The 72,089-nt window shown below is 45.8% G+C and overlaps 1 protein-coding gene and 1 pseudogene across 1 annotated transcript; both read left to right on the forward strand.

Annotated features, from left to right (window-relative positions):
• The first annotated feature begins 3,357 nt into the window (after positions 1-3,357).
• LOC136610445 (olfactory receptor 10A7-like) lies at positions 3,358-37,526 on the forward strand (annotated as a pseudogene).
• A 16,220-nt stretch (positions 37,527-53,746) lies between these two features.
• LOC136610446 (olfactory receptor 11L1-like) lies at positions 53,747-54,676 on the forward strand. Its single transcript, XM_066589673.1, has one exon. The coding sequence runs from the start codon at positions 53,747-53,749 to the stop codon at positions 54,674-54,676; it is 930 nt and encodes a 309-aa protein (XP_066445770.1).
• Positions 54,677-72,089: the final 17,413 nt, after the last annotated feature.

Below are 72,089 nucleotides of genomic sequence, written 5' to 3' on the forward strand. Positions count from 1 at the left end.
GAAGACAAGGGGGCTTGGGAGTACTCAACCCGTGGTCTTATTATCAAGCAATAAATGTAACCCAATCAACACTATGGTTAGAAAACTCACAGAAACCACCATGGAGCTTTAAGGAAAAACAACTAAATAATGACAAACCTTTAGAATCCCTCCTCAAGGCTTCAATTCTCAGCATTTCATACCCAAACCTCCCTATGGACATACATAACTTGTCACCTCTCATCCTGACATCTCTTCAGGCCTGGAATCTTTTGGCTTACAAATACAAAGATAATCCGGAAAGAAAATCCTTAACATTTCCTTTAGAGATACTCTCATATTTTATCCCTAATTTGCCTATAAAAAATTGGTCCAGACTTGGGATTAAATGGATTTCTGACTTAACAGTTGATAACAAGCTTATCCCTTTCCAAGCTCTTATAGAGAAATTCCATCTCTCCACAAATGATTTCTACCTTTGGTATCAGATACAATCCTTCTTGAGCAAATCTCAAATTTTGGAGTGTAGGTTTCCAAATAAATTGATGCCCTTTTAACCAAAAACCCTACAACCCAAAAAATCTATAACTAAGAAATGTTACAATGCATTCTCGAGAGACATGGGGGGAATAAAAAAGGTCCATCTGCTCAACTGGGAGAAAGATCTAAATGCGGTAATTACAGTAGAAAAATGGTTATCTTCTTTGAAGGCTAGGGTCACACAGGGTAGATTTGCTGCGGTTTTGCCACGGTTTTTCCGTTGCGGTTTTGCCGCAGAAGAACTGCTTCTGCAGCAAAACGCCTTCCAAGGTTAATTTTGGCTTGCGGATTTTCTTGCGGAAAAATCCGCAAGCGATTTTTTCCGCAGTGCTTTTTTACTTTTTGCAGCGTATTTTGTTACGGATTTTGCTGCGTCCATAGAGGTCTATGGACAAAAAAGCGCTGCGGAAAAGACAGAAGAATGGACAGACTGCGTCTTGAAAAACCGCGCCGCAGTTGCATTTCCGCATTGCGGCTGTGCGGAAAAAATCCGTCCTGTGAGAACAGCTTTTTGCCAAAACACATTTGTGCTGCATTGCACTGCAAACACAGCGGTTTTGCCGCAGTGCGGATATGCAACGGCAAACCGCGGCAAAACCGCAGCAAATCCGCCCTGTGTGACCCCAGCCTAAGTGGGCTCATTACAAGGTAACTCATTACAAGGTAGTAACGAGATGGTATTATACACCATTTAAAGTACCTAAATGTTTTAACAATGTTAACAGTCAATGCTGGAGAAATTGTGGACAGATGGGGACAATTTTCCAGATCTTCTGGGAATGTCCTTTGAGCCAACCATTCTGGGAAGCGGTTTTTCTACTAATATTTGAAGTAACAGGTCATAAAATACCCATAAGACCTAAGACAGCCGTGTTACTGATTGATAGCAATTTAAAATTTTACCAAGGGTGCGTTCCCACGAACGTATATCGGCTCGGTTTTCACGCCGAGCCGATATACGTTGTCTTCATGTGCAGGGGGGGGAGGCTGGAAGAGCCCAGGAGCAGAAACTCAGCTCCCGCCCCCTCTCTGCCTCCTCTCCACCCCTCTGCACTATTTGCAATGGGGAGAGGCGGAACGGGGGCGGGGCTAATTCCCGGAACTTAGCCCCGCCCCCGTTCCGCCTCCTCTCATTGCAAATAGTGCAGAGGGGCGGAGAGGAGGCAGAGAGGGGGCGGGAGCTCAGTTCCTGCTCCTGGGCTCTTCCAGCCTCCCCCCTCTGTACACGAGGACAACGTATATCGGCTCGGCGTGAAAACCGATCCGATATACGTTCGTGTGAATGCACCCTAAGACATAGAAAATAGATCTGTCACTGTTAATGACTGCTAAATTAACTATAACCAGAAATTGGAAATCAAAGCTCCCTCCCAACTCCAGAGATGTATACGATATGATTAATGATCATTATACTTATAAAAAAATCATTGCCAAAGCTAATAGAACCCAAAATAAATGTAAAGATATGTGGAGTCCTTGGTTGCGATCTCTGTTAAATTATTGTTTTATTAGTTTTATATGTTTACTTTATCTTATGCAAAGAATAGGATATAGTCTGAGAATAAGTTCATGAGAATTTCTATAATTTTTTTACACAACTGTAAGAACGTCTAATCAATATGTACATTGCATACTATCCCATATACAGAATGTGTACCACATATTCTATTAAAAAATCTCAATAAAAAATATTGAAAAGAAAAGAACACATTTCAAACTGTGCTTTGAACTGTCAATAAATAGACGCCAATCATCAGGAACATATTAAGGATGTCTCTTGTTTATCACGAGTCTTTTAGTATCTTTACAAAATACAAAATTGTTTTCTTCGCAGAAAAATGGTAGCAAATCTTTTCCCCTCGTACGGTAAAATGTTATGTTTGTTCCACGTTCAAGTACATTCTTGTTGTTCAATCGAGAAGCAAGTCATTCAGCAGCTTCTTTTGAAAGGCTAAGGTCTCTGATTTAATCACTCAACTCACTTTGATTAATTAAAACGTAGGGGACATGCCGAAAGTTCAACATAGTCACTGTCACTGCCATATTCTGTATCGTAATGAACATCTGAAGTAGTCAGTTCATCCTCTGAAAGATCTGGTAACTCAAGAAAAGTAGGAATTGGTACGTCATCTGAGTGTGGAAGAGGGCGTCTTGCAGAGGGCAAATCAGGATATGCCCACTTGCTACGATTCCTTCTATTCAGGCCAGTAATACTCCCTTTACAGAAATAACAGTCATCAATGTGATTTGCTTGTTCCCTCCACACCATCGGCACACCAAATTTTAAGCTTCTTCTTTTCCTATTACTCCACTGTCTTAAGTGTTCAACACACAGTTTGCATACAACATGTGGAGCCCGACTTTTGTCTTGATCGCTAAGCTTTGTGCCAAAGTGCATGGTAGACCTGTTTCACGAAGTCTGATATAGGTTTTCTATTTTCTTGTAGGGTATATTCTCCACAGCTGCAGCAAAATACATTTGGGTGATTTAAACAACTTCTCCGACTGGAGGAGGCCATCCTGTGTATAAACGTCCAAACAACACAACCACGTGTGTACCGCTTGGGGGAGCAATTCCTACCCAGCCCTTGCGGTTAGGGGGCCCAGTGGCCCCCAATAGCCCTAAAGTTCACGAGAAAAAAAACACAGCAAAAATAATTTTGATAGCTGAAGGAAAAAAAAATAGGGCAGTTAAACTACCACAAGGGTAAAATCTCTAAAAAGTGTCTGGTCCTTAAGGTACAAAACAGCCGGGTTCTTACAGGGTTAAAAACTTATTTCATTTAGATGTAGAGGGAGCGCCCGTGTTGCAGTCACAGTCCTGGGTATAAACAGATGATGGGAGAAATCTCTGTTCTGGAATACCTTATCCAACAAGTGCAAAAGGAAAGAAAATGCATGGGACTGAACCTCAACAGCAAGAAAACGAAAGTCATGACCGCGGTAGGCAACGGTACAGTGAACATAAAAATTAACAACAAAGAAGTCGGGATGGTCCAAGATCTCATCTTCCTTGGATCCAAAATCAATTGCAATGGGCAATCTGGTCCTGAGATCAAGAGAAGGATTACACTTGGTAGGAATGCAATCCAAGGAATGGAAAAAATCTGGAAAAGCAAGGATATTAGCATTGCAACAAAAACCAGACTGGTCAATGCAATCATCTTTCCCATAACGACCTATCGTTATGAAAGTTGGACCCTCAGGAAAACAGACCGAAGGAAAATTGATGTCTTTGAACTCTGGTGCTGGAGGAGAATGCTACAGATATCTTGGACTGCCAGGCCAATGAACAAGGTAGTGTTAGATCGCGTCAAACTGAAAATATCACTAGAGAGTAAAATCATCAAACGGCGGCTCTCTTTTTTTGGACACGTGATGCGTACTAACTCACTGGAAACACTACTGATGCTTGGCAAGGTCAGTGGAAATAGAAGATCAGGAAGACAAAGAACAAGATGGCTAGATACAATCAAGGCTACCACAAACATGTCAACCGTGGAATTGAAAGAAGACAGAAATGCGTTCAGAACATTAATCTATAGAGTGACCGAGGGCTGGATGTGACTGAACGGATAATCATCAGCATCAGCTATTGAATGACAGCTGAGAGCTGCCCCTGATTGGTCCCTGCGCTGAGCCAATCAGAGGCAGCACTCACTCACCCATTCATGAATTCATGAATGGGTGAGTGAGAGCTGCCTCTGATTGGTGAGGGCTGTTACCAATCAGAGGCAGCCCATTCAGCAGGAGGGGATTTTAAATCCCCGCCTGCTAAATACTACTCAGAGCAGTTCAGGAGAACTGCCGGCCGGCCGCGGCTGAACTCCGGCTGCATGGACAAGGTGAGTATATATTTTTTCTTTATTTTTACACATTTTTGGATGATTTTCAGGGAAGGGCTTATATTTTCAAGCCCTTCCCGAAAATTCATCCTGCACTCGCCGGCACCCCATTGCTTTCAATGGAGCCGACTGTATTGCCGGTTCCATTGAATTCAATGGGAAAACATCATTTTTCTCTGCCACAGCTGTTACAGCTGTGGCAGAGGAGAATGATTTGTGTAGTATATGTTCTCAAGGGGGTCGGTGCTGCTGCCGCCGGCCCCATTGAGCGCATATAGAGAACAAAAGGAATCACAGATTGCAGATAGCCACGATCTGCGATTTCTTGTCCTATAATTTATCAGACAAGCGCATAAAAAGCGCCCATGTGTCCGATACCATTGCAAAGCAATGGTTCTATAAAATCGCCGATCACGTGCGCATGCGCAAATCGCACGAAAAATCGCCCGTGTGACCGAGGCCTTATTGTGCAGACTTCTGGCATTAGTCATCATACAGTTCAGAGGTTTTAGATTATTTTTTATATTAAGTGTATCCCTACTGATTGTTCTGGCAGTTCTAACTTTATTAACCCGTCCGACCACTCTACCTTCATTCCTATTACTAAGTAGCAAATTACTGTCTACTCTATCTTATCCTATATCTCTCTGGTTGCCCTATCCCAAATGTGGCTTTGCATTGTAGATTATGTGTGCGATTCGATTATAACAACCCAACATTTGACAACTTTTCAATGCTTTTTAGAGTGCCAAACAAGTAGCAATGTCCCCTATTCTCCTGAATATTGGAAACCCTGTACAAGCTACATGGTGCGCTACTGGTATTTACCCGTAGGGCACCTTAGCAGTGTTCTACTCCTCTTCTATCTGGACTAGATGCGGGCAGTCACCCGGACAAGCATTTTTGGGGCTAGATAGTGTAAATAGTTGGAGGTCACACAGAATGGCATCATGGGTACAGGTTGTGCATCTCTGATGTAGATAAATACCCAAGTACTCCAGAACACTGTTAACAGTTTTTCCTTTATAGAGAAAGTCACGCTTCTCCATGATTAACTCATCAGGAACATTTCATTAGTAACACCTAACTGCTAATTACTATCTTGGCTGTCCAAGTTAAAGAAATCCCTGTCACCGGGTCCCCTATGGTATAAAATAAAAAATCAGCAGTTACTCGGCTCTCTCCGCTCACCATTCATTCCTCCCACTGGCGCCAATCTTCTTTGTCTCTGTTTACTGAGAGCTGTCATTGGCTGCTTCAGCTTTTTTGTAGTTGCGATGAGCCTGCAAAGTGACATCATTGGGAGACCGAAGCTGGCAGGGAAAGGATCAGCAGGATAGAGGGGAGTAACTGCTGATTTGTTATTTTAAGGCTTATTTAAAGGGGTTGTCTCGTGAAATCAAGTGGGGTTCAGCACTTCTGTATGGCCATATTAATGCACTTTGTAATATACATCGTGCATTAATTATGAGCCATACAGAAGTTATTCACTTACCTGCTCCGTTGCCAGCATCCCCGTCACCATGGATCCGTCTAAATTCGCTGTCTTCTGGTGTTTTTAGACGCGCTTGCGCAGTCCGGTCTTCTCCCTGGTGAATGGAGCCGCTCGTGCCGGAGAGCTGGTCCTCGTAGCTCCGCCCCGTCACGTATGCCGATTCCAGCCAATCAGGAGGCTGGAATCGGCAATGGACCGCACAGAGCCCACGGTGCACCATGGGAGAAGACCCGCGGTGCATCGTGGGTGAAGATCCCGGCGGCCATCTTGGTAAAGGAAGAAAGAAGTCGCCGCAGCGCAGTGATTTGGGTAAGTAATAAACTTTTTTTTTTTTAACCCATCCCTTGGGTTTGTCTCGTGCCGAACGGGGGGCCTATTGAATTTAAAAAAAAAACTGTTTCGGCGTGAGACAACCCCTTTAACTTGGACAAACCCTTTATTGACTGTGCACATAGGTTGGGTATTTTTCCACCTTGTTTTTCAATGTTGACAAAATTATGACATATTGAAATTGATGGGTTTTTTTTGCTATGGGCTGAGCTGTTTTGTTCATATAACTGGGTTTAAACCTTAATATTGTCATTAAGGTCCTGCCTGCTGATAAATAAAGCTATGGAATTGAAGGAGGGCACACTTTCTTTTTCTTATGATTACAAATATCTGGAAACATTTGATTTTTTGTTTCATATTTTTATCTTTCTTATGCTTCAACCCATAAAAGCTAATTTCATGGCTCTCACTAGAGACCATTAGTGAGATCCCCCCGGCTTTATTACAACAATCTAGTAATGCTTCATCTATAAAAGGAGCAGTGGATAATAATCCTTGCAGATTTCAGACATTTCAGAAATGATCTGGCTCTGTTTCACGAGAAAAAAAAATCAAGGTCATCATCTTATGCATCAAAGTCATACAATTTAATCTCTGCTTACATTTGTAGCAAAGTTTCAGTTTAAAATTGCAATGGAGACGACAAAACATCGATTGATTCATCACATGATAGCTTTTTAGTGCTAGATTAATTTTAACTTGTTGATTTGGAAATGATTTTCCTATGTGAGCTAAATTTACTGAATTATATCAAAAATATATTTTTCCACATTTAATTTAGAGTGCTTACCAAGGTTTTATTCACATTATGTACCTACCAGTTCTCTGATATCACAGAAGCAGAAGCAAAAAAGTGGCAACAGCACTCAAATTACATTTGCTATCAGAAATATACATGCCTATAATAAATATATTAACCACATTGTTAGAGCAAACCAATATTTGCTATATGATATGCTATTGGGGTCCAAATCTATTATTAGAGGTAAGAGACTAACATTAAATCACACAGCATGGTATTTGATCCAAAGTAATTTGTTTATTAAGTGATTGGCAAAATTTTTTATAGGGTCACATGCTCAATTACAATAATTCAAATCTATTATAATTCATTTCTTGCAAGAAAAAAAAGGAAAAACTCCTCAGCGCTCACACCAATATATGCATGTAGATATAAATGAAGAAAGGATTGAACTTACTCGATGGAGGCGCCTATAGCCCAGGCGCCTCCCAATCCAGGATTCGCTTATCGCACGAAGGTGACAGCCAGCGGCAGCGGAGGTATTTTCACAACTTTTATTATATACCATATAAAAAATTGTTGTGAAAATACCTCCGCTGCCGCTGGCTGTCACCTCCGTGCGATAAGCGAATCCTGGATTGGGAGGCGCCTGGGCTATAGGCGCCTCCATCGAGTAAGTTCAATCCTTTCTTCATTTATATCTACATGCATATATTGGTGTGAGCGCTGAGGAGTTTTTCCTTTTTTTTCTTGCTATATTGTCGTCTCCTTCACTCTGTGAATGGAGTTTCCTCCAGCTGCCGTCTCATCATGATATGAGATCTCTTTGGAGCACCTACAAACCCCTGGCTCTATCTGAGAAGATTGATCTTCAACCATAGCATACCCTGCAGAATCACTACAGCGTCAACATCCCCGCAGTGAGCGCTTTCCTATCCATATCTTTATAATTCATTTGTTACTATTCCGCAAAGAACACAAACAAAATATAAAATATACAAGATAAAGAATTTAACATCTAAAATTAAAGGCAAAAAGCACGCAAGTGCAGAAGAGTCCCACATGGTTGTACAATAATTAGAAGCAATAAATTGTTTACATAGAATGTTTGGGAACATATGTGAACAGCTAGGAACATGTCAGTTTGACCTACGGGACAGTCTAAATTCCATATAACTATCTTCTGAAGCAAAAGCCTCAGTGATTCACTTAAGGTTTATTAAATAATCATATAATATGCATAAATCCTGGAGAAAGGGGACAAATGAATCCAGTGAAAAGAGACACAAAAGATTGGCTTACAAAATGGCTCCGCATATGATAGAACATGGAGTCATATTCATTTCACTAACAACATTAAATAATGCAAGGTTCTTGGTATATAATTTGATCAAGTCATATTGGCCCATCTACCAACGTCCAGGTGAACAAGCTTTCAGATGGCTCCTAATACTAATACCAGGTGGTTTAATCTAAACCTGGGAAAGATGGGTACCTACCTTTAAGAATTCTCCTCTTTTGGGACTAAGCCTACAAATAGCACCAGGGCAGGTAGGATACCATTTATATGGTCCAATAGAAGTTAAATGTGTGAGTGTACATGACCGGGTGGAGGCAGCCACAATTCTGCAATATTTGTACAAAAAAAGGACAAAATAGGTCAGCACCGTGTATGTTACAGCCATGGTTTAATGTGCACCTGTGGATTTCTATTGGCAAGTACTGACCTATTTTATAAGTGACTGAGATTTTGCTCTTAGGATTTCAGAATTTACATAAAGTTAAAATGTATGTCTTTCTCCTGCTTCTGATTATCTTCTGTGTGACTGTATGTAGAAACCTCCTCATCAAGCAGCGGGAGAGGAACTTGGCCTGGACAGAGCTGAGGATAACGCTGTGGGGAAGTGTGGCTGGTTTTAAATGTCAAATTTGTAGGGGAATACGGTGCGCATGCATGATCCTGATGCCGCCGGGCACTCACAGCAAAACAGCGCGTGCATGAGGGAAAGCGTGGCAGCGAGGGAGGGGAACATTGCTCATCCCTGCACTTCGTGTCAGAGGAATGGAAAAGTAGGAGAACAACATCTGCATGGAGTTCGTATGTTCTCCCCATGTTTACATGGCTTTCCTATGGGTACTCCAGATTTATCTCCCAGTGAAAAAACATGCTAATAGGTGAATTTAGAAATTGTAAGCCTCAATGAGGACAGAACACATATTATCAAGAGCTGCGAAGTGCTGGTAATATGTATGCACTGTATAAATAAAGGTCATTATTAATGTGCTTGTCATGCCATAACATGACCGATGCCGCATCATTTTATTGGCTATTTAATACACTTTGAACATTTTAACGACGTATGATACTGGACTTCATTATTATCTTTACCCAGATTATTCAATTGTGGAGACACAGCAATAAATATGCATTCACTTGAGATGAGCTGGGTAAGTTTTGGCAATAAGTCTTTCTGTCTCCATCTTTGCTGCTTTTATCTGCTTTTCGCATTTATTTTTTTCTTTATGGGTTTTTAGTGCTTTTTCTCTGCCTTCTTGTTTTAGTAGTTTAAACACTTGTTTTTTTGCTATTTCTTGCCCATTTACTGAGTTTTTTAGCTACATTAGTTTTCTCTGACTCCTAACCTTTTTATTCCTGTAAGGTATGAACTGCTCTCAGTAAGTATTTAAGATGTTTTTAAACATTTCCTATTTATTGCCTGAGGTCATTGCCCCAGTCAATAAGGCTAAGTGTATCGCTCAGCTGGTTGAACTTTGCCTTCCTTAAGTTTAGTATTTTCATAGCTCTCCTATAAAGCTCTCTCTTGAAAGACAAATTTAAATGTATTATATTGTGGTCACTATTTCCTAGGTGTCAGCAAACCCGCATCACTATTATTCTGTCTGGTATGTTGGGTAATGTTAAGTCCAAATTGGCCATCCGTCTAGTTGTGTCCTAAACAAATTGGGTAAGGTAATTATTTTTAGCTATTGACAGTAAATTGTTTTATAACAGTGGGCACTAGAGATGAGCGCGCACACTCGTCCAAGCTTGATGTTCGTTCGAGCATTAGGGTACTCGAGATGCTCGTTACTCGAGACGAACACTACGCGGTACTCGAATCAATTGCATTTCCTTCCTCGCATGTTTAGCGCTATTTTCTAACCAATAGACATGCGGGGAAGGCATTACCACTTCCTGCTGTGACGTGCCAGCCCTCTCTTCCCCCACAGTAGTGAGTGGCTGGGCCGATCAGGTGACCGCAGAGTACTTAAACTGGTCCCACCCGCGGCTCGCCTCAGACGCATGCTGGCAGAGGTTAGGGAAAGTGCTGCTGCTGATACAGGGATAGTGTTAGCATAGCATCCTGTCTTCAAGAACCCAAATGGTCCTTCTTAGGGCTACTCTTCATAGTGTGCATTACTGTTGTGGCTGGCTGGGAGCAGTAGTGCACCATTTTTTTTAAGCATCTCGGGCTGTGCAAGCCATTTCAGCTATACTGTTCTGTGTGTGCAGTGCATAAGGCAGAGTGTAGAGACACAGCTACTTATATAGGGAAAGTTATACAGTCCTCCTGATTCTACAAGAACCCCAACAGTCCTTCTTAGGGCTACATCTCACCATATGCATTATAGTTGTGGCTGGCTGGGAGTAGAAGTGCATCAATTTTTGTATTACGCATCTACGCCTGTTCCCAGCCTTTCAGTAATAGCGTTCTCAGCCTGCAGAGCCAAACAACCAGCTCTCACCATGAAACTGCTCTCTAACATCTCCTAGCCTACTGCAAACGACTTCATTTATACCGTTCTGGGTCTGCAGTGCATTAGACAGAGGTCTCACCGCTAAACAGTACTGTAATATTAGTATTTCAGCTCTGCCGCTGTGTAGAGCATCTCACAATACCCTTTCCTTGGTGAGGTTACCAGCACTATCCACTGGCTTTAAAATCTTCTCCCACTCCATACAGCCTCTCTTAGCTTCAAGTCTCTGCAAGCAGTAAATTACCCCTAGATATCAGCACAAGACAGCGGGTTAATTTTTTCAAGTCACAACATAGAGACTCCGCTATCTACAAGTCTCTGTGTGCAGTGAATTAAGCCACAGTTGTCAGTGCTGTATAGTGTGGTAATTTATTTCAGCCTTGCTCTATTCTTAATCCGCCATGAGTAGGAGTAAGGGTCGAGGACACGGACATCCAAGTGAGGGTGTGGGCACAGGCCGAGTTTCAGGGCGTGGCATATCACAGCCGGCTGCTGCAGGATTAGGAGAGGCAAGTTTCTGGGCTCCCCAGCTTCATATCACATTTTACGGGTCCGTGTGGTAGACCTTTATTACAAACAGAGCAGTGCGAGCAGGTTTTGTCATGGATAACAGAAAACGCGCCCAGCAATGTATCGACTACTCAGTCTTCTACGCAGTCCACTACTCTCGGTCTAGGGACTGCAACTCTGAATCCTCTGGCTGCTGCTCCTCCTTCCTCCCAGCCTCCTGACTCCATGAAAATGACATATTCTGAGCAGGCAGACTCCAAGGAACTGTTCTCGGGTCCCTGACATGAGTAGGAAAAAATGGTTCCTCTCTCACCTGAGGAGTTTGTCATGACCGATGCCCAACCTTTGGAAAGTTCCCAGCGTCCAGGTGATGAGGCTGGGGACTTCCTGCAACTGTCTTAAGAGCTTTTTGTGGATGAGGATGATGAGACACAGTTGTCTTTCAGTGAGGTAGTAGTAAGGGCAGTAAGTCAGAGAGAGGAGCACACAGAGGATTCGGAGGAAGAGCAGCTGGATGATGAAGTGACTGACCCCACCTGGTTTGCTAAGCTTACTGAGGAAAGGGCTTCAGAGGGGAAGGCAAGTGCAGCAGCAGGACAGGTTGGAAGAGGTAGTGGGGTGGCCAGGGGTAGAGGCAGGGCCAGAGCGAAGAATCCCCCAACTGTTTCGCAAAGCACCCCCTCGCGGCCAGCCTCCGTGCAGAGGGCTAGGTGTTCAAAGGTGTGGATGTTCTTTAGTGAGAGCGTGGACGACCGACGAACAGTGATATGCAGCCGGGGAGCCACCACTACCAGCCTCACTACCACCAGCATGCGCAGGCATATGATGGCCAAGCACCCCACAAGGTGGGACAAAGGCCGTTCACTGCCTCTGTGTCACAACACTGCCTCTTCCCCTGTTCCCCAACCTGCCACACAAATCCAATCCCCCTCCCTGGACACAGGCACGAGTGCCTCCCGGCCTGCACCCACACCTTCACCGTCCTCCACTTCATCCAGCAATGTCTCTCAGCGCAGTGTACAGCTGTTGCTAACACAAGCGTTGGAGCGAAAGCGCAAATACGCCGCCACCCACCCGCATGCATAAACTTTAAACATGCACATTGCCAAAGTAATCAGCCTGGAGATGCTGCCGTACAGGCTTGTGGAAACGTAGGCTTTCAAAAACATGATGGTGGCGGCGGTCCCGCACTACTCGGTCCCCAGTCACCACTATTTCTCCCAGTGTGCCGTCCCAGCCCTACACCAGCACGTGTCCCGCAACATAAATTGTGCCCTTACCAACACAGTTACAGGGAAGGTCCACTTAACCACTGACACGTGGACAAGTACTAGTGGGCAGGACCACTATATCTCCCTGATGGCACATTGGGTTAACTTGGTAGATGCTGGGAACGAGTCAGAGCCTGGGACCACTCACGTCCTACCCACACCCAGAATAGCAGATCCTACCTCTGTTCTGATATCTGTGGTGTTTTATGCCACCTCCTCTAAACCCTCTAAACCCTCCCGCTCCTCCTCCTCCGCCAACTCTTCCTCTCAATTAAGTAGTGTGAGCATGTCGCGGCAGCACAGCGGTGGGCAAGCGTCAGCAAGCTATGCTAAAACTAATCAGCTTAGGTGACAAGAGGCACACGGCCCCCGAGCTGCTGCAGGGTCTGACAGAGCAGACCGACCTCTGGCTTTCGCCTCTGAGCCTCCAACTGGGCATGGTCATGTGTGACAATGGCCGTAACCTGGTGGCAGCTCTGCAGCTCGGCAGCCTCACACACGTGCCTGGCCAACAACTTCAACCTGGTTGTTCAGCGGTTTCTGAAAAACTACCCCACTTGTCTGACCTGCTCGGCAAGGTGTGCCGCGTCTGCGCACATTTCCGCAAAGTCCACCATGGACACTGCCACCCTGAGGAACATGCATCGGCAGTTTCAGCTGCCAGAGCACCGACTGCTGTGCGACGTGCCCACACGCTGGAATTCTATGCTGCACATGTTGGCCAGGCTGTACGAGCAGCGTATAGCAATAGTGGAATACCAGCTGCAACATGGGTGGCGGTGTGGTAGTCAGCCTCCGCAATTCTTTACTGAGGAGTGGGCATAGATGGCAGGTATCTGCCAGGTCCTCGGAAACTTTAAGGAATCTACGCAGATGGGGAGCGGCGATCCAGCGAGCATTAGCGTTACAATCCCGCTGCTTTGCCTGCTGAAAAGTTCGCTGCTAAGCATAAAGGCTGACGCTTTGTGGTTGGAACAGGTGACGGTGGTGACAGTATGTTGCTTGATAGTCTGACCACCTTCATGTCTATATCTTAGCGCGTTTTGGAGGAGGAGAAGGGGGAAGGGGTGATGGGGAGGAGGAGGGGGAGGGGTAAGAGACAGCTGGGCACACTGCAGAGGGTATCCATGCTGCTTGCCTCTCATCTGTTCAGAGTGTATGGGCTGAAGAGGAGGAGGATCCTGAAAGTCATCTTCCTAGTAAAGACAGCGATGTGTTGCGTACTGGTACCCTGGCACACATGGCTGACTTCATGTTAGGATTTCTTTCCCATGACCCCCGCGTTAGACGCATTCTGGCCAACACGGATTACTGAGTGTACACTCTTCTCGACCCACGGTATAAGGAGAACCTTTCCACTCTCATTCCTGAAGAGGAAAGGGGTATGGGAGTGATGCAATACCACAGGGCCCTGGTGGAAAAAGTGATGCTAAACTTCCCATCTGACAGCACTAGTGGCAGAAGATGCAGTTCAGAGGGCCAAGTAGCATGGAAGGAGGCAGCATGTCCAGTGCAAGCAGGGAAACACTCTCCAAGGCCTTTGCCAGCTTTATGGCTTCCCAGCAAGACTGTGTCACCACTTCCCAGTCAAGGCTGAGTCGGGGGAAGCACTGTAAAAGATGGTGAGGGAGTATGTAGCCGATCGTACCACCGTCCTCTGTGATGCCTATACTTCATACAACTATTGGGTGTCAAAGCTGGACACGTGGCACAAACTTGCGCTGTACGCCCTGGAGGTGCTGGCCTGCCCTGCCACTAGCGTCTTGTCAGAGAGGGTGTTTTTAATGCTGCTGGGGGAATCATCATGGATAAGCATACCCGCCTGTCAACTGCCGGTACCAACATGCTTACACTCATAAAGATGAACAAAGGCTGAATGTCCCCAGACTTCTCTTCTCTTTTTGCTGCAACAGGATAAAAATGCATCCTCTATCACCACAAAAAAGGAGCAATTAGCTTTGTCAATCATTCTTGGATATTATTACTTCTCCTCCTTCTACTTCTCCTGAAAACATCATGTCCTCATGCTGAACTGCCCATTTTTCTGTGGCCCAAAAGTCTCTGTTTAAAAGTTTTTTACAATTTTTCAACATTTCAAAAGTATTGATACTTTAACAGACACCAATTTTTTTTTTCACAGGGCTCTGTTACAAATTAAGCAACAGCGAGCTGTATCTTTAAAAAAATGTCTATGGGGTTCACCTGCCCTTACGGTTGAGCAATTTTTCAGGGGTGCACTTGTATTCTTGGTACACCAATTTTTCTGGCCCTCGCCTACACTCTTGGTAACCAAATTTTTTCAGGGGTTCGCCTATTCTCTTGGTACACCAATGTTTCAGGGGTTCGCCTACACTCTTGCTACAGAAATGTTACTGGGGTCTGCCCGTACTTTTGCTACAGAAATGTTACTGGAGTCCCCCTATGCAGTTTCTACTGAATGGTTTGAGGGGTTCGCCTATACTTTTGCTACAGAAATGTTACTGGGGTCCGCCTATACTCTTGCTACAAAAATTTTACTGGGGTCCACCTATACTTCTGCTACAGAAAAATATTACTGCGGTCCGCCTATACCTTTGCTACAAAAATGTTACTGGGGTCTACCTATACTTTTGCTACAGAAATGTTACTGGGGTCTGCCTATGCAGTTTCTACTGAATTGTTTGAGGGGTTCGCCTATATTTTTGCTACAGAAATGTTTCAGGGGTCTGCTTATACTTTTGCTACAGAAATGTTACTAGGGTCCACCTATACTCTTGCTATAAAAAATGTTATCAGGGTCTCCCTGTACTTTTGCTACAGAAATGTTACAGGGGTCTGCCGATACTTTTGGTACAGAAATGTTACTGGGGTCCGCCTTTACTCTTGGTACACCAATCTTTCAGGGGTTCGCCTACACTCTTGCTACAGAAATGTTACAGGGGTTCGCCTATACTCTTGCTACAGAAATGTCACTGCGGTTTGCCTATATTTTTGTTACAGAAATGTTACTGGGGTCTGCCTATGCAGTTTCTGCTGAATTGTTTGAGGGGTTCACCTATACTTCTGCTACAAAAATGTTACTGGGGTCTTCTATACTTTTCTACAGAAATATTACAGGGATCTGCTTATACTTTTGCAACAGAAATGTTACAGGGTTCGCCTATACTTTTGCTACAGAAATGTTATTGGGGTCCGCCTATTCTCTTGCTACAAAAATGTTACTGCGGTCTGCCTATGCTGTGGGTGCATAAAGACTTTCCACTGCTGTATTTAACTGTCTGGCACAAATACACTGACTAGGGTAGAAATGTGGCCCGAGGTCCTTGGCGGGGTGAAACTCTGTCATGTTTGCGTGCTCTGATTTCTTTATGTGTAATAACATCTTTAAGGTCCATGGGCTCGTCTATGCTGTGGGTGCACAGAGACTTCCCGTAGTGGTGTTTTATCTGTCTGGCACAAATACACTGACAGACTAGGGTAGAAATGTGGGCCGAGGTCCTTGGTGAGGTGAAATTCTGCCATAGGCGAGCCCAAGGAACTCAAAGACTTACCATTGTGATGTTGAGCTATCTGACACCTACACAGAATAAATTGTGTGGGATACATGGATTTCCCATTGCTATGTAACTTGCGGCACCTTTGTGGAGATGTGTAAAAGTGCGGGCACCTGAGTCCCCTTTATGCCCACGTTTGCAGCTCCTGACAATTTTGTGATGGAGGTGGAACGGGATTGGTATGATGAACGTACGTCAATTTATCATCCTTTCTCAACAGCATTGTGGGCTATCACCCAGACTTTCAAAGAGGGTCACTGCCTGGCCCTGCTAACCCTTTGCAGTGTGTGCCTCCTGTTCCTCCTCATCCAGTACGCACTTATAAATAGACATGAGGGTGGTGTGCCTATGAAGCGAGCGTGTGGCATGAGGGCAGCTGAATGCTGCTCAAGGAAACTTTTGTGTGTACTGTGGACACAGGGTGGTACGGGGCGGGGGGGGTGTTGAGGGGTTCGCCTTTACTTTTGCTACAGAAATGTCACTGGGGTCCACCTATATTCTTGCTACAGAAATGTTACAGGGGTCTGCCTATACTTTTGCTAAAGAAATGTTACTGGGGTCCGCCTATACTCTTGCTATAGAAATGTTACTGGGGTCTGCCTATGCAGTTTCTACTGAATGGTTTAGGGGTTCACCTATACTTTTGCTACGGGAATGTTACTGAGGTCCGCCTATACTCCTGCTATAGAAATGTTACAGGGGTCTGTCTATACCTTTTCTGCTAAATGGTTTTAGGGGTTCACCTATACTTTTGCTAAAGAAATGTTACTGGGGTGCGCCTATTCTCTTGCTACAGAAATGTTACTGGGGTCTGCCTATGCTGTGGGTGCAGAAAGACTTCCCATAGCGTTGGTTTACCTGTCTGGCACAAATACACTGACTGCCTAGGGTAGAAATGTGGGCCGAGGTCCTTGGCCGGGTGAAACTCTGCCATGTTTGGGAGCTCTCTTTTCTTCCTGTGTAATACCATCTTTGTGCATCGACAGCATAGGCGAGCCCAAGGAACTCAAAGACTTCCCATTGCAGTGTTGAGCTATCTGACACCTACACAGAATGAATTGTGTGGGGGCACATGGATTTCCCATTGCTATGTAACTCGCGGCACCTTGGGTCGCACAAGGTGGAGGCTGGGACTGAGCCTGATCCTGGGCCCACTCACGTGCTTCCCACAGAGAGTATTGCTGCATTGTGGAGATGTGTAGAAGTGCTGGCACCTGAGTCCCCTTTATGTCCACGTTTGCAGCTCCTGAAAATTTTGTGATGGTGGTGGAACGGGATTGGTATGATGATCGTACGTCAATTTATCATCTATTCTCAACAGCATTGTGGGCTATCGCCCACACTTTCAAAGAGCGTCGCTGCCTGGCCCTGCCAACACTCTGCAGTGTGTGCCTCCAGTTCTACTTCATCCAGTATGCATTTATAAATAGACATGAGGGTGGTGTGTCTATGAAGCGAACATGTGGCATGAGGGTAGCAGAATGTTGCGCAGGAAAACTTTTGTGGACGCAGGGTCGTGCGGGGGGGGGGGGGGGGTGGACAGCATGTAACCCAGGAGAAGAGGCAGCAGTGTCACCTGCAGGCAGCTATGGTCCTTGGTTGCAGGTAGTGTGGTGATTAGCTAATATGTGCCATTGCGTGTGCCTTGCTAATGAGGGTTTGTCTGAAGTAAATTGTTAGGGGGGTGACCGCCAGGCTCTTGCCCCCATTTTGGCTTAATAGTGGGTCCTGGGAGCCTCAGATGCAGCAATGCATGCTGCCCCTGCCCTTCCCTATCTGTTTCTGTGGTGTTTCCATGACTTTCGGATGTTTTCTGGTGTTTAAGTCATGACCTGTGCAGAGCATCGGTCCCATAAAAAAATGCTTGAGTCGCCCATTGACTTCAATGGGGTTCGTTACGCGAAACGAGCTCTCGAGCATTATGAAAAGTTTGACTTGAGCAACGAGTACCCGAGCGTTTTGGTGCTCGCTCATCTCTAGTGGCAGTGAGGCATGAGACTCCTAACTAATCCACCAACAAGTATTTTGGGCCACTAAGATTGTGGCAAAGAATATCTTACTGAAAATAGTGCTATCTCAGCACATACAGTGGCCACTTTCCCTACTATGACTCTGAGGCATCACTTGCCCTTTCCTACTTCTACTTTATCCTTGTCTTTATGATGATTTTCAATGCCTGAATGCAACATTGCAGATTGTTACACATAAGGATTAGAGATGAGCGAACGTACTCGTCCGAGCTTGATACTCGTTCGAGTATTAGCGTGTTCGAGATGCTCGTTACTAGAGGCGAGCACCACGCGATGTTCGGGTTACTTTCACTTTCATCTCTGAGAAGTTAGCGCGCTTTTCTGGCCAATTGAAAGACAGGGAAGGCATTACAACTTCCCCCTGCGACGTTCAAGCCCTATACCACCCCCCTGCAGTGAGTGGCTGGCGAGATCAGGTGTCACCCGAGTATAAAAATCGGCCCCTCCCGCGGCTCGCCTCAGATGCGTTGTGACATAGCTGAGGGACAGTGCTGTTGGTGCCGGAGCTGCTATAGGGAGAGTGTTAGGAGTTAGTGTAGGCTTCAAGAACCCCAACGGTCCTACTTAGGGCCACATCTAACCGTGTGCAGTAGTGTGGAGGCTGCTTTTAGCAGTGTTGCACATTTTTTTTTTTTTGGTATATCGGCCATGCAGAGCATTGCGCCCTGCAGTAATAGTCCAGGGACAGAAATGTGGAGGCAGGGCCAGAGGACATATATTATAGATTGAATATACGCAGTGGGCCTTTTCAAAAAAATATTGGAAAAAAATCTATTTGGCCTGCCTGTCACTGTGTTCAGTGTTCTGGGTCCGTGTGTGCTGGGGGTAGTAGTTCTCCAAAATCATACGCAGCCAGCTAAGTGTTACAGCAGGCTTGCGCCAAATTATTTCCTGGCTCTGAAATCACCGCTCTGTTGCAGTTAATAACAGTGCAACACTGCAGTTCCGTGACACACTCCAGGGACAGAATTGTGTAGGCAGGGACAGAAGACATATATTATTGATTGAATATACGCAGTGTGGTCCTTTTCAAAAAAATATTGGAAAAAAATTTATTTGGCCTGCCTGTCACTGTGCTCAGTGTTCTGGGTCCGTGTCTGCTGGGGGTAGTAGTTCTCTAAATAAATACGCAGCCAGCTAAGTGTTACAGCAGGCTTGCGCCAAATTATTTCCTGGCGTTCCGTAAGCGAACTCAGCCTCCAACCACAGGCCAATAAGCGGCACATTTAATTACAGCGTTGTGTTTCTGCATTCCTGGTAATACAGCATGCTGAGGGGTAGGGGTAGGGCCTAGAGGACGTGGGCGCGGCCGAGGACGCGGAGGCCCTAGTCCGGGTGTGGGCACAGGCCGAGCTCCTGATCCAGGTGTATCGCAGCCGACTGCTGCGGGATTAGGAGAGAGGCACGTTTCTGGCGTCCCCACATTCATAGCACATTTAATGGGTCCACGCGGTAGACCTTTATTAGAAAATGAGCAGTGTGAGCAGGTCCTGTCGTGGATGGCAGAAAGTGCTTCCAGCAACCTATCGTCCACCCAGAGTTCTGCGCCGTCCACTGCTGCAACTCTGAATCCTCTGGCTGCTGCTCCTTCCTCCCAGCTTCCTCACTCCATGAAAATGAGACATTCTGAGGAGCGGGCAGACTCCCAGGAACTGTTCTCGGGCCCCTGCTCAGATTGGGCAGCAGTGGTTCCTCTCCCACCAGAGGAGTTTATCGTGACTGATGCCCAACCATTGCAAAGTTCCCGGGGTCCGGGGGATGAGGCTGGGGACTTCCGGCAACTGTCTCAAGACCTTTCAGTGGGTGAGGAGGCCTATGACGATGAGACACAGTTGTCTATCAGTGAGGTAGTAGTAAGGGCATTAAGTCCGAGGGAGGAGCGCACCGAGGATTCTGAGGAAGAGCAGCAGGACAATGAGGTGACTGACCCCACCTGGTTTGCTACGCCTACTGAGGACAGGTCTTCAGAGGGGGAGGCAAGGGCAGCAGCAGGGCAGGTTGCAAGAGGCAGTGCGGTGGCCAGGGGTAGAGGCAGGGCCAGACCGAATTATCCACCAACTGTTTCCCAAAGTGCCCCCTCGCGCAATGCCACCCTGCAGAGGCCGAGGTGCTCAAAGGTCTGGCAGTTTTTCACTGAGAGTGCAGACGACCGATGAACAGTGGTGTGCAACCTTTGTCGCGCCAAGATCAGCCGGGGAGCCACCACCACCAGCCTCACCACCACCAGCATGCGTAGACATATGATGGCCAAGCACCCCACAAGGTGGGACGAAGGCCGTTCACCGCCTCCGGTTTTCACCGCTGCCTCTCCCCCTGTGCCCCAACCTGCCACTGAGATCCAACCCCGCTCTGAGGACACAGGCACTACCGTCTCCTGGCCTGCATCCACACCCTCACCTCCGCTGTCCTCGGCCCCATCCACCAATGTCTCTCAGCGCACCGTCCAGCCGTCGCTAGCGCAAGTGTTTGACCGCAAGCGCAAGTACGCCGCCACGCACCCGCACGCTCAAGCGTTAAACGTGCACGTAGCCAAATTTATCAGCCTGGAGATGCTGCCGTATAGGGTTGTGGAAACGGAGTCCTTCAAAAGTATGATGGCGGCGGCGGCCCCGCGCTACTCAGTTCCCAGTCGACACTACTTTTCCCGATGTGCCGTCCCAGCCCTGCACGACCACGTCTCCCGCAACATTGTACGCGCCCTCACCAACGCGGTTACTGCCAAGGTCCACTTAACAACGGACACGTGGACAAGCACAGGCGGGCAGGGCCACTATATCTCCCTGACGGCACATTGCGTGAATTTAGTGGAGGCTGGGACAGAGTCAGAGCCTGGGACCGCTCACGTCCTACCCACCCCCAGAATTGTGGGCCACAGCTCGGTGGTGGTATCTGCGGCGGTGTATGCTTCCTCCACTAAACCACCCTCCTCCTCCTCCTCCAACGCAACCTCTGTCTCGCAATCAAGATGTGTCAGCAGCAGCACGTCGCCAGCAGTCGGTGTCGCGCGCCGTGGCAGCACAGCGATGGGCAAGCGTCAGCAGGCCGTGCTGAAACTACTCAGCTTAGGAGATAAGAGGCACACGGCCCACGAACTGCTGCAGGGTCTAACAGAGCAGACCGACCGCTGGCTTGCGCCGCTGAGCCTCCAACCGGGCATGGTCGTGTGTGACAACGGCCGTAACCTGGTGGCGGCTCTGCAGCTCGGCAGCCTCACGCATGTGCCATGCCTGGCCCACGTCTTTAATTTGGTGGTTCAGCGCTTTCTGAAAAGCTACCCACGCTTGTCAGACCTGCTCGGAAAGGTGCGCCGGGTCAGCGCACATTTCCGCAAGTCCCACATGGACACTGCCACCCTGCACACCCTGCAACATCGGTTTAATCTGCCAGTGCACCGACTGCTGTGCGACGTGCCCACATGGTGGAACTCTACGCTTCACATGTTGGCCAGACTCTATGAGCAGCGTAGAGCTATAGTGGAATACCAACTCCAACATGGGCAGCGCAGTGGGAGTCAGCCTCCTCAATTATTTTCAGAAGAGTGGGCCTGGTTGGCAGACATCTGCCAGGTCCTTGGAAAGTTTGAGGAGTCTACCCAGGTGGTGAGCGGCGATGCTGCAATCATTAGCATCACCATTCCTCTGCTATGCCTCTTGAGAAGTTCCCTGCAAAGCATAAAGGCAGATGCTTTGCACTCGGAAACAGAGCCGGGGGAAGACAGTATGTCGCTGGATAGTCAGAGCACCCTCCTGTCTATATCTCAGCGCGGTGAGGAGGAGGAGGAGGAGGAGGAAGATGAGGAGGAGGGGGAAGACACAGCTTGGCCCACTGGTGAGGGTACACATGCTGCTGGCCTGTCATCCTTTCAGCGTGTATGGCCTGAGGAGGAGGAGGAGGAGGATCCTGAAAGTGATCTTCCTAGTGAGGACAGCCATGTGTTGCGTACAGGTACCCTGGCACACATGGCTGACTTCATGTTAGGATGCCTTTCTCGTGACCCTCGTGTTACACGCATTCTGGCCACTACGGATTACTGGGTGTACACACTGCTCGACCCACGGTATAAGGAGAACCTTTACACTCTCATACCCGGAGAGGAAAGGGCTTCGAGAGTGTTGCTATACCACAGGATCCTGGCGGACAAAACTGATGGTAAAATTCCCATACGACAGCGCTAGTGGCCGAAGGCGCAATTCCGAGGGCCAAGTAGCAGGGGAGGCGCGGAGATCAGGCAGCATGTACAGCACAGGCAGGGCAACACTCTTTAAGGCCCTTGACTGCTTTATGGCTCCCCAGCAAGACTGTGTCACCGCTCCCCAGTCACGGCTGAGTCGGCGGGAGTAGTGTAAAAGGATGGTGAGGGAGTACGTAGCCGATCGCACGACCGTCCTCCGTGACGCCTCTGCCCCCTACAACTACTGGGTGTCAAATCTGGACACGTGGCCTGAACTCGCGCTGTATGCCCTGGAGGTGCTTGCTTGTCCTGCGGCTAGCGTCTTGTCAGAGAGGGTGTTTAGTGCGGCTGGGGGAATCATCACAGATAAGCGTACCCGCCTGTCAACCGTCAGTGCCGACAGGCTAACACTCATCAAGATGAACAAAGCCTGGATTTCCCCAGACTTCTCTTCTCCACCAGCGGACAGCAGCGATACCTAAGCAATACGTAGGCTGCACCCGCGGATGGAAGCATCGTTTTGTATCCCCATCAAAAACGGGGACCTTTTCGCTTCATCAATCTGTGTATAATATTCCTCCTCCTCCTCCTGCTCCTCCTCCTGAAACCTCACGTAATCACGCCGAACGGGCAATTTTTCTTAGGCCCACAAGGCTCAGTCATATAATTTTTCTAAACAATTTTTATACGTTTCAATGCTCATTAAAGCGTTGAAACTTTCACCTCAACCAATTTTTATTTTAACTGGGCTGCCTCCTGGCCTAGTTACCAATTAAGCCACATTAACCAAAGCGATTAATGGGTTTCACCTGCCCTCTTGGTTGGCCATGGGCAATTTTTCTGATGTACATTAGTACTGTTGATACAGCAATTTTTGTGGGCCCTCGCCTACAGTGTAATCAAATTAATTTTTAGCCCACCTGCATTACAGCTGACGTTACATCAATGCAATGGGATATTGTTATGTACCGCCGGTGGCTTCCTGGCACCCACCCATGCTGTGGGTCTACAGGGAGTTGTAAATGCATCTGTGTCCACTTCTAAAGAACCACAGTCTGACTGGGCATGCAGTGTGGGCCGAAGCCCACCTGCATTAAACATGACATTACTACCTCAGCTGTGATGGGCAATGCAATGGGATATTTTTATGTACCGCCGGTGGGTTCCAGGGAGCCACCCATGCTGTGGGTCTACAGGGAGTTGTAAATGCATCTGTTTCCACTTCTAAAGAACCCCAGTCTGACTGGGGCATGCAGTGTGGGCCGAAGCCCACCTGCATTAAACATGACATTACTACCTCAGCTGTGATGGGCAATGCAATGGGATATTGTTATGTACCGCCGGTGGCTTCCTGGCACCCACCCATGCTGTGGGTCCACAGGGAGTTGTAAATGCATCTGTGTCCACTTCTAAAGAACCACAGTCTGACTGGGCATGCAGTGTGGGCCGAAGCCCACCTGCATTAAACATGACATTACTACCTCAGCTGTGATGGGCAATGCAATGGGATATTTTTATGTACCGCCGGTGGGTTCCAGGGAGCCACCCATGCTGTGGGTCCACAGGGAGTTGTAAATGCATCTGTTTCCACTTCTAAAGAACCCCAGTCTGACTGGGGCATGCAGTGTGGGCCGAAGCCCACTTGCATTAAACATGACATTACTACCTCAGCTGTGATGGGCAATGCAATGGGATATTGTTATGTACCGCCGGTGGCTTCCTGGCACCCACCCATGCTGTGGGTCTACAGGGAGTTGTAAATGCATCTGTGTCCACTTCTAAAGAACCACAGTCTGACTGGGCATGCAGTGTGGGCCGAAGCCCACCTGCATTAAACATGACATTACTACCTCAGCTGTGATGGGCAATGCAATGGGATATTTTTATGTACCGCCGGTGGGTTCCAGGGAGCCACCCATGCTGTGGGTCCACAGGGAGTTGTAAATTCATCTGTTTCCACTTCTAAAGAACCCCAGTCTGACTGGGGCATGCAGTGTGTGCCGAAGCCCACCTGCATTAAACATGACATTACTACCTCAGCTGTGATGGGCAATGCAATGGGATATTGTTATGTACCGCCGGTGGCTTCCTGGCACCCACCCATGCTGTGGGTCCACAGGGAGTTGTAAATGCATCTGTGTCCACTTCTAAAGAACCACAGTCTGACTGGGCATGCAGTGTGGGCCGAAGCCCACCTGCATTAAACATGACATTACTACCTCAGCTGTGATGGGCAATGCAATGGTATATTTTTATGTACCGCCGGTGGGTTTCAGGGAGCCACCCATGCTGTGGGTCCACAGGGAGTTGTAAATGCATCTGTTTCCACTTCTAAAGAACCCCAGTCTGACTGGGGCATGCAGTGTGGGCCGAAGCCCACCTGCATTTCATCTGACGTTAGCTCTGCTGTCCAGGGCACTGCAATGGGATACATTTATGTACAGCGGGTGGGTTCCAGGGAGCCACCCATGCTGTGGGTGCACACGGAATTCCCATTGCGGAGTTGTACCTGCCTGTGACTATTTATAAAAAACCGCGGTCTGACTGGGGCATGCAGACACCTTGACAGAATGAATAGTGTGTGGCACATAGGTTCCCCATTGCTATGCCCACGTGTGCAGCTCCAGATGGAGGTGGCACAGGATTGGATTTCTCATTGCTTCTGTACAGCATTGTGGACTATCGCCCCTTTTAAAGAGGGTCGCTGCCTAGCCGTGCCAACCCTCTGCAGTGTGTGCCTGCGGTTCCTCTGGCAGACGCACTTATAAATAGACATGAGTGTGGCGTGGCATGAGGGCAGCTGAAGGCTGCGCAGGGACAATTTGGTGTGCGCTGTGGACACTGGGTCGTGCAGGGGGTGTTGGGCAGCATGTAACCCAGGAGAAGTGGCAGCGGAGTGTCATGCAGGCAGTGATTGTGCTTTGTTGGAGGTAGTGTGGTGCTTAGCTAAGGTATCCATTGCTAATGAGGGCTTTTCAGAAGTAAAAGTTGTTGGGGGGGGGCACTCTTGCCGCTATTGTGGCTTCATAGTGGGACCTGGGAACTTGAGATGCAGCCCAACATGTAGCCCCTCACCTGCCCTATCCGTTGCTGTGTCGTTCCCATTACTTTCTTGAATTGCCCCGATTTTCACAAATGAAAACCTTAGCGAGCATCGGCGATATACAAAAATGCTCGGGTCGCCCATTGACTTCAATGGGGTTCGTTACTCGAAACGAACCCTCGAGCATCGCGAAACGTTCGTCTCGAGTAACGAGCACCCGAGCATTTTGGTGCTCGCTCATCTCTAATAAGGATCACATAGTCTGCAAAATTTGTAACCGCTCTTGCCTGTTAGCCAAGCACTGGTCATTTCCTGTGAGATAGATAGTAACATAGTAACATAGTATGTAAGGCTGAATGAAGACAATGTCCATCTAATCCTCCTGTGTTGATCCAGAGGAAGGCAAAAAACCCCAAGGGCAGAAGCCAATTAGCACTTTTGGGGAAAAAATTCCTTCCCGACTCCCTAATGGCAATCAGACTGTTCCCTGGATCAACACCTAATAGTTCCTACCTGCCTGTATACCCGGATTGACAATTAACCTAAGATTTATATCCTATAATGTCCTTCTTCTCCAGAAAGACATCAAGTCCCCTTTTAAACTCCTCTATGGATTTTGCCATCACCACATCCTCAGGCAGAAAGTTCCACAGTCTGACTGCTCTTACAGTAAAGAATCCCCTTCTATCTTGGTGATGAAACCTACTTTCCTCTAATCGTAGCGGATGTCCTCTTGTTACCGTCGCAGTCCTGGGTGTAAACAGATCTTGGGAGAGATCCTTGTATTCTCCCCTCATGTATTTATACATCGTTATTTGATCACCCCTTAGCCGTCTTTTTTCTAGAGTAAATAATCTCAATTTTGACAGCCTCTCAGGGTATTCCAGTCCCGTCATTCCATGTATTAGTTTAGTTGCCCTTCTTTGAATCCCCTCAAGCACTGTGAAATCTTTCCTGAGCACCGGTGACCAGAATTGTACGCAGTATTCCATGTGAGGCCTGACAAGTGCCTTATATAATGCAAGGATAATGTTCTCATTCTTCGCCCCTATACCTCTTTTAATGCAACCCAAGACTTTATTTGCCTTTGCAGCAGCTGACTGGCATTGGTTACTCCAGTTTAGTCTATTATGCACTAGTACCCCCAGGTCCTTTTCCACATCACTTTTTCCTAGCGGTACTCCATTAATTGAATATTGGTGGCATCCGTTTCTTCTGCCCATGTGCATAGTCTTACATTTTTCAACATTGAACTTCATTTGCCATTTTCCTGCCCAAGCCCCCAGCTTATCTAGGTCCGTTTGTAGCCGCACATTGTCCTCCGTTGCATTAATTATATTGTATAATTTTGTGTCATCTGCAAATATTGATATTTTGCTGTGCAGCCCCTCTATCAGGTCATTGATAAATATGTTGAACAGAGTGGGGCCTAATACTGAACCCTGTGGCACCCCGCTAGCGACTGTGGTCCAATCAGAGTACGAACCATTTATTACCACCCTCTGCTTTCTATCATTGAGCCAATTTTTTACCCACTTACACACGTTTTCGCCCAGTCTGAGCTGCCTCATTTTGTCTATTAGCCTATTATGTGGCACAGTGTCAAAGGCTTTAGAGAAGTCCATATATACGAGATCAATAGATTCTCCCTGGTCCAGCTTAGAGCTTACTTCATCGTAGAAACTGATCAGATTTGTCTGACATGAGCGACCCTTCATGAATTCATGCTGGTGAGGAGTTATTCCCTTATTCTCCCTGAGGTACTCATCGATGGCGTCTCTCAGAATCCCCTCGAAAACTTTTCCCGTTACTGAAGTGAGACTTACTGGCCTGTAGTTACCAGGCTCACTTTTGCTCCCCTTTTTGTAAATTGGAACCACGTTGGCAATGCGCCAATCCAATGGTACTACACCGGTCTTGACAGTGTCTAGAAATATTGGGTATAGCGGCCTAGCTATCTCGTCCCTTAGTTCCCTTAGTATCCTTGGGTGTAATCCATCTGGGCCCGGCGATTTATCAATTTTAGTCTTCTTTAGTTGCTTCCGCACCTCCTCCTGCGTTAGGTATGAGATATTTTGTGAGGGGTTCATTTTATTCCCCTGCATCTCATGTGTTTCCTATTTATCCTCTGTACTGTTATTTTTGAGGATATTGTCCCAATTAATGTTACCGATAGTAGTTCTAAGCTCATCAAATTTTGCTTTACTAAAGTTTGGTTTCTTTGTCACTCCCTGATAAGGCTTCCTATTGATTGACAGCTGCAAGTTGATTATATTGTGGTCACTGCTCCCCAAGTGCCCCTCAACCTGTACTCCCTTAATACATTCCGGTTTGTTGGTTAGTACTAGGTCCAGAATGGCCCTCCCTCTTGTTGGTTCCTGCACAAGTTGGTTCAGGTAATTGTCTTTAATTACTCTCAAGAACCTATCACCCCTGTGAGATTTGCAGGTTTCCTTCTCCCACGTTATATCTGGATAATTAAAGTCCCCCATGATAATTACTTTGTTGCGCTTTGACACCTCTTCTATCTGCCTTAGTAGTAAGTTTTCCGTTTCTTCTGTTGCTTTTGGTGGTCTATAGAAGACCCCTATCAGGATTTTGTTACTTTTTCCTCCCTGTATTTCTACCCACAGAGATTCCACCTGTTCGTCTCCTACCCCTATATCCTCCCGTAGCCTCGGCTTCAAGCTCGATTTGACGTACAGACATACCCCTCCCCCTTTCTGGTTCCTTCGGTCCCTTCTGAAGAGATTGTACCCCTGCAAATTCACCGCCCAATCGCACTTATCATCAAGCCATGTTTCCGTTATTCCGACTATGTCATAATTTTCATCAGTCATTCTCGCTTCAAGCTCACCTACTTTACCAATCAGACTTCTTGCATTCGTGGTCATACAATTTATATCATTTTTTTGTTTTTTAAATTTGTTTTGTTGCTATTCATACTTATGGCTGATCTATCAGTTCTAACTGTACTAACCTCACCCCCTGCTCGACCCCCATTCCCTTTGCTTGGACCCGGATCACTAGTTACACTGGCTACCCCATTATTTCTCATTTTCCCCTCCCCCCCAGTCCCTAGTTTAAACACTCCTCCAGCCTTCTAGCCATCTTATCCCCCAGCACAGCTGCACCCTCCCCATTAAGATGCAGCCCGTCCCTATGGTAGAGCCTGTAGCCAACAGCAAAGTCAGCCCAGTTCTCCAGGAACCCGAACCCCTCCTTCTTACACCAACTCCGGAGCCACTTGTTTACCTCCCTAAGATCCTGCTGCCTTTCTAGCGTGGCTTTAAGTACAGGTAGTATTTCCGAGAAAACTACCCTGGAGGAACTTGCCCTGAGCTTGGACCCTAGGTCCCTGAAATCATTTTTGAGGGCCCTCCATCGACCTCTAACTTGTTCATTGGTGCCAACATGTACCATGACCGCTGGATCCTCACCAGCCCCTCCCAGTAATCTGTCAATCCAATCCGCGATGTGTCGAACTCGAGCGCCGGGAAGACAACACACCGTTCGACGATCCCGGTCTTTATGGCAGATTGCCCTCTCTGTCCCCCTAATAATTGAGTCCCCCACCACTAGAACCTGTCTAGCCTGCCCTGCTCTCCCCGTCCCCGTCTCACTGGAGCAGTCATCCCCCTGGCGTTCAGAGGGCATGTCGTGCTGCAGCGGTGCTGGCTCTGTAATGGCATTGCCCTCATCTGCCAACGTTGCAGACATGTTGGGTTGTGCCAGTTCAGGACCAGCCTCCCTGGATCTATTCCCTCTATGCCTCTTTTCTATCTGTCACCCAGCTGACTGCCTGCTCCCCCTGCTCTTCCGTACTACCATCCGCCCCAACCTCTACCCCAGCGAGTGTCTGCTCAGTGAGCAGCAAACTCCTTTCCATGTTGTCAATGGCTCTCAGTGTGGCCAGTTGCTCATTTAGATCCAGAATTTGGGCTTTTAAATGTGTGACGTGCACGCATCTTGCACAATAGTATGCACCCTCGATCGGCTGATCAAGGACCGCATACATTGCACAAGTAGCACACTGGATGACATTGCCAGACATGGAGCTCATCCTAATGGGGATCTACAATTTACTTGTGGAAGTAGTGAAGATAGACTTGTTCACACTCCGCTCACACTCTGCCGCCTCCGCTCAACCGCTCACATGCTGCTGCAACCACTCACACGCTGCTGCAACCGCTCAACCGCTCACCCACTGCTGCAACCGCTCAACCGCTCACCCGCTGCTGCAACCGCTCACCCGCTGCTGCAACTGCTCACCCGCTGCTGCAACTGCTCACCCGCTGCTGCAACTGCTCACCCGCTGCTGCAACCGCTCACCCGCTGCTGCAACTGCTCACCCGCTGCTGCAACTGCTCACCCGCTGCTGCAACCGCTTACCCGCTGCTGCAACCGCTTACCCGCTGCTGCAACCGCTCAACCGCTCACCCGCTGCTGCAACCGCTCAACCGCTCACCCGCTGCTGCAACCGCTCAACCGCTCACCCGCTGCTGCAACCGCTCAACCGCTCACACGCTGCTGCAACCGCTCAACCGCTCACACGCTGCTGCAACCGCTCAACCGCTCACACGCTGCTGTCTCCGCTCAACCGCTCACATGCTGCTGCAACCGCTCACACGCTGCTGCCTCTGTACAACCACTCACACGCTGCCGATCTCGCGCAACCGCTTACCCGCTGACACTTATGCGCAACCGGTCAAATTTTTTTTTTTTTTCCCCCTCACAAACACTTAGACCCCCAGATACACACACACACACACACAGAAGACACAACTAGGGCACACCAGATACACAGAAGACACACACTTAGCTCACAAACACACACAGAAGATACTTATCGGCTCCTGCGGCTCCTCCACTCCCCCTGGTGACGTCACCCGCTCTCCCGGCGGCCACTCACTCTGCCCTCCTGTCTCAGCTGCTCTGCTGCTCCGTTCTAGTCCCCTCCGCTGCTGCTGGAGCTGGACTCCTGGTGGCCTCTTGGCGCCGGCTACTGCTCTGCTCTGCTCCGGTCTCACCTTACTGCCCCCACACCTGCTTCGGCGCCGGTATCGGCTGCTGCGCTGCTCCAATTTCGACTGCGCTGCTCCAATGATGAGGTCTGGGAGCTTTGCATACCACAATATGACCTGCTTTGCAGCTCCTGTAACTTCCAAATCAAAAAGGGACTGCGGACAAATCTGAGGAGTGTGAGTAAAAGACTATGGACTTAATCTCTGCTGCAGCCTACCAGCAGGAGTGTGAACAGGAGTCCAGTTTATGGGGCTTACTTAGGGCTTCAACAGGTGAACACATGTGCAAATATGCTCGCTGCAATGGAGCATCTTAGTGCATTAAAAAGGGTTGTACTCTGGGTGACACCCTTCCCCTTGATTTTTTTCACCTGCCATAAGCTTCCACAACAGCTTTCTGTGTAGCACGCAGAAAGATAGGGCAGGTCCTATGTTTTATCTTGTGCAGGAATTGCACGCGAGAAACATGCGCATGAGAACGAACCCATTGAAATGGTGAAAACTGGCTTCTACCTAATTGATTTTTTTTGCCTTCCTCTGGATCAATTTTGTTGGTAATAGGATGAAATGGTTGGTTGTATACATTTTTCCAGCCTTACATACTATGTTACTATGTTTTACACAGACTGTTGAAATCCACTATGGGTTTGCCTTATCCCATCACACAAAAGGCCCCTTGTAATTTTCCTCCTCATACACAGCTCTTCATTCTCTTCCCTGCTCCGTCGTCAAACAGGAAGCCCTTTCATGGTTCTGTACACCTTCCTTGTCACACAGAATGTCTTTTGTGCTTCTATCCTTTCTTCCTCGTCACACAAGATGCACTTTTCCTAGTTCACCATGTGCCTTGTCTCACAGATTGCTGCTTATGTCCACCCATCACACAAGATGCACCTTATATTCCTCCCTTTCCCCCTCTGTCACATTACTTGTAGTTCACTCTATGCCCCTGTCACACATGCTGCTCCTTCTAGTACTCCCTCTGTCCCCTATCATACATGATGCCCCTTATACTTTTGCCTCCCTGTTACACATAATGCTCCTTATAGTTCTCTTTCTGCTCCCTGTCACACACAATGCTCCTTATAGGTCTCTCTCTACCCCCTTGACACACATGATGCCCTTTTTATAGTTGTCCCTCGCCCCCCCCCCCCAATCACACATGCTGCCTCTTATAGCTCTCCCTCTGCAGTAACCCTGAAAAACTAGGCCCTGCTCAGCCATAGATTCTGAGTCCTGTAGGTCACTTGTCAAGAAATTGCCCAGGGACTCCAACAACCGATGAGGTCCTTATTGACACAGGGGATGGCCAATACAGTATGGGCTTTTTATTTTTTTTTTCACCACAGCAATTGATTGTTGATTTATTGTTGTTATCATTATTAACAATCCTTTATTGGACAACCATGTCTAATTTTATAGAAGTTACTTAAGGCTACGGGGCTTTAGAATAAAACTTCCATAAAAACAAGGTGGCCAATTTAAGGGCCAGCATGGGTGTCCCATAAAGAGCCAGGGCTCAGTTGCCTACTAACTTATGGGCTTCTGCTCTAATGGCAAGTAACAAGGAGACTTCAGTTTCCAACCATTTATCTTTTCCATTTATGCATGTCACTGGTGAACGGGGCATTCTGTCATACATCAACATCCCACAATGCGATTACGTGCTGCTGATGGATTCTCATGACTGGCAGAGGCCTGATAAAGGCTTTCAAATCCTTAAGTAGAGCAGTGTAGTATGCTAGAGATCCAATAATGGTAACTTCCAATCTCCTTGAGGGGCAAAAAATATTTAAAAAATTAAATGAAGGTCAGCACTGACGCCGAAAAGGCATTCGATAGGGTGAGCTGGACTTATATGGAAAGAGTACTGAGTCATTTCAACTTCCCACCCACCTTTATCTCTGCAATCCTCTCCCTATACAAGGAACCATACGCAAGACTAAAGATAAATAATCTACTTTCCCCCCCATTTCACATCAGAAATGGCATCCGCCAGGGCTGTCCGCTCTCGCCGTCTCTCTTCATTCTCACTCTAGAACCATTACTGAGAAGGGTTAGGCTATCTCCTACTATTAGGGGCCAGGAGGGGGACTCAGTTAGCCAGAGCGCCGCAGCCTTGGCGGATGACATTATGTTCATAATTTCTGAACCGGAAACAGGAATTTTCAACCTGATCACCCTACTAAATCCCTTTGGCTCTATCTCTAACTTTAAGATAAATTTCACTAAATCCACTATCTTCAATGTATCGATCCGCCCAGATCGATAGGCCCAGCTTAAGTCCAGCTCACCCTTCGAATGGTCCGATACATCCATAGACTACTTAGGAATTAAGATCACTAAGAACACCAACGACCTGTACAACGCTAACTTCGCTCCCCTATTGACGAAGGTTAAACTCCTACTACAGAAATATGACATCCCGTGCGCCTCATGGCAAGGCAGGAAAAATATATTAAAGTCCTATGTCCTCCCTCAAATCTTATACAAACTCAGAATGGTGCCCATTCATTTACCCCAGACGTTCTTCAAAGCTATACCCTCTGCCTTCTCAGGATATACATGGAGACAAAAGAGACCTCGTCTGGCTTTCAGCCTTATGATCAAAAGGAAGAACGAGGGGGGAATCGGGTTACCGTGCGTCCACGATTTTTTTCCTGGCAGTTCAACTTAGGTACTGGCTAGACCTAGTGTCCCCCGTGGGTGACGATATCCTACGTACACTGGCTAAAGGAGGTGTGGGAGACTCCTTCCTGGAAGAACTCTGGTTCCCAACCAAAAATAAATATAGATCCAAAAATTTCAATCCGCTCCTAAGGGGCCCATGCGAGGCCTGGGACAAGTACAGACACTGCTTGGCTCCAGATCCCTCCCCTATAGCTCCATTGAGCACCCTCAATAGGTACCTAAACCGGCCATCGGATAGCGTCTCTAGAAACCTATGGAAGAGATTTGCACCATTTAATTTAGGCAACCTACAAACACAATTACACAGAAAATCAGCGGATATTCTGGAAACGTTGGCTCCGCAACTCCCTTTATCCTTCTTACAAAAAGCTCAAATAACACAAACATTTGGTGAATTCCAGAGAACCTTTAAATCAACGAGACCGGAGACCCCTTTTGAGAAGACTTTTAAAAGCCACCCAAACAATAGCTCCATATCCAGTATTCGCAACAGGCTCATCACCCCCACAGCCCCCTACAAACCTGCGTTCTTAACATCGTGGGAAAAAGAACTCAAAATAACCCTCACTACATCAGATATAAAACTAATCCTACAGACCTCATTCGGCCTGTCTCCCTGTATTTTGCTCCAGGAAAGCCACTATAAAGTCTTAGCTAGATGGTATAAGACTCCACAATGGCTATATACACATAAACTAGCGGAACAGGACAAATGCTGGAGATGCGGTGCAGCAACAGGCTCTTACAATCACATCTGGTGGGAGTGTAATGCACTCACCACATTTTGGAAAGAAGTAGAGGAGGTCTTATGCTTACTTAAACCTAACTTCCGAATCACACCAGAGACTTTCTTCCTTTGGAGACCCTCAGCAAACTTCCACCCCCTTAGAAACAAATTATTGGCCTTCCTCTTAGATGCAGCCAAGGCACTGATACCCTCCCTCTGGCTACAGAAAGCACCACCCACTTTGGCACTTTGGAAAACCAAAGTCGAGGCAATCTATAACATGGAGGAGTTACATAGCTGGAACACGGACTCACACGAGGGTTTTATCAAGACATGGCACCCTTGGAGACAAATAAACCAGAACAATGACCCCATGTGCACTAATACACATTAGATAGAGACCCAGAGATGAAAAATCTGCGGGGACATATAACACATGAACGATTCCCCTTGAGAACCCAGGGGGCTCGAACCCCACTATATACCGGCCCATGACTGGAGTGTGGACTTCCTGGAGTTGAGGACTGGTGTCTGGCGCACTCAGGAGGGAGTAGCGAGTGGCTTCGCGGCTTCACGGCACCTAGCATCCATCAGAGCGGCAGATCGAGTCCTGACTGTGAGTACCTCTATAGAGAAGCAAAAAGTTAACCAGTTCCTGAGGGGGGCAACCCCCTAGATCACACTAAGATATCATCAGATCACTCTATCCTCCCCTACCCCCCTTTCACCTTATCCTTCCCATCCCGCCTCCTTCCCAACCCCCCCACCCATAAGAATTGTTCAGAGGTTAAACTTGTTTATCTTTTCTCTCACGGGAAACGTGCGCTACATCGGCGTACTTATGCCATACGGGAAAAGACACTAACCCCCCTTAGGTAATGGGCTCCCCGTCCGCAGTGATGAGAAAAAGTTATATATTATATTATAGTAATTATAAGTTATCATTAATGTTACTGTTACAGCATATTCATATGCTAGAGACCGTGGATCGGCAGACACAGACTCTTCTCATTGCAATCCGGTACCTCTGCTGTTTTCTTTTGCTAACAATTATCTCTGTGATTGGTCTATGGAAATCTGAATGTCTTAATTATTGTAAAACCTTAATAAAACTTGGTTTAAAAAAAAAAAAAATTAAATGAAAAAATATACACTTGTGTGATTTTATTTTGGGGGAGATTTGGATTTTACAGTGTTGTAAGAATTACATGTTGACATTATTTTATCACTCAACATGATTTGGTAATACATTTTTTATAGTTTTTTTTAAGGTTGTACTACTTTAAAAAAATTGTGTATTAAAAAAAAAACTTTTGTCATCACAATTTACCTCTCATAACTTTTTTATTTTTCTTTAAATTGGATGGTTTGATGGCTTGTTTTTGGCAGAACAAGTTATTGTTTCTATTGTTACCATTTTAGGGAAAATACTTTTTTATCACTTTCTATTACAACCCCACCTAGATAGTGATTATTTCTAGTAAAGCTAAATAGCTACCGGCGCAAGCTAGATACAAAATGAAAACAAAATAAATCAAAGAAACGGCGGCATGTCAGCCCTGGTAGGGTTGTATCTAGTTGTGGCGGAGCTTCAATTTAGTGACCAGCTAGCATTACACCTACTCCAGATATCTTAGTGGAGGGTTTAGTCTGGATCACTTGTAGCACAATATAACGGCATGACTGAGACAAGGACTTGATACTTTATCATACTAGTCCTGACTAACGAGAGGGGGACTGATCTCTCATCCTCTACTCTCCTTAGCTTATAGCTAAATGAAATTGTGGTCTGTCTAAGGATCTATCAATTGACATATATATACACCTTTATTGTCCAGTTGATCTAGACCTATGTCTTTTGGACTGTTACTATCCTTGCATTTAGATATGCAATTTTCTTAGCCACTATCTGGTTTAATTTTCCAGAAACGTAACTCTCCAAGCCATGTTCCGGTTCAGCACGACTGGCATAATCTCAGTTCTCTTGCACCTGAGGAACCCTTTAATGGGGGAAACGCGTAGGGATGAATTTATCGCTCAGGTTCTCTTGTAGTAGTCACCCCGTCATTGGGCTGACACCTGTGCTTGAATCTCTGTAAATAACTGATATATCTGTTACGTTCTAGACTGATTGAAACTGTTGGATGAGCGCCATTTCTGGAGCTCAATCAAATCAGTCGCTATCTTAATGCTTGAGTGGCTCGAACTGGATTATTCTTTATAATCCTTTTCTTTTATTAATATACGTATTTGTTTGTCCTTCTTCACCTTTTTAAGAAATAAAAATAAAAGTTATATTTTAGGATTCTTGAAGGTCCAACCAAGTAAGCTTCTCATTATGATCAGGTGAGCCCGACTGCTTTGTGCTTTTCTGCACTTTTTGGATAAAGTGTATTGAAGAGGATTTCCTTAGAATTAAATTTGATGACCTATCCTCTTCATAGGTCTTCAGCAGTTGATTAGCTGGGGTCCACTACTTGGGACCCTGTCAAATCATCTGATCAGGTGTCAGCTGTCAGCGTCGCAAATGAACATGGGGCAGAGGTGAAGTTGCTGCTCCGACCCCTGTGTAGTGGCCAGCGCTTGTAATTGCAGTTTGAGGTCTCTTTAAAATCAATTGGAGCTGTAAGTGAAATTTTAAGCACTGGCCACAGCCCATTGGTAGAAGCAGCGTCTACTTCTCTAACTCCTGTTTTGTGGTGCTAACAATGGGCGCCCAAACACCTGAGGATAGGTCATGAATAGTATTTTGTCTTGAAAACCCCTTTAAGGTACATTTTGTAAAATACAGTAGAATATTTATGCAGAGAACATGAATTTAGACCAAATTAAAGGCTAATTATAAAAAGAAAAATACATTTGCTGTTTTTTGTTTAATATAGCAAAACTGCTATCTATCCCACATACAGGAGACCAATCTGACTACAGTCACAGAGTTTTTCCTCTTAGGATTTCAAGGCAGCCAACCTATGAGACATTTCCTATTCTGTATTTTCCTGGTGGTTTGCTGTGTGACAATATGTGGGAACCTCCTGATCATCACCCTGATGTCTACCAGCAGGAACCTCCACACTCCAATGTACTTCTTCATATCACAACTCTCCATCAGTGACATCTTATTAACAGCAGATATTGTCCCCAACTTGCTCCACATTCTACTTAATAATGGGGGGACCATTACTTTTATTGGTTGTATTATTCAGTTATGCTTTTTCAGTGCTGCAGAAACATCTGAATGTTTCCTCCTCACAGTGATGTCATATGACCGATATGTGGCCATCTGTAATCCCCTCCATTACACTTCTATCATGACAAGTTCCCGTTGTGTGATACTAGCCGCTATGTGTTGGTTATTTGGATTCTCCATACTTTTGATTGATATGATATCAACAACAAAGCTCATTTTTTGTGGACCAAATACCATTGACCATTTATTCTGTGACATGGTTCCCTTACTAGAACTTGCCTGTTCTGACACCTCCATTGTTCATTGAGAACTTTTTTTACTAGGCATTCCAATCATCCTCATTCCAACCACAATCATTGTAGTGTCTTATACTTACATTGTCTTAGCAGTCTTAAGGATCCCATCCATCACTGGTAGACATAAAGCCTTCTCCACCTGCAGCTCCCACCTCATTGTGGTCTCCATATTCTACTGGACTATATTTAGTGTTTATGTTTTACCAACAAAAGGCCAAACCGTCACCATGAGAAAAGTCCTATCACTGTTATATACTGTCATTACTCCTCTGGTTAACCCCATTATATACAGTCTGCGAAATAAAGACATTAAGAAAGCTGTGCAGAAAGCAGTTTATAAGCATGTGATATAGTGTTGATAGTATAATATCAATGAGGTTTTACCTCAGGATGCTGTAGACATTGGCTTAATTCTTGTCATCTGCTTGATCTTGCAGGTTTTCATTGGACATTATATATAAAAGGTCGAAGATGTGAGCAGTACAAAACTAACACTCTAAAGAACAGTAGTTGGCTACGAAGCTGTGCCTATGGCATGGCTTGACAGACTGCCTATCAGATCACCGTATAATGTAATCTTATAAGGAAAAGATTAAGGGAGGCCACTACGGCCAAAATGTCGCTTTCTATGTAATGGGGCAATAAAAGTCTTTGTGCTTTTCACATCCAGGCATGCTGCCGTCTATTTTTCTTATTGGATTATCACGTGGAATCTGTCTGGTTTGGACTCCGGCCTGGCTTTGCATCTTACTAGCCTGACCCTGAAGTGGGATTATCTGAACTGCTGCTAGTAGAACTTTTGCGTATTCCTGGCATATAATGTAAGCTTGTGATATTACATTGTACTGCAAGAGCAATAACAAGATCGCAAGTTCAAGTCCCCTGAGGTGATTAAAAAAATTAATGAAAAAGTTTCATTAATTATTTAACAAAAAGCCATAAAAGTAAAAAAAACCTTTCGTAATACTTATAATAAAAAAACAAACAAACAAAATCTCTGTATTGCTGCTTCTGTAAAAGTCCAGTGTATCAAAATAATGCATTATTTATAGAGATGAGCGAGCACCCAAATGCTCGGGTCCGCATTATTCGAGTCGAGCTTTTCGTAAAATTAGAGAGCTCTACTCGAGAAATGATCCCCATAGACTATAATGGGAGACTCGAGCATTTTTGTATGTGGGACGTCGGGTCCTGAGCTTTTTTTTTATCTTGGTTCTCTCTCCTCTCTCCTCTCTCCCCTCCCTCTCCTGCCATTGATGTGCGCCGTGCATCACAGTGGGGAGGGGCCAAAAACTGGGGTGGGGTCGAACACAGCTCGTTCAAGTAATGAGCACCATCGAGTACGCTAATACTCAAACGAGCATCAAGCTCGGCAGAGTACGTTCGCTCAACACCAATTATTTATCATACATGTTGAACATCGTTAGAAAAAAAAAAAAACACAATACTAGAATTGCACTTTTTTGGTCACTCTGTTTAAAAAAATAAAAAGCAAGAAAGCATCTATATGTACTTTACAATGATACCAATAGAAACTATGTAACATATTGCAAAAAATGAGACTTTCTGTTCACTAGCAACACAAATGTGTCCACCCAGTGCCAGGTACTATACCTATGCCTCTACTCTGTGCCAGTTACTACATTGATGCTTCCACCCTGTTTCAGTCAATGCACTAATGCCTCTACCTTGTGCTAGTCACTTTACTGCTTTTTAAATTACTATGGAATACAATATAAACTCATCACTCTGATCCAAAAATCTCTACACAGTGCTGCATCACCCTGTATTTCATCCCTCATCTGTCCACCACTCTACTTAATCTCTCTATTTTGCTTGTGATCTCAGATCACCATTTTTTATAATCCAGACATCACATGCCCATCTGAAAGACATTTCCTGAGCTGCACTAGTGTTCTAGAACACACTACTCCAGACAGTCATATCAATCATTAATTTAAACAGCTTTAAGCGTACTGTCTGAGGATTATGATGGTGCCAAATACTGATATGGAGCTGTTGGGGGTAGGTTGGCTGTTTGAGGGCGGAAAGACAAAGAGGTCAGTTTTTAGGAGGTTAAGTTTAAGAAAAAGGGAGGACATGGTGTTAGAGACAGCAGACAGACAGTTGGTAATGTTTTGGAGGAAAGGAGCAGAAATGTTGCAGGATGAGGTGTATAAGTGGGTGTTGTTAGCGTGAGGTGGTATTAGAGGCCAAATCTGATGGGTTGTCCAATTGGGACTGTATAAATAGAGAAGTGAGGGGGGCCCAAGGACCAAGCCTTTGGAGAGCCCAAAAGTGAGGGGAAGCAGAGAGGAGATAGAGCCAGTGAAGGAGACACTGAAAGAGTGGTCAGAGAGGTAGGGGGAGAATCTGGAGAGAGCAGAGTCCTTTAGGCCAATATATCGAATCATAGCAAGAAGAAGGTCATAGTCGACAGTGTCAAACACAGCGGAGAGGTCAAGAAGGATTAGTAGGGAGTAGTCGCCCCATAGATTTGGCCATCATCTTGTCGCTTGATGCTTTTGTGAGGGTGGTTTCAGTCGAATGTAGTGGGTGGAAGCCAGAACGTAAGGGGTTGAGAAGAGCGTTATCAGTGTGAGGCAGGAATAGACCAGGTATTCAAGTAGTTTGAAGAGATTCAAGGAGATGAATGGGAGGTTGGAGATGGGTTAGTAGTTTGGCAGCAGCGGTGGATCAAGAGTCAGTTTCTTTAACAGAGGGGATATGATGGAGTGTTTGAATGAGGAAGGGAAAATACCAGAGGTTAGGGAGAGGTTGAAGATGGTGGTGAGGTGAGTAATGACAGCCAGGGAAAGAGACCAGTGGGGGTGTGAGAGAAGTAGGTTACTAGACCAGGTGGTGGGATGAGCAGCGGAAGGCAGTCTGGAGACTATTTTCTCTGTCATTGGTTCTTGTATAGATAGTGAGTGAGTGGTGGATGCAGTGTTGAAGAGACAGGGATCATGGCTAGCCATGTAATTTTGAAGATTTTTTTCTTTAAAGTGGGTGACTAGCTCTCCAGCAGTGAGATTCATCACATTGGCCTGTTCTTTGGGGCTGAGCATTGAGTGTAAGGTATTGAAGATTCATTTGGGGTTGTGGGATAGTTATCAGACAATGGAGAAATAAATGGAGAAATAAACTTGTTTGGGATGATAGAGGTTGTAGGTTTTGATAAATATGAAGTGGAGGAAGTCTGCGGGCCTTTTGGATTTGTGCCACAGATATTCAGTATGCATGGATCATCACCGAATGAAGTGCACTTGGGACGTGAGCCAAGGTTTTCATGGTCTATGGTGGATGGCTCAAGTCACAGGGAGTGCTGCTTCATCCAAGGTCCGCCTGAGGGTGGTGGACTAGTGTTCGGCAGCTTGGTTGGGGCATGACAGGAGAGATATGGGGGACAGGGAATACTGTAAGTTCTTGGCAAACTGCTGGGTATGGACGGTCTGGAGATTCCTAGAGGTGTGATAGGTGGCAGGGTCTGGGGACATGCTAGGGTGCCTAATGGAGAAGGAGAGGAGGTTGTGATCTGAGAGTGGAAGGAGAAAATTAGTGAAGTGGGAGGCAAAGCAGAGCCGGAAGAACATTATGTCAAGAGTGTTGCCGTCTCCGTGAGTGCGGGAATCTGAGAGTTGTGATAGGCCAAGAGAGGAGGTGAGCATTAAAATATGGGAGACAATGCAACAGGGGAGGCAGAATCAGACTGCAATATCCACGTTTTGGTGAGAGCGAGCAAGTTGAGTTGTTTGGAAGTGAAGAGGTCATGGATAGTTGGGAGTTTATTTCACGCAGATTGGGAGTTCCAATGAGCTCATTTGAAGGGGGCAGGGGGAAGTGCACGCGGGCTAATGGCTTGGCTTAAGGGGTGTTTTGGTGTGATTGGGGGGAGGTTTTGGCATGGAGCAGTGCAGGGAGGGCCAGGGTTTGGGAGACGTCATCAGTAGGGTAGTGAGGGTGAGCAGATCATTGTGGTGTTTCCCAGCAGTGAGAAGGGGGTGGAGGCATTTGAAGAAGGTGAGGAGTGTATGAGATCTGTGCATGGGCAATGAGAGCAGGGAGGGGCTGATGTGGAGTGCATTTGGCCTGGACATAGGAAGAAATTGTTAAGGCTAAAATTGAGGATGGTGGTGGAGGTTAGGGCAAAGATAAGTGTGTTAATGTGCCGCTTGTGGGTGAGTGTTGAGTCTATCTGTCTCCTGCCCTGTTGAACTGCATAATACACTTGATCCAGGACACTTAATACGGGACACACATGCGTGCCCAGTCACATGCGTGTGCAGGAGCTACCCGCTTGGTACCTGAAGTCCATGTATGCTTATCAATATCTAAACTTTTGTCCCTGGTCCTCTATGTCCAGTGGTCCAAGGCGGTAGCAGAAAGTGATCCCCCAATGCTCCAAAGTGAAGGGGTTAAGTCCAAAGAACCATAAAAAAAAAAAAAAGCTCTCTTGCACTCCAAAAAGTTTGATATTTAATATCAATATTTAATATCCCCACCAGAAGGGGTTAATAGACAACAATACAGAAACAATAAATAGCAATCTTAAAAAGGATCAAGGTTGCCAATATTTAGCATGCATCGCGTTTCTCTGCCTAAAGCGCCTTTTTCAAGCTTGAAAAGCTTTTTGGAGCGCAAGAGAGCTTTTTCTATTTTTTATGGTTCATTCAGTCAGATGAGCAATTTTTAGCCATGAAAAAAATTGCCCTATCAAAAATAGAACATTTACTGGTCGCTGATTTTATATGCTCTATCAAAAGATAAGTCCTTCCTACACTATTTCTAAGTTCATTAACCCCTTAGTGATGAAACCTGTTTTTGCCCCTTAGTGACGGAGCGAAATTCTGGAAATCTGACATTGTCACTTTCACATAGAATAACTCTGTAAAGGTTTTGCATATCCAAGTGATTTTGCCATTTTTTTTCGCCACATATTGTACTTCATTTGGGTTGTAAAAATAGACCAATAGAATTTATGCATATTTATTAAAAGCACCAGAGTTGGGAAAATTTTGAAAAAAATTCTAATTTTTTCACATTTTCAATTGCAATATCTCAAATATGTGCAAACATACTGTGCACATTTTTGATAAGATATATATTACCATCAGTTTACTTTATTCTGGAAACACATTTGAAAATTTTTTAATTTTTTTAACCATTTAGGAGACGTCAAAATTTAATATTGCTTATCAACATTTTGAGGAACACTTTGTTTTCCTGCACCAAGCCAAGATTGCAAAGGCTCATGGGTGTCAGAATGATAGATCCACCCACAAATGACCGGGTATTAAAATCTATACCCCTTAATGTATTCACTGAGGCGTGTCATGCGTATTTTTCACCCACATTTTTTTTGAGGAATTAATGCAATTTAGAGGAGAAAAAATAAAATTTTATATTTTCGCAAATACGTCTTTTTTAAAGACAGGTTTTTTTTCTGTAGTGCACATGTAAATGAGGATTTACACCCAAAAATGGATACCCCTTGTGAGGGACTAGCGTTAGGATAGGTAGCAGCGTGGGCATCCGCGGCCAGAGACAGTGACACCGGGCAACAAAGTTCTTTAGTCTAGGCTTCGCCTGCGTTTATTGCAGCATAAAACAAACAAAACAGGCTTCGACTTCAGGCCAACTTCAAATAACACCTGCCCGTCTGAGCGCTCACTAAACAGAGTCCGGCCCTGAATACTCACTTGAAAAACAGATGTGTGCGGCACACAGACAGTCCGGTTCTCAGACCTGCGGAGGTCTCAGCATACACCTCTCCTAGGTGTGGAGGTTAGGGGCGTCACCCTGTCAACCTCGGGCCTCTCAGCCCCACACTGGGCTAGCCAGGCTCCTAGCTCCACTGAGCCCTCTCTCTGGCTCTCTCAGCCCATGTGTCTTATCCCAGACCTGCAGGCCCAGGCTTTATAAGGCCTGGTACCAGCCTCACCTGGTACGGGGAGTGGCCATCCCACCCTTCGCTTTGACCACTCCAGGAAAAGCCGGCCCGAACTATGCGGCTTGGAGCTACTTACAAAACTACAACGTGTCAGTAACATAGTGTTATTGACACAGAAATGCTGGCTTCCTCCACCGAGCCAGGCCGCTCGGTGGCACGTATCTGCCGAGATGTTCCCTAAAGCCACATATGAGCACTCTAGGCGAAACATGTCTGCCCTCCAGCACTTTGCTGTCACTGTCTCTCACACCCTTATATAAACAAAAGAGAATCCCGCAGCGCCGCTTTCAGTACCCAGTCATGGGGAAGAGATCTCTGCAAAGCTGATCAAAAAAAGGTGGACCAACCTTTCCATATCATGAAGTCAAGATGTGAAGAGGACCCGCAGCAGATCAGGAGATGAAGTAAAAAGTAATCCTTTATTTCAATTCCATAAAAAAGGCGATACAAGCAGCAACGTTTCGTCCATTGCTTGATGAAGACCAGCAGAAGGAAAAATTACAATTTTCATTTTTTGCAAATTGTGTCATTTTAAAAACAGGTTTTTTTTGTACAGCACACACGAATGAAAACTTGCACCCCAAAGAGGATAATCCTGTTGTCCTGGGGTCTGAAACATAACCATTGGGGCCCTAATATTATGTCTCTATGAACAAGGGGGCCCAAATCGAAAGGAAGAGCTGGTGGTCTTCAGAACAGACATTTTGCATGGAGGTTTTTTTGGCCCCATTGCCCACTTGTAGAGGCCTTAAGCAGCTATAAGGAGAGAGCACCCCCACAAATGACCCCACAAACTAGACCCTTTAACGAATTCATCTAGGCATGTACTGCATATTTTTACCCCACAGTTTTTTAATTAATTTAAGCAAAGTGGTAGGAAGAAAAATGATTTTCATTTTTTTTGGCAATTGTGTCAATTTAAAAACAGTTTTTTTGTACAGCACACATATGAATGAAGGCTTTTACCCAAATATGGAATCCCCTGTTTGTCCTGTGTTCAGAAACATACCCATTGTGGCCCAAATCTACTTACAGGACACATGGCTAGGCCTATAATGGAGGGAACACCCATTGGATTTTAGGGCACAACTGAATAAATTCCAGGCACCATTGCTCACTTGTGGGGAAAAAAAATTGACTCTCTAAAAATAATTCCCCCCCGATGGATAACAGTGATCATATGTGACATATGTAACAGTGACCACATACAGCAGACCCCGGTCACATCTCCCTGCACTCGGCTATCTTTAACAGCTGGGTGCGGGCAGATTTTAAATTTGCCAGGCTCTCTGGCTTTCTGCGCATGCGTGCCACATCAGCTCATGCGCAGAAGCCCCTTTGAGGTCCTGATCCCCGTGTGACATCAAGGAAGACCGGGTGAGTATTTTCAGCTGTCCCCATGCATCAGATCCATGGGAGCAAATGAAACTTTAACTTTTTTTCACTTTTCCTTGATCGTCGGTATCCATTGGATACCAGCGAGCACTGGCCCGGGGACCGCTCACTGTTGTCCCCGGTGACATCTCCTGCCTCTCGGCTACCTTTAAGAGCCAGGAGCCAGCAGATTTCAAATTTGTTAGGGCTCCCGGCTTTCTGTGCTTGCGCATGACGTCATACATCTGGCGTGCATGAGCAGAAGAGTGGGGTCCCAGAGGACCAGTTCACTGCCGGACATTAGGGAGGACCTGGGTGAGTAATATCAACTGCCTGGGCAGCAGAATCATTAACTTTTATGTACTTTATTTAGTGGACTCCCCGCAGCCCATAATGACAGCTCCATATTGTTGACTACCTCCAGGCACCAACAGCATGGAACTGTCCTGTCCAGAGTCCACGTGTCTTTAATCCTATGAGTATGCATGTTTTTTTGTCCTCTAGGATTAAAGCCCAGTAAGATAGGATGTAAAAACACTATGGGACCGTCAGTAAAGGGTTAAAATCTGTCTTTCTGAAATCCAACCTTGAGGTCTGAGTCCTCTTAGGTCTTCCTTCCCTTGTTATCCAAAAATACAATGATAGCAGCTATACACACAGATATTACAGTGACTGGGAAACGCATGGCACATCTAGGAAATTGTTGTAGCCCACAATTCTCTAGTTGATACCCAAAAGACAATAGAAGACGACATTATATCCATGAAACTTAAATTAGCTGACCTAGAAGATAGGTCAAGGAGAAACAATATCAGATTTCGAAACATCCCAGAAGACATCCATTATTCAAACCTGATAGCATTCCTCACCGAACTTTTCGTGGCCATTCTTCCTGATTTATCTAAACAAGACCTGTTGATTGGTAGAGCTCAAACCCCCCAAAATTTCCTCTGGGTACACCAAGAGATGTATTAGCCAGACTCCACTTTTATCACTATGAAGAGGCTCTCCTCCAATCTTCCTTCAAAGCTGAAAATCTTCCTATTAGCTTTCCACAGATTTCTCTGTTCTCCGATCTGTCTCTAGCAACCCTGGCAAGAAGAAGGAAGTTTGCAAGATATGCCAAGATACTGAGAGAGGAGAAAATCCCCTATAAATGGGGCTTCTTGGTAAAGCTAAAATTCAAAAATTCAAAAATTGCACCACACACATTATCTCCTCATCTATAGAAATGGATAAATTCCTCCAGACGTTTAGGCACCTGCAGTCGAATTAAATAAAAATTGTTAATAAAGATTATTATTAAGCATGTGAAGGTCCCAGCCTGCTATGAATTATATTTTCAGAATCAGGCAGCCAGCTGAACAAATGCACCAAGACTAGAGATGAGCGAGCATGCTCAGCTGAGCTTGATGCTCGATTGCATATTAGCCTGCTCGATATGCTCGTTACTTGAGCCTAGCACCACGCGGTGCTCGAGAAAATGTCACTCTCCTCCCCACATGTTTTCCGCCTTTTTTTAGCCAATAAACATGCAGGGAAGGCTTTGGCACCTCCTTTTAATCCACGCTATCTAACAACAGTAATCACAGTTTAAAAATTATGGGGGGGGGGGGGTGGCTGAAGGCGTACGCTACATTCCTGTGACTGTGTGCTGTCAATTCACGCTATCCAACAACAGTATACACACTTCAAAAATTTTAGAGGGGGGCTGAAAGAGTACGCTACGTCTGTGGGTGCTGTCAATTCACGCTATCCACCAACAGTTTAGACTGTTGAATTTTTTTGTTGTGGGCTGAAAGCGTACGCTACATACCCGTGTGTGGGTGCTGTCAATCCACACAATCTAACAACACTATACTCAGTTTACGGTGTCTATTTTGGCCTATAAGCGTACGTAAAATAAATCGCAGCTTGTGTAGCATTATGATCGAGTACATTATCCAACATGATGAAGACTAAGGGTAAGGGTTGAGGTCGAGGACATGAACGTGGGCGTCCGAATGAGGGTGTGGGCAGAGGCCGAGGTCCTGGGCGGGGTAAAACAGTGCCTGCTGCTGAGGGAGAAGTAGAACGCCAAGTATCTACGATCCCTAGCTTCATATCACAGTTTGCAGGTCCGTGTGGTAGACCATTATTAAAAGCACAACAGCGCGAGCAGGTGATGACGTGGATAGCGGATAATGCGTCTATTAATTCATCCAACACCCAGTCTTCCCAGCAGTCCACTCACGCTAGCCAAGGGACTGGACCTCTGACTCCTCCCAGCCTGGCAAAGGAGAGATTCTGAACAGGCAGACTGCCAGGAACTGTTCTCAGATCCCTTCCCTGGGTCGGAAAAAACAGTTATTGAGCCACCTGAGGAGTTTTTCGTGACCAATGCCCAAAATTTGGACCTTCTCAGGGTGATGAGGGTGGGAACTTCCAAGTAGCGTCTCAAGAGGTATTTGTGGAGGATGATGATGAGACCCAGTTTTCTGTCAGTGAGGTTATTGTTAGGTCATTAAGCCTGAGGGAGGAGCAGACTGAGGAGTCACAGGGAAGAGCTGGTGGATGATGAGGTGACTGACCCGACCTGGGTTTGAAAGACTGCTGAGGACCGCGCTTCTGAGGGTGAGGCAACTGCAGCACCAGAACAGGTTAGAAGAGGCAGTGGGGTGGCGAGAGGGAGAAGCAGGGCCAGAGCAACTAATCTCTTTACTGTTGCCTACAGCACCTCCTCGTGGTAAGCTCCCGTGCAGACAGCTGGGTGTTCGAAGGTCTGGAGGTTTTTTTCCTGAGAGCACAGACGACCGACGAAGTGTGTTGCGCAACCTGTGCCACACCAAGATCAGCAGGGGAGCCACCACTACCAGCCTGACCACCACCAGCATGGGCAGGCATGTGATTGCTAAGCACCCCTTCGGCTGCATGGTCCTCCACTGCCACCACCAATGTGTTTCAGCGCAGCATTCAGCTGCCCATAACACAAGCAGTAGAGCGCAGGCGCAAATATGCAGCCGCCCACATGCACAACCCCTATATCTGCAAATAAGCAAAGTGCTGAGCCTGGAGATGCTGCCATATAGGCTGGTCGAAAGTGAGGCTTTTCGTGACCTCATGGCGGTAGCGGCCCCATGATACTTCGTCCCCGCCCTACACCAGAACGTGTCTAGGAATATCAATCATGCTCTCACCAACGCGGTTACTGGGAAGGTCCACTTAACCACCAACAGGTGGACAAGTGCTGGCAGACAGGGACACTACATCTCCCTGAAGGCACATTGCATTAATCTGGTGGCGGCTGGGACCGAGTCTGACCCTGGGTCTGCTCACGTGCTACCAACACTGAGGATTGCAAGTCCTACCTCGGTCATGATTTCTCTGGCTTATTAGGCCACCTCTTCTACCCCCACCTCCTCCTCAACCCCTCAATTACCCTCTGTAAGCATGTCGCCTTCAGCCGGTAGCTCGAGGCACTGCAGCACTGTCGTGGGGAAGCGTCAACAGGCCGTGCTAAAACATCTGAGCTTAGGTGCCAAGAGGTACACTGCCAAAAGCTGTTACAGGGTTTGACAGAGCAGACAGATCTGTGCCTTTCACCGCTGAACCTCCAACCTGGCATGGTCGTGTGTGACAATGGGCGTAACCTGGTAGCGGCTCTGCAGCTTGGCAGATTAACACACGTGCCATGCCTGGCCCACGTGTTCAATCTGGTGATTCAGCGCTTTCTTAAAAACTACCTCAATTTGTCTGAGCTGCTCAGCATGCTGCGTCGCGTCTGTGCACATTTAGGAAGTCCACCACAGATGCTGCCACCCTCAGGACACTTCAACAGCACTTCCAGCTGCCAGTTCACTGACTGTTGTGCGATGTGCCCGTGCACTGGAATACAACATTGCACATGTTGGTTAGGGTTTACGAGCAGCGGAGAGCCAATGTCAAATACCAGCTGCAACATGCCCGTTGGAGTGGTAGTCTGCCTCCCCACTTCTTCACAGAGGAAGGCATGGATGTCTGACATCTATCAGGTGTTAGGAAACTTTGATGAGTCAACGCAAAAGGAGAGCGTCGATGTGGCCATTATCAGCGTAACCATCCCGCTGTTTTGCCTGCTGAGAAGGTCGCTGCTAAGCATTAATGTCGATGCATTGCAGACAGAACAGGATATGGAGGTTGACAATACGTCGCTTGATAGCCAGACCACCCTCCTGTCTGTTTCTCATCGTGTATTGGAGGCGGAGGAGGAGGGGGAAGAGACCACTGCCCAGACTGCAGCAGAGGGTACCCATGCTACATCCCTCACATTGGTTCAGCGTGTATAGGCTTAAGTGGAGGAGGAGGATGAGGCTGAGAGCTATCCTGCAAGTGAGGACAGCAATGTGTTGCATACCGGGACTCTGGTACACATGCCTGACTTCATGTTAGGCTGCCTTTTTACCGTGACCCTCGCGCTAGAATTTTTAAACAAATGAAACCTTCCAAAAATAAACAATTCACAGATAGAGGCGCTAGATAGGGAAATGACAATTCCCGAAATCACGGACACAATCTCAGACATGAAAACCCAAAAAGCCCCAGGACCTGACGGGTTCTCAACTGAATATTATAAGCTATTTCTAGGGTCATTGTCCCCACATTTAATAAAAAATTTTAATGTAGCATTATAGTTGTGGCTTGCTGGGAGTAGTAGTGTATCCATTTTTGTATTACGCATCTAGGCCTGTTCCCAGCCTTTCAGCAATTGCGTTCTCAGCCTGCAGTGCCGTACAACGAGCTCTCACCTTGAAATTGCTCTCTAATATTTCCAAGCCTACTGCGAATGACTTTATTTATACCGTTCTGTGTCTGCAGTGCATTAGACAGAGGTGTCCCCGCTAAACAGTACTGTAATATTTCCTGGGCCACTGCAAAGTACTTCAGCTCTGCCGCTGTGCAGAGTGTCTCACAATACCATTTCCTTGCTGGGGTTGAGATCGCCGCAGTTACCGGCACTATCCACTGGCTTTAGAGTCTTCTCCCACTCCATACAGCCTCTCTTATCTACAAGTCTCTGCGAGCGGTAAATTACCCCTAGGTATCAGCGCAAGACAGTGGGTTAATTTTTTCAAGTCACGGCATAGAGCCTCCGCTATCTATAAGTCTCTGTGTGCGGTGAATTAAACCACAGTTGTCTGCGCTGTACAGTGGGGTAATTTATTTGGGCCCTGCTCTATTCTTAATCCGCCATGATGAGGAGTAGGTGTAAGGGTTGAGGATGCGAACGTCCAAGTGAGGGTGTGGGCACAGGCCGACTTCCTGGGCATGGTGAATCACAGCCGACTGCTGCGGGATTAGGAGAGAGGCAAGTTTCTGGGCTAACCAGCTTCATATCACAATTTACGGGTCCACGTGGTAGACCTTTATTACAAACAGCAGTGCGAGCAGGTCCTGTCGTGGATGGCAGAAAAGGCCTCAGGCGATATATCGACCACCCAGTCTTCTACGCAGTCTACTACTCCCGGCCTAGGGACTGCAACTCTGAATCCTCTGGCTGCTGCTCCTCCTTCCTCCCAGCCTCCTCACTCCATGAAAATGACACATTCTGAGCAGGCAGACTCCCAGGGACTGTTCTCGGGTACCTGCCATGAATGAGAAAAAACGATTCCTCTCTCACCTGAGGAGTCTGTCGTGTCCGATGCCCAACCTTTGCAAAGTTCCCAGAGTCCGGGTAAAATGTATTGCAATACTTATCAAAGTATTGTGTGTTGCTGATATGGAAAGCGCTACAAAAAGCTAATTGGCCTTTCCCGCAGCAGACTGTTCCCTCTTCAATCCATATTAAAACAGCAGCTAGACTTATATTCCTTTCTAGCCGCTTATCAGACGCCACTGCATTATGCCAGTGGCAGCGCTGACTGCCCATGTATCACATAACTCAATTTAAACTAATCACTCTCACTCACAAAGCTCTCTATGGCACAGCATCATTGTACATCACCTCCCTCTTGTCCATACATTACCCATCCCACACGCTCCGCTTAGCTAATGTATTCAGTCTAGAAGTCCCACTTATACGAACCTCCCATACTTGCTTCCAAGACTTCCCCAGAGCAGCACCGACCCTATGGAACGCTCTACCCTAAGACAGCTGGCCAATCCCTGATGTACGGAATTTCATACATGCCGCAAAGACTCACCTCTTCAAAGAAGTATACTAACTGTCCTGACCTAGGTCCCCATCCTGAGATAACTCCTATTATGTACACTTCCTGCCCCATACCTCCTGCACCACCCCACCCTATCCTGATTGAGCTTCCCATGCATCAAAAGCGCTGTGGGATAAGTTAGCACTATGCAAATAAAGATTATAACTATTACACCAAATTCTTGCATTTCCATGGTGTATGCCTAACGCTAGTTTTAGATATATGGATGAATGGTCAGACCATGTAGTCGTGTCTATTTCTGATGTCAGGGTTATTCGAAAAGTCCATCGGTCGACCAGGAAGAGATCTCTGCAAGAGAATGTTTTATGTCGCGGAGAGTAGAAGGTATATTCTTTTGACGAAGAGTGAAGACACTTAAAGTGTTGTACAAGGTCTCCTTGTGAAGCCATGAGCGCAGCCTGTCAGAGGTTCTGTGGGGTACATAGATAGTAAAAAAACATGATTAAATACACAAATAAAACAAAATTACAGAATAAAACAGCAATATGTACATAAGAAAGGAAATAAGACAAAGACAACACCAACCAAAACCGTCACCGAATGCGTCCAGTAAACCAAAACCATACATACTATATATCAAAATGTCTGAAACAAATAGAGGAACCCATTGCAATACCTTATTTCAGCATAAATATACTAAATTACAAAAAAAACTATAAATGTTAAAAAATCACTTTTTTAGCCCCCAAAAAACTAAAAAACGGAAAAAAATGAGTGAAAAAGAAATTTTAAAAATCGCCCTATATGTCACAGAAAAAGAAATGCAGTAAAAATAATTTTGGTGGCTAAAGAAAACAAAATAGGGCAGTAAAACTTCCATATGGGTAAAATCCCTAAAAAGTGTCTGGTCCTTAAGGTACAAAACAGCTAGGTCCTTAAAGGGGTTGTCCCACGAAACAAAGTGGGGGTATACACTTCTGTATGGCCATATTAATGCACTTTGTAATGTACATTGTGCATTAATTATGAGCCATACAGAAGTTATTCACTTACCTGTTCCGTTGCTAGCGTCCTCGTCTCCATGGTGCCGTCTAATTTTCAGCGTCTAATCGCCCGATTAGACGCGCTTGCGCAGTCCGGTCTTCTTCTTTTCTGAATGGGGCCGCTCGTGCCGGAGAGCGGCTCCTCGTAGCTCCGCCCCGTCACGTGCCGATTCCAGCCAATCAGGAGGCTGGAATCGGCAATGGACCGCACAGAAGCCCTGCGGTCCACCGAGGGTGAAGATCCCGGCGGCCATCTTCTCAAGGTAAGTAAGAAGTCACCGGAGCGCGGGGATTCAGGTAAGCACTATCCGTTTTTTTTTTAACCCCTGCATCGGGTTTGTCTCGCGCCGAACAGGGGGGGCTATTGAAAAAAAAAAAACCCGTTTCGGCGCGGGACAACCCCTTTAATGGATTAAGTCCTGAGTGCTGATAAAAAAAACTATGGGATTCAAGGAGGGGGCACTTTCTTTTTCTCATGATTACAAATGTCTGGAAACATTTCCCTATTTGATTTTATGTTTCGTATTTTTAGTTTTCTTATTATTAAATCCATAAAGCTAATTTAATGGCTCTCACTAGAGACCATTAGTGAGATCTCCCCAGCTTTGTTACGACAATCTAGTAATGTTTCATCTATAAAAGGAGCAGTGGATAATAAGCCTCTCAGATTGCAGACAAGGAGAAATGATTTGTCTCCGTTTTACAAGAAAAAAAATCAAGGTCATCATCTTATGCATCAAAGTTATACAATTTAATCTCTGCTTACATTTGTAGCAAAGTTTCTGTTTAAAATGGCAATGGAGACGACAAAACATCGATGGATTCATTACATGATATCTTTTTAAGGCTAGATTAATTTTAACTTGTTGATTTAGAAATAATTTCCTTATGTGAGCTAAATTTGCCGAATAATGTCAAAAATAACTTTTTCCACATTTAATTTAGAGTGCTTGCTAAAGTTTTATTCACATTATGTATCTGTCAGTTCTCTGATATCACAGAAACTCATTACTTAAGCTCTCTCTCTCTCTTCTTTTTCTTCTCTATGTATAGATAAATTACTAAAAAAATTGGTTTGGTCTGGTGTCGCCCGTAGAGCAATGTGTGATTGTTCTCAGAGCACAAACCAAGTAGTCTTGTAGATATGATGGCCATTAAAAGGTATCATATCTACAAGATTACTTGGTTTCTCGCTCTGAGAACAATCACACATAGATAAATTACTTGCACAGTTAAATACAATAATACAAGTCCAGGAATACTAAACCTCATTATTGTGTAAAGCAAAAGTAGTGCAGTACTGTGTTAGTCAGAAAAATCGATGTGGTGGAAATAAGTGTTTTGTTATAGATAAACCTCAGATCTCTGACTGTGGCGTATCTTAATGTAACACTATTTTAATGCTGATTCATTTACTACCCTGCCTGAAGATGTCACCTCTGAGATCTGAAAGCTTGCAAATATAATTTATCTGGTTAGCCAATAAAGGTCTTACCTTTATACTACAGAAGTAACAGTTAATAACATGACAGTACACTGTAGATGAGTTATCAAGGTGGAAATGCAAAGTTAAGGTTTGTTGCATTTGTACCTTTGTCTTTTTTATGCAAGGACATTTAAGATCACACAAGGTTTATCATGCAAATAGTTATTTGCCTATGAAGGGGAAACCATCAATGTGTGTGGGCCAATTATTAATTTTTCATTTAAATTTAACTGTATTCCATTTTTAAGATATTCTGTTTTCTGAAAATCAAAAATAGCTTTTTGCACATTTAACTTAAAGAATACTTATCAAAGCCTGGAGTTTTATTCACATTATATAACTGTCACTTCTAGGATATCACAGGATCAATCTCCCTCTCTGCTTCTCTCTTTTCTTCTAAGCAGTTATAAACACAGTTATATGGCATAATAGATGTCTAGGGATACTAAAGCTTCTCATGTTGTAATACAAATGAGGCACCCACAGTTGTTCTCCATTGTATTATGTAGGAGTAACCATCAATGTGATGATGACTAACTTGTGTTTTACATTTAATTCTTTTTTTTTCTTAAAGAAACTCTTCTTTCTGAATATGCCGTACAACAATTCTCATATGGTGACTGAGATTCTGCTTCTAGGATTTCAGAATTTACACAGCTTTAAAATCTATGTCTTTCTCCTACTTCTGATCATTTTTTGTGTGACCGTATGTGAAAACCTTCTCCTCATCCTAGTGGTGTCCTACAGCAGATCACTCCACTCTCCCATGTACTTCTTCCTCACACAGCTTTCCTTCTCAGATATTCTACTCACCACCACCATCGTACCCAACATGTTCTGTGTTGTGTTGCATGAAGGAAGTCTTATATCTTTTAATGGCTGTTTGACTCAATATTATTTTTTTGGGGTCTCTGAGGCATTGGAATGTCTTCTCCTGACGGTGATGTCTTATGACCGGTATCAGGCCATCTGTAATCCTCTATATTATACCTCTGTCATGGACCGCACATTTTGTATAAAAGCCATTCTGTTGTGTTGGGTGATGATGTTTATTGCTACAGGGACTTTTTTAGTTACCATAAGACATTTGGACTTCTGTGGACCAAACATCATTGACCATTTTTTTTGTGATTTTGCTCCAATAATAGAACTTTCCTGCTCAGATATATTTTTTGTGAAGTTAGAAGACATTATTCTGGCTGTCCCATTTGCACTTTGTCCTTTCATTGTGATTATATTCTCATATGTCTCTATAATCCTCACCATACTGAAGATCCCATCAGTGACTGGAAGGCAGAAGACCTTTTCCACCTGTAGCTCTCACCTGGCTGTGGTGTCCTTATATTATGGGTCACTTATGAGTATCTACCTATTTCCAAATATGAACAATGGAAAGAAAATGCTCTCCCTATTGTATACTGTAGTAACCCCACTTCTAAATCCTATAATATACAGTCTGAGTAATAGAGATATTAGGCAGGCCTTTACAAAGCTCAAGAGCAAAATGTATTTTGCTCTTTAAATTAGTTTGCTCATAGATCTTTCTACCTTGTGCATCAAGTACAACCAACATTCTAATAAGCTCATCATATTTAGTGTCTACACTTTCACCCTGCCCAACTCTTTATTCCATTAATTAGAATATGCATAAATGAGTACAGAAAAAAAACCATTTATTTTTATTATAAGGAGCACCTTCACTAAAGAAGGTAAATCCCTGTAGCAGGAAGGACTAGCTTTGAACGTATTTCACTGAAAAAGTAGATTTCTTCCCTAATATATAACTTTTAGTAATTAAAAAAAGTAAAGTTTAGCCCAGGGCCAGAACAAACAAAGACACACAAAAACGCCCACCGGCCCGGTCGGCGTAAAAGCCTCAAAAAAAAATATCAACCATGGGCTAAAAAGCTGTCCCCAATCCTAAAGTAATGCCACAGAGGGTGTTGGATTGATGCATAAGGAATAAGGGCAACCAAAAGTTCCCAGTTTAGAGTTCAAGAATGATTTTCCATAAGAATAAAATCATCCCGCAAAAATGGGTTGAACAGTGACGGTTCGCGGTTCAACGCGTTTCAGCTATAAACATACAGCCTCATCAGGAACCTCTGACCCCAAAGAAATGGAAAACTCAAAGCTATATTGCAAATTCCTAGAAAATCAATCGAAGCGTCAAAGTGGTATATGGGGATGGTACAATAACCCTGGCTCAATAATGCATAGCCTAAAATTCAAGAGAAACCCCTGATCTATAATCCCACCATACAAGATTTAAAAATAACAAACAGCATCTCTATCCTTGAGCGGCAGACAAAATACATTTTTTTTTAACACTAAAATTGTTTTTCAGGGAGGGGCTTATTTATAAAGCCCTTCCCTGAAAAATAATTCGGTGGTGCCGGCAGACCATTGTCCTCATGGCTCAAACACAAGCCTTAGAAATAAGGAGCATCTTGAAGATTTTAGGGTTTCACTTTTATTAGGATGTTCTCCAGGCACCATCTCAAGTTTGCAAAGGACATTTAGAAAATCCCTAAAAAAATTAAAAAAAACACAATTTTGGAAACTAAACCATTAAGGAATTCATTCAAAGGTATTGTGACTAGAGATGAGCGAGCGTACTCGGAAAAGCACTACTCGCTTGAGTAATTTGCTTTATCCGAGTATCGCTGTGCTCGTCCCTGAAGATTCGGGTGCCGGCATGGAGCGGGGAGCTGCAGGGGAGAGCAGGGAGGAACGGAGGGGAGATCTTTCTCTCCCTCTCTCCCGCCCGCTCTCCCCTGCTCCCCGCTGCGACTCACCTGTCAGCCGCAGCGGCACTTGAATCTTCAGGGACGAGCACAGCGATACTCGGATAAAGCAAATTACTCGAGCGAGTAGTGCTTTTCCGAGTACGCTCGCTCATCTCTAATTGTGACTATTTTCACCCTACAGGTGTTTTGTGAAAATGAAAATTTTCACTTGTTTCAATAATGCATTGCTTTAGCCCCAAATTTTTCATTTTTGTGAGGGGCAATATTAGATTAGCACCTCACAATTTGCTAAGAATTTATAACAAGTAGGGTAATGCCCCATTTGTGGACTTAAACTGCTGACTGGACACATGGTGGGGCTCAGAAGTTATTTGTCTGGAACAATTTTCAGATAGCATGTCGCAGTATTAGACCCTCTGATATAGATAGATAGATAGATAGATAGATAGATAGATCATTTTGGAAACTAGGAACCATAGGAAATTTATGAAAGAGTTTAGTGAATATTTTAACTCAAGAGTTGTTTTGTAGAAGTTAACTTTTGGCTTTAAAGTTAAAAAAAAAAAAAATTCAATTTTTCCAGTTGTACGTAGGTTTAGCTCAAATGTCTCATTTTCATGGAAGGCAATAGAAGATAAAGCACTCTAAAATTTGGTACATAGTACTAGCATCTATCTATCTATCTAGACTCACTGACTGACTGACTGACTCACCACTAATTCTCCAACTTCCCCATGTCATAGAAACATGAAATTTGGCACAAGCATAGATTATGTCATAAATAGGAAAAGTAAAGGGGTCCCAACTCGATTTTTCAATTCTAGCGCAAATGAATTAGCGTCCAAATTTTACGTATGGAATCTAATTCTCTCACTTCCCGATGTCATAGAAATTTGTAACAGCTGTGGCAGAGAAGTACGATGTTAGCCCATTGAATTCAATGGAGCCGGCATTATAGCCGGCTCCATTGAAAGCAATGGGCTGCCGGCGAGCGCGGGATGAATTTTCGGTAAGGGCTTAAAAATATAAGCCCTTACCTGAAAATCATCCTAAAATGTGTAAAAAAAAAAAGTATACTCACCTTTCCGCTGCAGCCGCCTGCTGAATGAGCTGCCTCTGATTGGTCACAGCCTCACCAATCAGAGGCAGCTGTCACTCACACCCATTCATGAATTCATGAAGGGTGAGTGAGTGCTGCCTCTGATTGACTCAGCGTAGGGACCAATCAGGGGCAGCTCTCAGCTGAATGACAGAATTACACATTTTAGGATGATTTTCAGGTAAGGGCTTATATTTTTAAGCCCTTCCCAAAAATTCATCCCGTGCTCGCCGGCAGCCCATTGCTTTCAATGGAGCCGGCTGTATTGCCAGCATCTCGAGCACCCTAATACTCGAACGAGCATCAAGCACGAACGAGTATGCTCGCTCATCGATATTAAAAACGCATTGCAAGTTGGTGCGTTTTTAACATTAGAAAGTCCCATTGACAATCTCATGAAAAAAAGCAGCGATATCGCATGAAAAAAAAGCCAGCTATAATGCGTGAAAAAAAAGCAAGTGTGCAGGAGCCCTAAGAGAGACACACACTGCCCATCAACAGCTATAATACATCTAATTGAGTAGCGATGCATGCGCTATGACATCACAGACATTGGGAGACTATAGTTGTGGCATATATATATATATACTATATGTATATAGAATTCGAATCCTTTTAACATTATTTGTCTAACAGTTTATACTTTTCTAAGAGCTGGAGTCTCTCAGTGGATCAGATAGCTGTGCTGGATTAAGGGTGTTCTCTTTCAAGACACGTCTGTGAACTAAGTACTTTACTTATATTAAACCCTTCTAATTGGTTATCCCCTGGAGCGCTGGGGTCATTTTTGACTATTGCCAATTTTCTTATATGCTATCAGATTCCTCCATTTAGAATTCCCATTGGCGCTCTCCATGTGATTGGATGTCTGGTGGACCAGGGCTGATAAATCCAGTGGAACCTTGCTGATATTACTGCCTACTAGGATTGACGGCATGCCGGACTTCCCTTCCCAGGAAGTTTGAGTATGTCAGGGTGAATTATAATTTAATTTCTCACCATAACACTTGATATTAAAAACCATCTTAGGGCTCAATCACAAGGGCGTTTTGACGTGCAAACTTTTGTGCGCATAACTAATGCGTTAAAAATTTGCATGACCGAAGCGGGCGTCACAGCGAAAAATCTGCACCTAGCAGCGTTTATCTGTGCCATTCAAACGCCCATGTGACCTGAGCTAAATTTGCTGTCAAAATGCACATGATTCTTGGAGCAGCCGGAACTTAATCGTCGTGCATCTATTCATGGTCCAGACCACTACAAAGTGTTATAAATTGGTTGTACTGAGGCCTTCTTCTCATTCTGCTTCTAGTTCGGGCCAGATTTTGAGACATGTCGTCGCAAGATATTTTTTTTGGCTGGTTTATGGTGCGTGTATGTGGGCTTTCAGGTTGCCTGCCAGAGGATGCGTTTGTCTACCTTACAAGGGACCAATTTAGGGCTAGCGATAGTCCTAGGCCGGTCAGGGGGAGGAGGAGGACTAGGAGGTATTGGGTGCATTCGATGGTGGAGCAGCGTGAACGTATCGGGCTATTTTACTCCCTGTACATGGACCTGAGGCGGTACACGGACAAGTTCATCACCTTTTTTCGGTCGCCATGTTCGATGAACTTCTGGAGGTGGTGCATTCCAGAATTACCCACAGAGATACCACATTTTTTTTACTGCCATGAATGCCTAATAATAAACCAAACTTAGTGCTCAAGGCCCTTGGTCAGTGTGGACCCTCCAACCTCCCCCCCCCTCCTGCCATTCCTCCTCTAAAGGAGCTTGTGTTAATGGAGGTGCAAGTCGTTTATCTATGTGGTCACATTTTGGTGGGGTGTGTTAATGCACTTGATGTAGTGCTCAATGTTTTGTTTTTCAATCATGGCCATTTAGACGCACCGATTATTGCTCAAAAGATCTATTTATAGCGTATTTTATGCACAAATTGTAGTGTTCTTTTCTGCATAGAATGGGGGCCGCTTGTTCTCTGCATCTACCTCTTCCCCGCTGGTTGCGGCCACCTGTCATACAGCCGTGCACTCCAAGCGTGTTGTGAAGAACACAGCTGGACAGCTGTGTTCTCCATACCCAGGCTGTATAGAGGGAACTGGATCCAGCTTAAACAATAATATCACCTATATTCCGCTGTAAACTCATCATAAAGTGATTGCTGATCTTTCAGCATGCTTGAAAGATCATCGTTCAGCGGCGGCTTTACGAAAACTGCATGATGTAACTGCAATTAGATGCAACAATTAGTGCGTTTTAAATTTTTTTAATGAGTTGATTTGTGAGCAACAATCGTTGTGTTTAACAAGGTGCTATCATGCCCTTCGAACTGACTATAGGCTGTGAAGCATGCGCACCAAATTAGCACCCAAGCGAAGATGTATATCAAAAACGTGAAGGACAATGTGAAATGTGTTACAGTCGTCAGTGGATAGCTGTGTATGACATGGATGCTCGGATTTTCAGATGTTCCAGAATGGGTAGACGGCTGAGGGAACAGCAGCTTCCTATTTCTGCGCCCCAGACCCTTCCTAGCTCGTCAGGTACAGAAGCCCCATTTGTCTTTGTGGTGAATGACACATTTAGCCTGTCTAATAATGTGATGCGTCCCTTTGCTTGCAGGTACATTGACACCAGGTGACAGGTGTTTAATTACCGCCTCACACGTGCCCGTCATTATGTGGAGTGTGCATTTCGTATTCTCGCTAATCATCGGTGAGTGGTATTAAATGCCATTTAGCTGGCTCCTGACAACGTGTCTTTAGTAATTAGGGCCTGTGTGGTTCTACATAGTTTTTGCCGGCGACATGATACTGTTTTGAATACTTTGGATGCTTTACCCACTGCTTTTGGGGGTGAAGTTTTGGAGGAGCCTGTGCAGTTATGGTAGGCCAGCGCACTCTTCTCTCCAAGTCAGGAACTTCTTCACAGAGTATTTCCTCCCTCCACAGAGAGCACTTCCATGGCAGTTGGACCGTGTGCGAGGAGGTTGATGATCTGCTTTCTCAAGATAGTATTGTTTTGTTTCTTTTTAAGCTGTCTGTGCCCACCTTTTTTATCAGTTAGATCATTATTGGCACATTCTGGTAGATAAGGACTCGCAAATAACGAGGATGCTTGACGGGAGTTGCGAGCTTGTACTAAATTGGCCACCTTCCGCTCCATATATCAAGAGGGATCTCCAATTTGGGGCCTCTTTTTGTTAAATTTTGGCAAGGAGGTGAAGGTGGCCCATGTTGTGAACCAATACCTTGTTTGGGGTCCTCATCCAAGGTACCCCCTTTTAAAAATGAAATTGTTTTGGTATATTGGTAGCCTTAAAATGTTGTCCCAGTAGCATCTTGCTGCTAAGTGTGGTCACCTCTGTTCTCCCAGTAAAGAACCTCACCATTTTTGTGTGCGAGTACTGAAAATCTGCCAGGCTGTGATATGATTTTGTGAGCACCATTTTTTTTTTTTTGCCTTGCAAATGCTTGTGCCGTTGTGGGCCATAAGCACAAACATGCAAACATTACATTCTCTACGTTTTGAACGACACATTTTGTGTTGCCAGAGATATCTGACTGATCAAGCAAATTTTGTAAGGGCATTCTCTATAGGACTTCTTGTTTGTTTATGGTGCGCACTTATATTACGGTTGCAGCAGCACTGTATTTGATCAAAGACGTGAGAATGTTGCTCCAGGTAAATGACAAGGCCACAAAATAATTGTGTTTGTTAAGGGATACTAGTATGAGCCCTAACAATCATTCATGTCTCTGAGCATATCTGGTGCTGTTGACACTCTAGTGATGTCGGCTATAACAGAGGTTTACATACATTTGTAAACTAGAGATGAGCGATCATGCTCTTCTGAGCTTGATGCTCATTCGAGCATTAGCATACTCGAGAGTACTCGTTATCTGAGCGAGCACCACACGGTGTTCAAGAAAATTTCACCCTCTCCTCTCCACATGTTTAGCAGGTTTTTTAGCCAATGAACATGCAGGGAAGGCTTTGGCACCTCCTGCTATGATGTGCCAACCCTGTGCACGTCTATAGCAGTGATTGGCTGGCCGGAACAGGTGACCGAGGATAATAAAAACTTTACCTGATGCTCGCCTTACATGGAGGCTGGATTAGCTGAGGGACAAAGCTACTGTGAACGAGGGAGAGCATTAGTGTAGGTTAGGAGCGTTTAGGCAGGAATCCATCTTCAAAGAACCCAACACTCCTTTTTAGGACTACAACACTGCTTTTGTGCAACATCAGTTTTGCTGCCTGGGACCAGTAGTGCGCACAAAGCATTCACAAGCATCCTGGCTGTGTACTGCATACTGTTACTAGTTCTATACAGTATACTGCTAGTGGTGTACAGACTATATAGGAACTAACAAAACTCTCTCATTTTTTATTTGTTTTTTGCTGAAAGCATTTGCATAATAGGCCCAAGTGTGTGTCCTGTTGATCCACACTATATAACAAGACTGTACTCCTTTTACGCTGTCTATTTTTGGCCTAAAGCATACGTAAATTACCCTTAGTGTGTGTCCTCTCGATCCACACTACATAACAAGACTGTACTCATTTTACACTGTCTATTTTTGGCTTAAAGCATACGCAAACTACCTCACAGTTTGCGTAGCATTTTGACGCAGTGCATTATACAACATGATCAGCACTAGGGGTAAGGGTCGAGGACGAGGACGTGGACGTGGGCATCAGAATGAGGGTGTGGGCAGAGGCCGAGGTCCTGGGTGGGGTGAAACAGTGCCTGCTGATAAGGGAGAAGTAGAATGCCGTGTATCCCTAGCTTTATCTCACAGTTTGCAGGTCTGTGTGGTACACTATTATTAAAACCACAACAGTGCGATCAGGTGATGACGTGGATAGCGGATAACGCGTTCAGTATTTTATCCACCACCCAGTCTTCTATGCAGTCTACTCATGCTAGCCAAGGGACTGGACCTGTGAATCCTCACGCTGACCCCCCTTCCTTCTAGCCTGGTCACTCCAGGAAAAGGAGAGATTCAGAACAGGCATACTCACAGGAACTATTCTCAGGTCCCTTCCCTGAGTTGCAAACAACGGTTCATGAGCCACCCGACGAGTTTGTCATGAACGATGCCCAAAATTTGAACCTTTCACAGTCTTAGGGTGCTGAGGGTGGGGACCTCCAAGTAATGTCTCAAGAGGTATTTGTCGATTATGATGATGAGACACAGTTGTCTGTCAGTGAGGTTGTTGTTAGGGCAGTAAGTCTGAGGGAGTAGCGGACTGAGGATTCAGAGGAAGAGCTGGTGGATGATAAGGTGACTGGCCAAACCTGGGTTGGTAAGCCTACTGAAGACAGCGCTTCAAAGGTTGGAAGAGGCAGTGGGGTGGCCAGAAGGAGAAACAGGGCCAGAGCAAGTAATCCCCCTACTGTTCCCCACAGCACCGCCTCACGGCAAGCTCCCGTGCAAAAGGCTAGGTATTCAAAGGTCTGGAGGATTTTTTATGAGAGCGCAGACGACCGAGGAACAGTGGTGTGCAAACTGTGCCACACCAAGATCTGCAGGGGAGCCACCACTACCAGCCTGACCACCACCAACATGCGCAGGCATATGATAGCTAAGCACCTGACAAGGTGGAACAAAGGCCATTCACCGCCTGTGGGTCATGCCACTGCCTTTTCCCCTGTGTCACATGCTGGCACTGAGATGCAAGCCCCCCTCCTCCCCAGGCCGCAGGCATGAGTGTGTCCAGCCCTGGATCCACTCCTTCACCTGCACGGTCCTCCACTGCCTCCACCAATGTCTCCCAGCGCAGTGTTCAGCTGTCCATAACACAAACATTAGAGCGCAAGCGCAAATATGCAGCCACCCACCCACATGCACAATCGCTAAACGTGCATATCTCCAAACTGCTGAGCCTGGAGATGCTGCCATATAGGCTGGTAGAAAGTGAGGCTTTCCGCAACTTCATGACGGTGGCTGTCCCTCGCTACTTGGTTACTTGGAAGGTCCACTTAACAACCGACACGTGGACAAGTGCTGGCGGGCAGGGACACTATATCTTCCTGACGGCACATTGGGTTAACCTGGTTGAGGCTGGTACCGAGTCTGTCCCTGGGTCCACTCACGTGCTAACCACACCAAGGATTGCAGGTCCTACCTCATTCATGGTTTCTGTGACTTATTATGCCACCTCCTCCAACCACCCACCCCTCCTCCTTAATTACCATCTGTGAGCATGTTGCCTTCAGTCGGTAGCTCGAGGCGCTGCAGCACTGCTGTAGGCAAGCGTCAACAGGCCATCCTGAACTTAGGTGACAAGAGGCACAGAACCCAAGAGCTATTATAGGGTTTCACAGAGCAGACAGATCTGTGGCTTTCATCGCTGAACGTCCAACCAGGCATAGCCAGACCACCCTCAGGTCTGTTTCACAGCATGTATTGGAGGAGGAGGAGGGGGAAGAGACTGCTGTCCACACTGCAGAGGGTACCCATGCTACTTCCTTCACATCTTTTCAGCGTGTATGGGCTGAAGAGGAGGAGGAGGAGACTGAGAGTCATCCTCATAGCGAGGACAGCGATGTGTTGCGTACTGGGACTCTGGCAGACATGGCTGACTGCATGTTAAGCTGCCTTTTCCGTGACCCTCGCGTTAGACACATTCTGGCCAACACAGATTACTGGGTGTTCACCCTTCTCGACCCACGGTTGAAGGAGAACCTTTTCACTCTCATTCCTGAAGAGGAAAGAAGTACGGGAGTGATACAATGCCAGAAAGCCGAGTTGAAAAAGCTGATACTAAACTTTCCATCTGACAACGCTAGCGGTAGAGTACATAGTTCAGTGGGCCAACTAACAGGGAAGACGAGGGGAATAGGCAGCATGTCTAGCGCAGGAAGGGGAACACTCTCCAAGGCCATTGCCAGTTTTATGGCACCCCAGCCAGACTGCGTCACCACTCCCCAGTCTAGGCTGAGTAGGAGGGAGCAGTGTAAAAAGATGGTGAGAAAGTACATAGCGGACCGTACCAACGTCCTCTGTGATGCCTCTGCTCCATACAACTATAGGGTGTCAAAGCTGGACACGTGGCACGAACATGCGCTGTACTCCTTGGAGGTGCTGGCCTGCCCTGCCGCTAGCGTGTTATCAGGAAGGGTGTTTAGTGCTGCTGGGGGAATTATCAAGGATAAGTGTACCCCTCTGTCAACTGACAGGGCCGACAGGCTTACACTTATTAAGATGAACAAAGCCTGAATACATGCTTGTTTACATAACATAAATACTGTATGCGTGTGTGAAACAATGCACTCTTTACTTTTTGGTTCATCCAAAAATTATTTACCCCCTGATTGGAGCTGTCAGCTCAAATTACATTTCCTAGTGATTTAATAGAGGCTTTTCAGGATGATGAAGTCAATTGTCATCTTGAACCTTCAGCTTTAATTTACTTACACTATGATGAGAGTATCAAAAGAAAACTAGACCAAAACCTTGCTTCTACCAAATTATTCAAGCTGGCATGTGCTATCTGACTTGGAACATTGCTACACTTAAATATGAGACCTGAATTGAACACACCATACAACACTACAAATGAACACATTTTTTTATCCAACACAGTTTAGTTAATTCCACTGACATAGTCATATATATATATATATATATATATATATATATATATATATATATATATATATATATATATATATATATATATATTTATACATTTTTTTCCTAATAAATAAAGTATTACCAAAAATACAATCAACATGTTTCACCGCATTTTTTAGTATGGCCTGTTTTTTTCCGACCGGTGTGCGAAGCCCTCCCTCCCTCCCCGCGGAGGGCAGCCACGGCGCCTGGTGGGCCCCAAAAAGGGAGAAGATGGGGTCTTGAGCATGTAGTGATCCTCCAAATGTGTGGCCCTGTAGCCCTTGAGGGGGCCAGCAGGTAGTGTACTTGTGATGGTGAGACAGGGTTAGCCTGAAGGTGTTTGGACATCGCCAGCCTGATCCCCAGGCGAGTGCCTGGCAAAGAATTGTCTGCTACCTTCTCCAAATGAAAGTTCTCCCTCACACGGTAGCCGAGACAGATGCCAAAGGGGGGGGGGGGGGGGGGGGCTGCCAGCACAACCCTGTGGCTGATGGCAGACACAGTGGGAGGGACTTGAGGGGGAGTTGCCAAATTTGTGGGTTCCCCCGTTGAAGACTGCCCCTGCTCTGGCGAGCTGTGCTCCAAGCGCCTCGCTAGCCAGGGTACCCGGCCCTTAGATATTGCATCCAAGTTTCATAAATAGCACTATCAGGGTGCCTCCCCCTACCATGGAGATGTCAGTGGTCTAAAAACCAAAAAAGTTATAAATTATATACCAAAGTTGTAAGTTCCTCCGTGGCACAATACCTCTCAACCAGGTTCACGAGGTGGTTGGCGTCAGTCGGCCCAGCCTGTCCCACCCAACGCTGCACTGCAGGTAGCAAGGAACGGTGGAAGATATCCAAAACGATCCTCCCTACCATTTGCGCAGGAGGGCAATTCTCTGGCTTAAGCCACTTGGAGACAAGGTGTATTAAGTCATGCATTTGGGACCGCGGTGGTAGGCTCTCCGAGTACTTCCAGGCATGTACCCGGCCTGCACACACCTGTAGGGTCACTCCCAGTCGTGTCAGGATTTCGGCCTTCAGTTTGGCGTAGTTACGGGAGTCAAATTCACTTAGGTCATAATAGGCCTTTTGGGGCTCCCCTGACAGAAAAGGGGCCACAACATCTGCCCATTGGTCTGTGGGCAGCCCTTCTCGTTCCTCAATCCTCTCGAAGACATTAAGGTAGGCTTCCACGTCATCTGTGGCAGTCACCTTCTGCAGCGCGGCTTGCACCGAGGCCCTTGCGGTTGGTTGTCTTCCTTGGGCCCCCTGTGGGTGGGTGCTCTGACTTGTCGTGACCGCAGGCCGTTGTATCACCACCGCCTCTCGCAGTGTTGCCATTTGTTCCATTAGAAGGCGATTGGTCTCTTGCTGCATCTGCCTTGCCTCCGCCTGGGCGTTTTGTTGTTGTAGACAAATCTGCACCAGCTGTCGCACCACATCCTCCAAGGCAGCAGTCTTCTTAAGTAGGGCACCAGTGGCTTTTACCCAGGACATACAGCGTTAGCCGCAGGTATCAATTTCTTGCGTATGTCTCTTTAAGACTGCACATTCCTTGCCCGCATCCTCCACCATATGTGGGAGGACAGCTCGGTAGAGTGCGAGTTGGCGGCAGTCAAAGACGGAAACAAGTGGATAAAGTCCAAGTGCAGGCGTGACCTGCGTTTATTTCAGTCCAAAAAAACCAACACAAATTCAGCCTTAGCTTCAGGCAAGAAAATAACAGTCCAGCAATTGGATATCAGTCAGTCCCTGCGTGTACAGGTCATGCTCAGCAGGTGCACCACACAGCAGGGTTTTTAGCTCTAGCAGGTATCACAGGCTGCCAGGGTCCAGCAGCCATCTTATTCTCCCCCTGTGTCAGTGCACACTGCTATTTATATCCAAACCTCATCCTGGCTCAGCCTCAGCACCTGTGCTGATTGACCTCGCACACAATCTGGAGTGGAGGAAGTGGAATGGATGGCCCTGCTACCAACCTGACATCCATTCCAAAATTCCAGGCCCAAAGATTTTTAAAGAAAAGACCTCCAGCAACAAGTGGCTGGAGATTACATTGCACTCCTGGCTTTTCATGTCTCAAACAGCGGGACATGAACTTCCTCCAGCCCTACTAGGCATAATAGCGGAACCTAGGGATGATGTAGCGACCATCCACTATCACGCCCCTCAGTACCTCACAATATCCATTTATCTGTAACAGGCAGAACACAGAAAAGGAGTGATAAACAAACAGACATCAGTTGAAAAACATTGAGGTGAGTGTTATAATGGTATAAAGTCCATGATTCTATTGAGATGAGATTGTGAATTGTGAATGAGTGCTATTTTTGACAAAATGTGTGAAATAGATATTATTCTATCTTCCTTATTTACTGAAGCTATTATTGTTACCATGCAGCGATTGCTGGTCCTCCCGGGGCGGCGGTGTGTGGGGTCCCGTGGTCGGGGAGCGTCCCCCCAGCTTGTTGTCCAGCGTGGGCAGCGTGGTGCTGGTGGTGCGCACACCTGTAAGTGCAGCTGCTATGCACAAGCTCCCTTTTATTATGTTCTGTTAGGAGTCGGCTGTCTTCCTCTCTCCGCCCCTGGGCCGAGGCTTTTGTTTAAAGGTCCGGCAGAGACTTGGAATCACTGCCAGTTATTGGTTTCCCTCAGTAGGCTAGCTAGTCTGCCTCTGTTGGTCTCCTGCTTCTGTCATATTGTCTGCTATAATTTGCTATTATCCGCCAGGTTTTTCAATCTGCCTCAGTTCAGCTTAGTATTGTTCGTGTTGGTTATTTACATCTGCCTTTTCTATCGGTATTCTACCCTTTCCATCCAGGTATGCCAGTATCCCTTTTTCGGTCCCTAGTGAGAGTAGGGACCACCGCCCAGTTGTCCACCTGGGGTTAGCCAGCAGTGGAGGCAAGCAGGCAAGGTCAGGGGTTGCGGGTGAGATATATGGCCCCGGGCTGGCTGATCAAGAGTAGTATACCGTAACATAATAACTGGCCTTTAAAATTGCTCTGCAATGGAGGCCATGAGTACCCTTGCAAGTCAGTTGCAGGATTTAGTGGTCATGAACCAAGACCTGTCTGGTCATATGGTGGCCCAGGAGCAGCGGGAGTTAATGCATGTTTCTGCAGCCTCCTCTATTCCTGAGCCCAAGTGTCCGCTTCCTGAGGTATTTTCAGGGGAACGGAGCAAGTTTTTGTTTTTCAGCAGGCATGTAGATTGCATTTTCGGATGTGGCCCCGCTCCTCCGGCTCAGAATCCCAGAAAGTTGCATTGATTATGTCCTTACTTTTGGGTTCCCCCCAGACATAGGCCTACTCCTTACCTGAGAGTTTGGCTTGCCTGCAGTCAGTTGATTTTTTTTTTCGGGAACTTGGAGGTATTTTTGATGAGCCGGACCATGCAGGGTTGGCGGTATCTCATTTCATGTCTCTGTGTCAGGAGCAGCAGTGGGTAGAGGACTAGTGCTCTAAATTTAGACTGTATGCAGGTGATACCTCTTGGAACGATAGCGCCCCTAAAGATGTGTTTTTGTTGGGTCTTTCTGATGCTGTCAAGGATCTACTCATTTCTCATCCCGCTCCCATGACACTCAATGATGCGATGGAATTGGCGGTCAAAGCCGACAGGAGGCTGAGATCTAGAAAAGAGGAACGTCAGGCCCATAAGGCTAGGGAATCCAGCAGACCCGTTCCCACTTCTCCCATGCCAACTTCTGGTGCTGAGCCTATGGAAGTGGATCAGGAAGTAGACCTAATTTGTTGGTGCCTTGTCAGATTGGCTTTCGGTATTTCACTCGGTCGGGTCAAGCTTTTATTGATTCGGGTGCTGCCGTCAATTTAAGTTTTGTCAGACCTCTGATGTCTGAATTCTTGCCGTTAAAGATTTCCATACGCTTCACTAGTATTGATTCTACCCCTCTGTCTGCAGTTGTTGTATAACAACTCCCATGTTACAGTTCACTGTGGGTGTTCTCCATTCTGAGAATCTGTTGTTCTTGGTAATGGAAAGGGTGTCCATTGATGTAGTGCTTGGTATGCCCTGGTTGGCACTGCACTATCCCTGATTTGATTGGTCTACTTGGGAATTGACACATTGGGGGTTGTCCTGTCATAGTCAATTAGCTACTATATCCATGTGTTCAGCAGATACCATACTTATTTCTGAGTATTTGTCTGATTTTCATGACAAATTTCCCAAGAAACTGTCTGAGACTTTGCCTCCCCATAGGGAGTGGGACTGTGGTATTGATTTGATCCCCGACAGTCCCATCCTTGAGGAAGTAATTTTCAATTTGTCTGGGAGTAAGCACGAAGCCCTTAAGTCCTATATCTCAGAGTCTCTGGCCAAACGACACATCAGGCCGTCCAGTTCCCTTGCCGGGGCAGGTCTCTTCTTTGTTGAGAAGAAGGATGGGACATTGAGGCCTTGTGTGGATTATCGGGCTTTGAATAAAATTATAGTGAAGAACCAGTGCTCTTTGCCCCTGATTCCTGATTTATTGAATCAGGTGGTAGGGGCCCACTGGTTTTCCAAATTAAACTTAAGGGGGGCTTACAATTTAATTCGCATCCGAAGGAAGATCAGTGGAAGACCGCGTTCAACACCTCGTTCAGACATTTTCAAGGTCTAGTCATGCCCTTTGGACTCGCTGTGTTCTGGGGGTATTTTTGGTCGTATATCTCAATGACATTCTGGTGTACTCCCCAGACTGGGATTCACATGTGTGGCACCTGAGGCTGGTTCTGACCTGTTTGCAAGAGTACCAACTTTTTGTCAAGTTGGAGAAATGCATATTTGGTACTAAACAAGTGTCTTTCCTTGGTTATGTGATTTCACCCACGGAGATTCAAATAGAGTCTGATAAAGTGGCAGCAATCTCCAATGGGTCAGACCAGATAACCTGAAAGCTCTCCAGCGGTTTTTAGGTTTCACAAGTTTTTACCGTAAATTCATCAAGAATTATTCCATTATTGCTCAACCCCTGACCAATCTTACCAGGAATGGTGCCGACTTGGTAAGATGGTCGCCAGAGGCCCTAGAGGCTTTTAGTCATCTCAAAAGGGTGTTTACTGCTGCACCAATGCTAGTACAGCCTGACGCGCGGCGACCGTTCTTCATTGAGGTTGATGCGTCTGAGGTGGGGGCGGGGGCTGTATTGTCTCAGGAAGTCAGCGAGAGACCTGGGTATAGTCCATGTGCGTTCTTCTCGCGGAAGTTCAGTTCGGCGGAACGTAACTATGACGTGGTTAATCGTGAGTTATTGGCGATTAGGGGTCTCTAGAAGAATGACATCACCATCTTGAGGGGCTAAGGCATCCCATTACAGTGTATACTGATCATAAAAACTTGGTATATCTCGCCAATACTAAGAAACTTGCAGCTCGTCAGGCCAGGTGGGCGTTGTTTTTCACCAGGTTTAACCTCGTCGTTACATATATTCCAGGGGAGAAGAATGTGAGGGCAGACGCCCTTTCATGGAGTTTTGGTTCGGCGGAATGTGAGACAGTGGCTCCCGAGAATATCTTGGCACCTGGGGTGGTGGTGGCAGCTGTAGAATCTGATCTTGTTCCTCATCTACAAAATTGTCAGCAGGACGCTCCCTCTGGGGTGCCGGAGGACAGATGGTTTGTACCAGAGACCTTGCGTCTCAGAGTCATTCAAGAGTCTCACTCATCTGTTCTTGTAGGCCACCTGGGGGTTCAGGGGACTCTGCATCTTTGTTCTAGACACTACTGGTGGCCAGGCATGTCTCGGGAGATCGGCGACTTTGTTGAGGGATGCCCTGTCTGTACACGCAGTAAAAGTCGTCGCCGTCATCCGGAGGGGCCACTGAGACCGTTACCGGTGCCTTTTCGTCCGTGGTCGCATTTATCGGTAGATTTTATCACTGATCTGCCTGAGTCTCAGAAGTGCACCACTATCCTAGTTGTTGTAGACCGTTTCTCAAAAATTGCACATTTTGTGGCGATAAAGAAGCTACCTCCTGCAATAGAATTTTCCAAAATTTTTGTAAAAGAAATCATTCCTCTACATGGGGTTCTCGAGAACATTGTATCTGATCGCGGTGTTTAGTTTGTTGCGCAATTTTGGCGAGCCTTCTGTAGAAACCTGGGAACGTCGCTTTCCTTCTCCTCAGCATTCCACCTGCAAACTAATGGTCAGACTGAGCAGAAGAACCAGGATTTAGTGGAATATTTACGGTTGTTTGCTAGCGAAAAGGCTCATCAGTGGGCAGAATTCCTGCCGTTGGCAGAGTTTGCGCTACACAACCGTACTTGCTCTTTCACTGGGGTATCTCCATTCCTTTGTGTATATGGTCAGCATCCTCACTTCCTTAAAGCTATTTCAACTCCATCTGCCTCAGTTCAGCTTAGTATTGTTCATGTTGGTTATTTACATCTGCCTTTTTTGTCGGTATTCTACCCTTTCCATCCAGGTACGCCAGTGTCCCTTTTTCGGCCGCCCAGTTGCCCACCTGGGGTTAGCCCGCAGTGGAAGCAAGCAGGCAAGGACAGGGGTTGCGGGTAAAACCTAGACCCCCCGGGCTGGCATATCAAGGGTAGTATACAGTAACAGTTATATGCTATATTAAACGCTGATGTCTTTAGAATGTGTGGGTATCGGTGCTGTTTCAGCCTCTCTTTCTCCCTCCTTCTCTGCCTGGGACCCTGAACGAAAAGTAAAGTCCTAGAATGACAGCCCCTACCTTTGCAAAATAACTCTGACTGTTATCTCTGTGAATATGAAACACAGACTGAACAAAGTTGTTTTAGTTTAACTAGTCCCTGCATTTAAACTCATAAGGAAAAGAAAACATATGCTAGGAGCTTCTGACAACGCAACATTTTCTGCATTTTTAACCCTTGTATTCTTAAAAACCGGCACAAAATGTAAGTGGGGTATAACTTTTTTACACTTTTATGGAGGAGACCAAGACGTACAACAAAGATTAGATTACATAACACCAAGACAGACAAGACAAACAGTAGTGGTTATTTGTCACATAATTGTCCACAGATTCTGCATGAGCCTGCTTCCTCTTTTACCGCTGGGGTCTAATGCTCCTGTTAACTGATACCCCACTTGCTCTAACAATTTAGTACATCACTGAACGTCCATTTGTGACCTCAGACCCCAGCAAGAATGTACCTTAAAATTCCTATCTTTCCTGCCTTCGAAGACAGTATAATTCATTAGATTCTTTGCATTCTTCTATTCGATTAAAGCAAACACAGGTACTTTCCAAGGTTAGTATTACAGTCTTCTCTCCTTATCTCATGAAGCCCTGGGAAGTTAGGAGACGAGGAGGGGGGCTTGTCCCGGCCTGCAGCTTCAAGTAAGCAGTCTCTCTCTCTCTCACTAAAAGCAAGCTCAGCCAACTCTCTCTCTCTCTCTCTCTCTCTCTCTCTATATAGAGAGAGAGAGAGAGAGAGAGAGAGAGAGGGAGAGAGAGAGAGAGAGAGAGAGAGAGAGAGAG

This window comes from Eleutherodactylus coqui, chromosome 2 (genome assembly GCF_035609145.1).
Source record: "Eleutherodactylus coqui strain aEleCoq1 chromosome 2, aEleCoq1.hap1, whole genome shotgun sequence".
Lineage (NCBI taxonomy): Eukaryota > Metazoa > Chordata > Amphibia > Anura > Eleutherodactylidae > Eleutherodactylus > Eleutherodactylus coqui.

Coding starts and splice junctions, on each gene's coding strand:
- LOC136610446 (XM_066589673.1), top strand. CDS start 53,747: ATGCCGTACAACAATTCTCATATGGTGACTGAGATTCTGCTTCTAGGA.